We start from the raw sequence: 72089 nt of genomic DNA, 5'->3' as shown, positions 1-72089 counted from the left end.
CATCCCCGTACACGGAAATACAAATATGATGTGGGGCTATCTATCTAATCTATCTATCTATCTATCTATCTATCTATCTATCTATCTATCTATCTATCTATCTATCTATCTAATCTATCTATCTATCTATCTATCTATCTATCTATCTCCTATCTATTTAATCTATCTATCTATCTATCTATCTATTTATCTATCTATCTAATGTATCCATCTCCTATCTATCTATCTATCTATTTATCTATCTATCTCCTATCTATCTATCTATCTATCTATCTATCTATCTATCTATCTATCTATCTCCTACCTTCAGCTCCTGCACAGGCTGTGCAGTTCCTGTGCAGTCCTGCTAATCCAGCGTTGTCTTCTTCTATCTGTTAAGTGATACAAAATGGCTCAGGTTATGAGCTGTACACATTCTACACCCATTGTGACATCATGGAATGTTGGTGATGTCATGTGCCCTGTGATGTCATGTAGTGGCTACAATACAGCAGAGATCAGCACCATAAGCCATCATGTACATGATCACCATTACAGATTTATAACAGTGACTGCAGCTATGCATCCCCGTACACGGAAATATAAATATGATGTGGGGCTATCTATCTAATCTATCTATCTATCTATCTATCTATCTATCTATCTATCTATCTATCTACCTACCTATCTCCTATCTATCTAATCTATCTATCTAGCTAATTATCTAATCTATCTATCTCCTATCTATCTATCTATCTATCTATCTATCTATCTATCTATCTATCTATCTATCTATCTATCTATCTATCTATCTATTTCCTATCTAACTAATCTATCTATCTATCTAATTATCTAATCTATCTCCTATCTATCTATCTATTTCCTATCTATCTAATCTATCTCTTATCTATCTATCTATCTATCTATCTCTTATCTATCTATCTATCTATCTATCTATCTATCTATCTATCTATCTATCTTCTATCTATCTATTTATGTATCTATCTATCTCCTATCTATCTATCTCCTACCTTCAGCTCCTGCACAGGCTGTGCAGCTCCTGTGCAGTCCTGCTAATCCAGCGTTGTCTTCTTCTATCTGTTAAGTGATACAAAATGACTCAGGTTATGAGCTGTACACATTCTACACCCATTGTGACATCATGGAATGTTGGTGATGTCATGTGCCCTGTGATGTCATGTGGTGGCTACAATAAAGCAGAGATCAGCACCATAAGCCATCATGTACATGATCACCATTATAGATTTATAACAGTGACTGCACCTATGCATCCCCGTACACGGAAATATACACTCACCGGCCACTTTATTAGGTACACCATGCTAGTAACGGGTTGGACCCCCTTTTGCCTTCAGAACTGCCTCAATTCTTCGTGGCATAGATTCAACAAGGTGCTGGAAGCATTCCTCAGAGATTTTGGTCCATATTGACATGATGGCATCACACAGTTGCCGCAGATTTGTCGGCTGCACATCCATGATGCGAATCTCCCGTTCCACCACATCCCAAAGATGCTCTATTGGATTGAGATCTGCTGACTGTGGAGGCCATTGGAGTACAGTGAACTCATTGTCATGTTCAAGAAACCAGTCTGAGATGATTCCAGCTTTATGACATGGCGCATTATCCTGCTGAATTTAGCCATCAGATGTTGGGTACTTTGTGGTCATACAGGGATGGACATGGTCAGCAACAATACTCAGGTAGGCTTTGGCGTTGCAACGATGCTCAATTGGTACCAAGGGGCCCAAAGAGTGCCAAGAAAATATTCCCCACACCATGACACCACCACCACCAGCCTGAACTGTTGATACAAGGCAGGATGGATCCATGCTTTCATGTTGTTGACGCCAAATTCTAACCCTACCATCCGAATGTCGCAGCAGAAATCGAGACTCATCAGACCAGGCAACGTTTTTCCAATCTTCAATTGTCCAATTTCGATGAGCTTGTGCAAATTGTAGCCTCAGTTTCCTGTTCTTAGCTGAAAGGAGTGGCACCCGGTGTGGTCTTCTGCTGCTGTAGCCCATCTGCCTCAAAGTTCGACGTACTGTGCGTTCAGAGATGCTCTTCTGGCTACCTTGGTTGTAACGGGTGGCTATTTGAGTCACTGTTGCCTTTCTATCAGCTCGAACCATTCTGGCCATTCTCCTCTGACCTCTGGCATCAACAACGCATTTCCGCCCACAAAACTGCCGCTCACTGGATGTTTTTTCTTTTTCGGACCATTCTCTGAAAACCCTAGAGATGGTTGTGCGTGAAAATCCCAGTAGATCAGCAGTTTCTGAAATACTCAGACCAGCCCTTCTGGCACCAACAACCATGCCACGTTCAAAGGCACTCAAATCACCTTTCTTCCCCATACTGATGCTCAGTTTGAAATGCAGGAGATTGTCTTGACCATGTCTACATGCCTAAATGCACTGAGTTGCCGCCATGTGATTGGCTGATTAGAAATTAAGTGTTAACGAGCAGTTGGACATGTGTACCTAATAAAGTGGCCGGTGAGCGTAAATATGATGTGGGGCTATCTATCTATCTAATCTATCTATCTATCTCCTATCTATCTATCTATCTATCTATCTATCTATTGTAAGTACGGGCCAGCAGGTAACAAGGATCCGTGACTAGGAGACAGACGCACACTGGCAGGTATATAACACACTTTACTTATGGAAAATGGGAAGGAATCAACAAAAGAAACTAAGTTACATATAACAATATGAGGATAACGCACGCTATAAACTGGCCCTAGCTGTCCCTGAGATACTTGTACGGTACCGGGTTTTTACAGTCTCTCAGCTCTCTATGCTGCTCCCTCGATGCAGGCCTGTCCAGGAACTCAGCAGACTCTGTCTTGCTTCTGTCTTGGGTGAAGGTCTGAACCCAGTCCAAGGCACAGTCCGGCTTTAGTCTCCAGAACAATCTCTGCAACACTGCCGCTTTCTCCAGTCAGTCTCTGCAGTGTTTCAGGCCTTCTACTATGGCCTACAGCAGCAATGGCCTCTCACAGGTCCTCACAGCACACACTCTGGACCCACACCACGCTGCTCTGTGCTTCCTGCTCACGTCACTTCCTCCGGACCGCACCATTTACCAAACAGAATAGGGTGATTATTGTCTCTCACAGTAGTGCAGTCCCAGGCTATATTTCTCCACACCAGTAGATGGCAGCAAAACACCACTGTTAAGACAATAGGGGCTACTACTGACTGCTACACTATCTCCTATCTATCTATCTCCTACCCTCAGCTCCTGCGCAGGCTGTTATGTATCAGTCGCTGCAGCTATACACAGTATGCTTGTGACATATACTCTTCCTATATTAATAGGGAAAGTATTCCATTGCTGGGGGTCCCTGCAAGTGCCCAGTTTGCCCCTTCCCCCCACCCGTAACGACGCCGGCCCTGCATTCACCCGCCACAGACATGTGTTACTATTTACACAGGGAGAGGCTGCAGGGAATTTAGCCTTGCTCTTCTCTAGTAGAAGTAAACATCCAGCACGCATCTCCTTAGTTTGAATAAAACTTAGCTTTTATTTATCCATATTCAAAAATTGGAAAACATTCAATTTTAGATATAAAAAACGCTCAGTGTGGCCAGCATGGAGGGAAAGCGGGCAGCGTCCGGCTGACGCGTTTCGGAGCCTCTAGGTCAGCTCCTTACTCATAGCCTGACTCTGTGTGAATGAATGTCTCCATAAATAATGGAGACCTACACATGCACACCTGCGCTAATTAAAACACATACCTAACCGCTTGGAAAAAAGGAAGTAAATAGCATAAAAAATGCATGTACATATATAAAATTCTCAATTGTAAATACCTATTTACATGGCAGGATATTCTGCAAACACTGATAGATATAAATATAAATATAGACATATATATATAGTCCTGGTGAAACCTACAAAGTCTGGTCAAATACTGCCCTCAACAAAGATGGACAATATGGTTTCTAGATCCCTCCCGTATCACCTGACATAATGAACCTATCAGGTGCTTGATACAACTGTATGGGAAAAAGAACCAAAGGACAAAGGACACAAAAGAAGACACAAACAACCTATGTGACCGAACATAACTTGACAGAGGAGAAGCCGTACATAACAGTAACACACATACAATCCCACTGAGACATGTGTGAATACACACCAAAGAGACCGGATCCAACCACGTGACATTCTATCTTAAAGGTAAGTGACGTGTTGCTATCTATCTATCTCCTACCCTCAGCTCCTGCGCAGGCTGTTATGTATCAGTCGCTGCAGCTATACACAGTATGCTTGTGACATATACTCTTCCTATATTAATAGGGAAAGTATTCCATTGCTGGGGGTCCCTGCAAGTGCCCAGTTTGCCCCTTCCCCCCACCCGTAACGACGCCGGCCCTGCATTCACCCGCCACAGACATGTGTTACTATTTACACAGGGAGAGGCTGCAGGGAATTTAGCCTTGCTCTTCTCTACGCTGGACTGGATTGTAGAGGAGGAGGGGAGGGCTCATGTGTCACAAACTGACTCTTCTCTGCCGACTCAGCAAGGAGTGAGCAGTGGGGGGAGGGGACGCAGCAGAGAGCCGGGGGATCGGGGAAAAGTGAAAACACTCAGGGGCAGAGCGGGACAAGCTTTAAGCTGTCCGGGACGGCGGGACAGGACTACAAAAGCGTGACTGTCCTGCCAAAATCGGGACTGTTGGGAGGTATGTCTTTAAGGATACATCCACATGTAGCTGCAATGCTGCAGGTTTTCTGTCCAGATTAGTCTCAGAAAAGCCACATACACATAGCAATGCCAGTGACTAACACCAACTGAGTTACCCAGGAAGATCCTCCGGGCTAAAGACTTGGTATTCCTCGCAACCACTAAGCTCCCCCTAACTGCTAGGAACCCAGAGCGACCAAGACCTTGCATCTTATATATACCTAGTACAGGGGATAAGCAGGGACTGTGTGCACTGGCTCATAGCAGGAATACATGGGGGGATTCTCTGATGGTTTTAGATGCTTCACCTTTTGATACATTTGGAGCAAATCACTCCAACTCTCTCCTTTACATAGACTGACTTAGTATATAGCAGTTAGTCACTGTGGGCCACTGTCTGGTAAAGCAGGCTTTGCTTAGTGGCTGTTAAATATTATATTTTCAATATTCTCTAGCAGACATGGGGTTAACACTCTACTGACATCACATACTGCTATATTTTGGGAACATGGGTGCGGTTAGAGTACACCATAGTAGAAATCTCCTTACATAGCAGCAAGATGGAAGGTAACACCCCCTCTCATGAATATAAATTAGTGACAAATACACATGTCTAGGTCTGTCCTTGGAAAGAAGACCAGGGTGGGTGACCCTGGCAGGTGGTCGTCATCCATGACGGGGATCCATGGGGAATCTATGGCAGGTCTGTCTGCTATCCCTCTCTGTCATCCTGGACAAGATGTCATGAATATCCCAGATGACCAGACCAGATGATCAAGCGTGAACCAAGCTGTAACTACAAGATATCCAGAGGAAGAAACCCAACTTATCTGAAGACATAAGCTATTGACAATTGACTGATATGTGCTATTTGGACATTTTCCCTGTTCCTGTGTTTTCCTTCAAGATGTTAATAAACCCATACACTGATTTATAACAAGCTGACTCCTCCCATCGTGATAAGGCCTACAACACGTGTCACAAGTCTTCCCCCATTAATTCAAAGATATTTAACAGTGGCCCCTATCCAGGTTTTGTTATAGGGCCCGTAGTCTATTCCCTATTTTTATGTAAGACCCTCTGTCTCTCTTGTGTTCAGTTGCTCTTGCTAACTGAAGGATGCATGCACAGTGTTCTCCCCCATCAGGGGTACCAACCCCTATAACACTGAACCCCTTGGTTTTTGCAATGTAACCTACATGATATTGTAATATCCCAGTAAACCAGAGTGATGTAAAGCTACACTTTATTATAGGCAGTATCAGCAGCCACATCTACTGCTATTATGTAAGAAACAATCCGGAAAAAAAAGACAAACAGCACAACGTAGATTCTTTTTTCTTTTTTTTTCTTTTTTTTTTTATTGGCAACATTGTAATTAAATTATTACTGGCACTTAAAATTAAATAATGGTCACAGTGACTGAGAGGTCAGGAGGTCAGGCATGATGGATGGCAAAGAACTTTCTGTTCACTTTGACCAGTCCTACCCGTGTCCTGAGATGAAAGCCACTGGACCCGAAGATCCAGAGGAAGGCGAAACAAACCCCCCGGAGAGTTATACCTCAGGGGAGCCAAAAATTCCTTCCTGACCCCAGAAATGACGATCGGATATCTCCCTGGATCATATTTGGCCTGCTGCCTACTCCAGCGTCGTCCTGCGAATCCAGCGTCGTCCTGCGAATCCAGCGTTGTCTTCTTCTATCTGTTAAGTGATACAAGATGGCTCAGGTTATGAGCTGTACACATTCTACACCCATTGTGACATCATGGAATGTTGGTGATGTCATGTGACTTGTGATGTCATGTGGTGTCTACAATACAGCAGAGATCAGCACCATAAGCCATCATGTACATGATCACCATTACAGATTTATAACAGTGACTGCACCTTTGCATCCAGCGTTGTCCTGCAAATCCAATGTCGTCCTGCAAATCCAGCGTCGTCCTGCGAATCCAACGTCGTCCTGCGAATCCAGCGTTGTCTTCTTCTATCTGTTAAGTGGTACAAGATGGCTCAGGTTATAAGCGGTACACATTCTACAGCCATTGTGACATCATGGAATGTTGGTGATGTCATGTGCCCTGTGATGTCATGTGGTGTCTACAATACAGCAGAGATCAGCACCATAAGCCATCATGTACATGATCACCATTACAGATTTATAACAGTGACTGCACCTTTGCATCCCCGTACACGGAAATATAAATATGATGTGGGGCTATCTATCTAATCTAATCTATCTATCTATCTATCTATCTATCTATCTATCTATCTATCTAATCTATCTATCTATCTATCTAATCTATCTATCTATCTATCTATCTATCTATCTCTATCTATCTAATTATCTAATCTATCTATCTATCTATCTCCTATCTATTTAATCTATCTATCTATCTATCTATCTATCTATCTATCTATCTAATGTATCCATCTCCTATCTATCTATCTATCTATCTATCTATCTATCTATCTATCTATTTATCTATCTATCTCCTATCTATCTATCTATCTATCTATCTATCTATCTATCTATCTATCTATCTCCTACCTTCAGCTCCTGCACAGGCTGTGCAGTTCCTGTGCAGTCCTGCTAATCCAGCGTTGTCTTCTTCTATCTGTTAAGTGATACAAAATGGCTCAGGTTATGAGCTGTACACATTCTACACCCATTGTGACATCATGGAATGTTGGTGATGTCATGTGCCCTGTGATGTCATGTAGTGGCTACAATACAGCAGAGATCAGCACCATAAGCCATCATGTACATGATCACCATTACAGATTTATAACAGTGACTGCAGCTATGCATCCCCGTACACGGAAATATAAATATGATGTGGGGCTATCTATCTAATCTATCTATCTATCTACCTACCTACCTATCTCCTATCTATCTAATCTATCTATCTAGCTAATTATCTAATCTATCTATCTCCTATCTATCTATCTATCTATCTATCTATCTTATCTATCTATCTATCTATCTATTTCCTATCTATCTAATCTATCTATCTATCTAATTATCTAATCTATCTCCTATCTATCTATCTATTTCCTATCTATCTAATCTATCTCTTATCTATCTATCTCTTATCTATCTATCTATCTATCTATCTTCTATCTATCTATTTATGTATCTATCTATCTCCTATCTATCTATCTCCTACCTTCAGCTCCTGCACAGGCTGTGCAGCTCCTGCACAGGCTGTGCAGCTCCTGTGCAGTCCTGCTAATCCAGCGTTGTCTTCTTCTATCTGTTAAGTGGTACAAGATGGCTCAGGTTATAAGCGGTACACATTCTACAGCCATTGTGACATCATGGAATGTTGGTGATGTCATGTGCCCTGTGATGTCATGTGGTGTCTACAATACAGCAGAGATCAGCACCATAAGCCATCATGTACATGATCACCATTACAGATTTATAACAGTGACTGCACCTTTGCATCCCCGTACACGGAAATATAAATATGATGTGGGGCTATCTATCTAATCTATCTATCTATCTATCTATCTATCTATCTATCTATCTATCTATCTAATCTATCTAATCTATCTATCTAATTATCTAATCTATCTATCTCCTATCTATCTATCTATCTATCTCCTATCTATTTAATCAATCTATCTATCTATCTATCTATCTATCTATCTATCTATCTATCTATCTATCTATCTATTTATCTATCTATCTATCTATCTATCTATCTATCTATCTATCTATCTATCTATCTATCTATCTAATGTATCCATCTCCTATCTATCTATCTATCTATCTATCTATCTATCTATCTATCTATCTATCTCCTATCTATCTAATCTATCTATCTATCTATCTAATGTATCCATCTCCTATCTATCTATCTATCTATCTATCTATCTATCTATCTATCTATCTATCTCCTATCTATCTATCTATCTATCTATCTATCTATCTATCTATCTCCTACCTTCAGCTCCTGCACAGGCTGTGCAGTTCCTGTGCAGTCCTGCTAATCCAGCGTTGTCTTCTTCTATCTGTTAAGTGATACAAAATGGCTCAGGTTATGAGCTGTACACATTCTACACCCATTGTGACATCATGGAATGTTGGTGATGTCATGTGCCCTGTGATGTCATGTAGTGGCTACAATACAGCAGAGATCAGCACCATAAGCCATCATGTACATGATCACCATTACAGATTTATAACAGTGACTGCACCTTTGCATCCCCGTACACGGAAATATAAATATGATGTGGGGCTATCTATCTAATCTATCTATCTATCTATCTATCTATCTATCTATCTATCTATCTATCTATCTATCTATCTATCTACCTACCTATCTCCTATCTATCTAATCTATCTATCTAGCTAATTATCTAATCTATCTATCTCCTATCTATCTATCTATCTATCTATCTATCTATCTATCTATCTATTTCCTTTCTATCTAATCTATCTATCTATCTATCTATCTATCTATCTATCTATCTATCCATCTATTTAATTATCTAATCTATCTATCTCCTATTTATCTATCTATTTCCTATCTATCTAATCTATCTATCTATCTATCTATCTATCTATCTATCTATCTATCTATCTATCTTCTATCTATCTATTTATGTATCTATCTATCTCCTATCTATCTATCTCCTACCTTCAGCTCCTGCACAGGCTGTGCAGCTCCTGTGCAGTCCTGCTAATCCAGCGTTGTCTTCTTCTATCTGTTAAGTGATACAAAATGGCTCAGGTTATGAGCTGTACACATTCTACACCCATTGTGACATCATGGAATGTTGGTGATGTCATGTGCCCTGTGATGTCATGTAGTGGCTACAATAAAGCAGAGATCAGCACCATAAGCCATCATGTACATGATCACCATTATAGATTTATAACAGTGACTGCACCTATGCATCCCCGTACACGGAAATATACACTCACCGGCCACTTTATTAGGTACACCATGCTAGTAACGGGTTGGACCCCCTTTTGCCTTCAGAACTGCCTCAATTCTTCGTGGCATAGATTCAACAAGGTGCTGGAAGCATTCCTCAGAGATTTTGGTCCATATTGACATGATGGCATCACACAGTTGCCGCAGATTTGTCGGCTGCACATCCATGATGCGAATCTCCCGTTCCACCACATCCCAAAGATGCTCTATTGGATTGAGATCTGCTGACTGTGGAGGCCATTGGAGTACAGTGAACTCATTGTCATGTTCAAGAAACCAGTCTGAGATGATTCCAGCTTTATGATATGGCGCATTATCCTGCTGAATTTAGCCATCAGATGTTGGGTACATTGTGGTCATACAGGGATGGACATGGTCAGCAACAATACTCAGGTAGGCTTTGGCGTTGCAACGATGCTCAATTGGTACCAAGGGGCCCAAAGAGTGCCAAGAAAATATTCCCCACACCATGACACCACCACCACCAGCCTGAACCGTTGATACAAGGCAGGATGGATCCATGCTTTCATGTTGTTGACGCCAAATTCTAACCCTACCATCCGAATGTCGCAGCAGAAATCGAGACTCATCAGACCAGGCAACGTTTTTCCAATCTTCAATTGTCCAATTTCGATGAGCTTGTGCAAATTGTAGCCTCAGTTTCCTGTTCTTAGCTGAAAGGAGTGGCACCCGGTGTGGTCTTCTGCTGCTGTAGCCCATCTGCCTCAAAGTTCGACGTACTGTGCGTTCAGAGATGCTCTTCTGGCTACCTTGGTTGTAACGGGTGGCTATTTGAGTCACTGTTGCCTTTCTATCAGCTCGAACCAGTCTGGCCATTCTCCTCTGACCTCTGGCATCAACAACGCATTTCCGCCCACAGAACTGCCGCTCACTGGATGTTTTTTCTTTTTCGGACCATTCTCTGAAAACCCTAGAGATGGTTGTGCGTGAAAATCCCAGTAGATCAGCAGTTTCTGAAATACTCAGACCAGCCCTTCTGGCACCAACAACCATGCCACGTTCAAAGGCACTCAAATCACCTTTCTTCCCCATACTGATGCTCGGTTTGAACTGCAGGAGATTGTCTTGACCAGTGGCGTAACTAGGAATGGCGGGGCCCCGTGGCGAACTTTTGACATGGGGCCCCCCCGACACCGAAGATCTCGACCGAGTCCCTCCTACGCATTCCTGCGCGCTCTATTATGTTCCATAGTGGCCCCTGCACACAGTATTATACCCAATAGTGGCCCCTGCACACAGTATTATGTCCCATAGTGGCCCCTGCACACAGTATTATACCCAATAGTGGCCCCTGCACACAGTATTATACCCAATAGTGGCCCCTGCATACAGTATTATGTCCCATAGTGGCCCCTGCACACAGTATTATACCCAATAGTGGCCCCTGCACACAGTATTATACCCAATAGTGGCCCCTGCATACAGTATTATACCCAATAGTGGCCCCTGCACACAGTATTATACCCAATAGTGGCCACTACACACAGTATTATGTCCCTTAGTGGCCCCTACAGGACTAAATACTGTCACGTCACCTGCTGACCGCTATACCAGGACAAATTGTGGATAAAAAATCTGGCCCTGTGCATTACAATTTAGTAACTCCATGTGCCTCATATTAATAGCAGTTAACCCCATCATCTCCCTCACATTAACCCCTGTAAGCCTCACCATAAGAGTTACTGATATGTGAGAGACATGGAGGTAATAATAAAGTATCTTCATTATTATTAGCCCCATATGTCTCACATATCAGTAACTCTTATGGTGAGGCAAACAGGGGTTAATGTGAGGGAGATGATGGGGTTAACTGCTATTAATATGAGGCACATGGAGTTACTAAAACACAAGTAATCACCCCAAATGCCTGATATTAATAAGTAACCCCAGTACGTACCTGTGTAGCTTTAGTTTCACTTTCCTTCTTCCTTTCTTCCTCCAGTGCAGACGGCAGGAGCTCGTCAGGGATAAGCCCCGCCTCCTCCTCTCATTGGTGGGCAGAGGACAGCAGAGAAAGGGAGGGGGGAGAGAGGGGGAGCGTCCTGAAGCGCTGACAGGAGCCAGAGCTGCAGCTCCTGTGTCTCAGCCGTTGCTGCAGCTTCGGGGCCCCCTGTTGGTGGAAAGTATTCCACCAACAGGGGGCCCCGATCATTATACTCGGGGGTCCGAAAAGACCTCCGAGAATAATGATAGCAGCGGTAGCAGCTGTCACCGGGCCCCTAATGTCCCGGGCCCTGTGGCAGCTGCTACCGCTGCTATGGTGGTAGTTACGCCACTGGTCTTGACCATGTCTACATGCACTGAGTTGCCGCCATGTGATTGGCTGATTAGAAATTAAGTGTTAACGAGCAGTTGGACAGGTGTACCTAATAAAGTGGCCGGTGAGTGTAAATATGATGTGGGGCTATCTATCTATCTATCTATCTATCTATCTATCTATCTATCTATTGTAAGTACGGGCCAGCAGGTAACAAGGATCCGGATCCGCGACTAGGAGACAGACGCACACTGGCAGGTATATAACACACTTTACTTATGGAAAATGGGAAGGAATCAACAAAAGAAACTAAGTTACATATAACAATATGAGGATAACGCACGCTATAAACTGGCCCTAGCTGTCCCTGAGATACTTGTACGGTACCGGGTTTTTACAGTCTCTCAGCTCTCTATGCTGCTCCCTCGATGCAGGCCTGTCCAGGAACTCAGCAGACTCTCTCTTGCTTCTGTCTTGGGTGAAGGTCTGAACCCAGTCCAAGGCACAGTCCGGCTTTAGTCTCCAGAACAATCTCTGCAACACTGCCGCTTTCTCCAGTCAGTCTCTGCAGTGTTTCAGGCCTTCTACTATGGCCTACAGCAGCAATGGCCTCTCACAGGTCCTCACAGCACACACTCTGGACCCACACCACGCTGCTCTGTGCTTCCTGCTCACGTCACTTCCTCCGGACCGCACCATTTACCAAACAGAATAGGGTGATTATTGTCTCTCACAGTAGTGCAGTCCCAGGCTATATTTCTCCACACCAGTAGATGGCAGCAAAACACCACTGTTAAGACAATAGGGGCTACTACTGACTGCTACACTATGTCCTATCTATCTATCTCCTACCCTCAGCTCCTGCGCAGGCTGTTATGTATCAGTCGCTGCAGCTATACACAGTATGCTTGTGACATATACTCTCCCTATATTAATAGGGAAAGTATTCCATTGCTGGGGGTCCCTGCAAGTGCCCAGTTTGCCCCTTCCCCCCACCCGTAACGACGCCGGCCCTGCATTCACCCGCCACAGACGTGTTACTATTTACACAGGGAGAGGCTGCAGGGAATTTAGCCTTGCTCTTCTCTACGCTGGACTGGATTGTAGAGGAGGAGGGGAGGGCTCATAGGTCACAAACTGACTCTCCTCTGCCGACTCAGCAAGGAGTGAGCAGTGGGGGGAGGGGACGCAGCAGAGAGCCGGGGGATCGGGGAAAAGTGAAAACACTCAGGGGCAGAGCGGGACAAGCTTTAAGCTGTCCGGGACGGCGGGACAGGACTACAAAAGCGTGACTGTCCTGCCAAAATCGGGACTGTTGGGAGGTATGTCTTTAAGGATACATCCACATGTAGCTGCAATGCTGCAGGTTTTCTGTCCAGATTAGTCTCAGAAAAGCCACATACACATAGCAATGCCAGTGGCTAACACCAACTGAGTTACCCAGGAAGATCCTCCGGGCTAAAGACTTGGTATTCCTCGCAACCACTAAGCTCCCCCTAACTGCTAGGAACCCAGAGCGACCAAGACCTTGCATCTTATATATACCTAGTACAGGGGATAAGCAGGGACTGTGTGCACTGGCTCATAGCAGGAATACATGGGGGGATTCTCTGATGGTTTTAGATGCTTCACCTTTTGATACATTTGGAGCAAATCACTCCAACTCTCTCCTTTACATAGACTGACTTAGTATATAGCAGTTAGTCACTGTGGGCCACTGTCTGGTAAAGCAGGCTTTGCTTAGTGGCTGTTAAATATTATATTTTCAATATTCTCTAGCAGACATGGGGTTAACACTCTACTGACATCACATACTGCTATATTTTGGGAACATGGGTGCGGTTAGAGTACACCATAGTAGAAATCTCCTTACATAGCAGCAAGATGGAAGGTAACACCCCCTCTCATGAATATAAATTAGTGACAAATACACATGTCTAGGTCTGTCCTTGGAAAGAAGACCAGGGTGGGTGACCCTGGCAGGTGGTCGTCATCCATGACGGGGATCCATGGGGAATCTATGGCAGGTCTGTCTGCTATCCCTCTCTGTCATCCTGGACAAGATGTCATGAATATCCCAGATGACCAGACCAGATGATCAAGCGTGAACCAAGCTGTAACTACAAGATATCCAGAGGAAGAAACCCAACTTATCTGAAGACATAAGCTATTGACAATTGACTGATATGTGCTATTTGGACATTTTCCCTGTTCCTGTGTTTTCCTTCAAGATGTTAATAAACCCATACACTGATTTATAACAAGCTGACTCCTCCCATCGTGATAAGGCCTACAACACGTGTCACAAGTCTTCCCCCATTAATTCAAAGATATTTAACAGTGGCCCCTTTCCAGGTTTTGTTATAGGGCCCGTAGTCTATTCCCTATTTTTATGTAAGACCCTCTGTCTCTCTTGTGTTCAGTTGCTCTTGCTAACTGAAGGATGCATGCACAGTGTTCTCCCCCATCAGGGGTACCAACCCCTATAACACTGAACCCCTTGGTTTTTGCAATGTAACCTACATGATATTGTAATATCCCAGTAAACCAGAGTGATGTAAAGCTACACTTTATTATAGGCAGTATCAGCAGCCACATCTACTGCTATTATGTAAGGAACAATCCGGAAAAAAAAGACAAACAGCACAACGTAGATTCTTTTTTTTTTTTTTTCTTTTTTTTTTTTATTGGCAACATTGTAATTAAATTATTACTGGCACTTAAAATTAAATAATGGTCACAGTGACTGAGAGGTCAGGAGGTCAGGCATGATGGATGGCAAAGAACTTTCTGTTCACTTTGACCAGTCCTACCCGTGTCCTGAGATGAAAGCCACTGGACCCGAAGATCCAGAGGAAGGCGAAAGAGGAAGGTTATGAGTAGAGATGAGCGAACACTAAAATGTTCGAGGTTCGAAATTCGATTCGAACAGCCGCTCAATGTTCGTGTGTTCGAACGGGTTTCGAACCCCATTATAGTCTATGGGGAACAGATACTCGTTAAGGGGGAAACCCAAATCCGTGTCTGGAGGGTCACCAAGTCCACTATGACACCCCAGGAAATGATGCCAACACCTCTGGAATGACACTGGGACAGCAGGGGAAGCATGTCTGGGGGCATCTAACACACCAAAGACCCTCTATTACCCCAACATCACAGCCTAACAACTACACACTTTACACACTCAATACCACCTCTCTGACAGTAGGAAAACACCTTGAAACATGTGTATTTGGCACTTGCAGTGAGGAGAGCTTGTCACCAGCAGTGAATTTGGCCCTTGTAGTAAGTTGAGGTTGGCACCAACATTTGTTTTGAAAATCAGGGTGGATTGAGCCTCTAACCAGCAGAGTTTGGGCAAATTCATGGTGGAGGGAGCCTCTAAAAACCCCAGTTTGGACCAATTCATGGTGGAGGGAGACTCTAAAAACCCCAGTTTGGACCAATTCATGGTGGAGGGAGACTCTAAAAACCCCAGTTTGGACCAATTCATGGTGGAGGGAGCCTCTAAAAACCCCAGTTTGGACCAATTCATGGTGGAGGGAGCCTCTAACCAGCCCAGTTTGGACCAATTAATGGTGGAGGGAGCCTCTAAACAGCCAAGTTTTGGGAAATTCATGGTGGAGGGAGCCTCTAACCAGCCCAGTTTGGACCAATTCATGGTGGAGGGAGCCTCTAAACAGCCCAGTTTGGGCAAATTCATGGTGGAGGGAGCCTCTAACCAGCCCAGTTTGGACCAATTAATGGTGGAGGGAGCCTCTAAACAGCCCAGTTTGGACCAATTAATGGTGGAGGGAGCCTCTAACCAGCCCAGTTTGGACCAATTAATGGTGGAGGGAGCCTCTAACCAGCCCAGTTTGGACCAATTAATGGTGGAGGGAGCCTCTAACCAGCCCAGTTTGGACCAATTAATGGTGGAGGGAGCCTCTAAACAGCCAAGTTTTGGGAAATTCATGGTGGAGGGAGCCTCTAACCAGCCCAGTTTGGACCAATTCATGGTGGAGGGAGCCTCTAAACAGCCCAGTTTGGGCAAATTCATGGTGGAGGGAGCCTCTAAAAAACCCAGTTTGGACCAATTCATGGTGGAGGGAGCCTCTAATTAGCCCAGTTTGGACCAATTAATTGTGGAGGGAGCCTCTAACCAGCCCAGTTTGGACCAATTAATGGTGGAGGGAGCCTCTAACCACCCCAGTTTGGGCAAATTCATGGTGGAGGGAGCCTCTAACCAGCCCAGTTTGGACCAATTAATGGTGGAGGGAGCCTCTAACCAGCCCAGTTTGGACCAATTAATGGTGGAGGGAGCCTCTAACCACCCCAGTTTGGACCAATTCATGGTGGAGGAAGCCTCTAACCAGCCCAGTTTGGACCAATTCATGGTGGAGGGAGCCTCTAAACAGCCAAGTTTTGGGAAATTCATGGTGGAGGGAGCCTCTAACCAGCCCAGTTTGGACCAATTCATGGTGGAGGGAGCCTCTAAACAGCCCAGTTTGGGCAAATTCATGGTGGAGGGAGCCTCTAACCAGCCCAGTTTGGACCAATTAATGGTGGAGGGAGCCTCTAAACAGCCAAGTTTTGGGAAATTCATGGTGGAGGGAGCCTCTAACCAGCCCAGTTTGGACCAATTCATGGTGGAGGGAGCCTCTAAACAGCCAAGTTTTGGGAAATTCATGGTGGAGGGAGCCTCTAAAAAACCCAGTTTGGACCAATTCATGGTGGAGGGAGCCTCTAATTAGCCCAGTTTGGACCAATTAATTGTGGAGGGAGCCTCTAACCAGCCCAGTTTGGACCAATTAATGGTGGAGGGAGCCTCTAACCACCCCAGTTTGGGCAAATTCATGGTGGAGGGAGCCTCTAACCAGCCCAGTTTGGACCAATTAATGGTGGAGGGAGCCTCTAAACAGCCAAGTTTTGGGAAATTCATGGTGGAGGGAGCCTCTAACCAGCCCAGTTTGGACCAATTCATGGTGGAGGGAGCCTCTAAACAGCCCAGTTTGGGCAAATTCATGGTGGAGGGAGCCTCTAAACAGCCCAGTTTGGGCAAATTCATGGTGGAGGGAGCCTCTAACCAGCCCAGTTTGGACCAATTAATGGTGGAGGGAGCCTCTAAACAGCCAAGTTTTGGGAAATTCATGGTGGAGGGAGCCTCTAACCAGCCCAGTTTGGACCAATTAATGGTGGAGGGAGCCTCTAACCAGCCCAGTTTGGACCAATTAATGGTGGAGGGAGCCTCTAACCAGCCCAGTTTGGACCAATTAATGGTGGAGGGAGCCTCTAACCACCCCAGTTTGGACCAATTCATGGTGGAGGGAGCCTCTAACCAGCCCAGTTTGGACCAATTAATGGTGGAGGGAGCCTCTAAACAGCCAAGTTTTGGGAAATTCATGGTGGAGGGAGCCTCTAACCAGCCCAGTTTGGACCAATTCATGGTGGAGGGAGCCTCTAAACAGCCCAGTTTGGGCAAATTCATGGTAGAGGGAGCCTCTAACCAGCCCAGTTTGGACCAATTAATGGTGGAGGGAGCCTCTAAACAGCCAAGTTTTGGGAAATTCATGGTGGAGGGAGCCTCTAACCAGCCCAGTTTGGACCAATTCATGGTGGAGGGAGCCTCTAAACAGCCAAGTTTTGGGAAATTCATGGTGGAGGGAGCCTCTAAAAAACCCAGTTTGGACCAATTCATGGTGGAGGGAGCCTCTAATTAGCCCAGTTTGGACCAATTAATTGTGGAGGGAGCCTCTAACCAGCCCAGTTTGGACCAATTAATGGTGGAGGGAGCCTCTAACCACCCCAGTTTGGGCAAATTCATGGTGGAGGGAGCCTCTAACCAGCCCAGTTTGGACCAATTAATGGTGGAGGGAGCCTCTAAACAGCCAAGTTTTGGGAAATTCATGGTGGAGGGAGCCTCTAACCAGCCCAGTTTGGACCAATTCATGGTGGAGGGAGCCTCTAAACAGCCCAGTTTGGGCAAATTCATGGTGGAGGGAGCCTCTAAACAGCCCAGTTTGGGCAAATTCATGGTGGAGGGAGCCTCTAACCAGCCCAGTTTGGACCAATTAATGGTGGAGGGAGCCTCTAAACAGCCAAGTTTTGGGAAATTCATGGTGGAGGGAGCCTCTAACCAGCCCAGTTTGGACCAATTAATGGTGGAGGGAGCCTCTAACCAGCCCAGTTTGGACCAATTAATGGTGGAGGGAGCCTCTAACCAGCCCAGTTTGGACCAATTAATGGTGGAGGGAGCCTCTAAACAGCCAAGTTTTGGGAAATTCATGGTGGAGGGAGCCTCTAACCAGCCCAGTTTGGACCAATTCATGGTGGAGGGAGCCTCTAAACAGCCCAGTTTGGGCAAATTCATGGTGGAGGGAGCCTCTAAAAAACCCAGTTTGGACCAATTCATGGTGGAGGGAGCCTCTAATTAGCCCAGTTTGGACCAATTAATTGTGGAGGGAGCCTCTAACCAGCCCAGTTTGGACCAATTAATGGTGGAGGGAGCCTCTAAAAAACCCAGTTTGGACCAATTCATGGTGGAGGGAGCCTCTAATTAGCCCAGTTTGGACCAATTAATTGTGGAGGGAGCCTCTAACCAGCCCAGTTTGGACCAATTAATGGTGGAGGGAGCCTCTAACCACCCCAGTTTGGACCAATTCATGGTGGAGGGAGCCTCTAACCACCCCAGTTTGGACCAATTCATGGTGGAGGGAGCCTCTAAACAGCCCAGTTTGGGCAAATTCATGGTGGAGGGAGCCTCTAACCAGCAGAGTTGGGGGAAATCAGGGTGGAGGGAGCCTAGTATTAGCAGAATTGTGCAACGCTTATGGTGGATGAGTATGAGGATGCGGAGGAATTGGAGAGGTTGAGTACAGACATGGAGTTTCATGTTGGGGTGCTTTACACAGGTGGGCACAAAAATGACGGCTCTACCCAGTGGTGGTTCATTTTTATCAAAGTGAGCCGGTCGGCACTCTCAGCTGACAGACGGGTGCGCTTGTCAGTGATGATGCCACCGGCTGCACTGAACACCCTCTCAGATAGGACGCTGGCGGCAGGACAGGACAGCACCTCCAAGGCATATAGGGCAAGTTCAAGCCACAGGTCCAACTTCGACACCCAATACGTGTAGGGCGCAGAGGGGTCGGAGAGGACAGGGCTGTGGTCGGAAAGGTATTCCCGCAACATGCGCCTATACTTCTCACGCCTGGTGACACTAGGACCCTCCGTGGCGGCACTTTGGCGAGGGGGTGCCATCAAGGTGTCCCAGACCTTAGACAGTGTGCCCCTCGTTTGTGTGGACCGGTGAGAACTTGGTTGCCTACTGGAGGAACTGCCCTCCCTGCCGCCAACGTCACATGCTGGAAACATCTCCATCATATTCTGCACCAATTGCCTGTGGCAAGCATTGATGCGATTGGCCCTCCCCTCTACCGGAATAAAAGACGAGATGTTGTTTTTATACCGGGGGTCAAGGATAGCAAAGATCCAGTACTGGTTGTCCTCCATGATTTTGACAATACGCTTGTCGGTTGTAAAGCACCCCAACATGAACTCAGCCATGTCTGCCACAGTGTTAGTTGGCATGACTCCTCTGGCCCCACCGGAAAGTTCAATCTCCATTTCCTCCTCATCCTCCATGTCTACCCATCCGCGCTGCAACAATGGGACGATTCGAAGTTGCCCGGAAGCCTCCTGTATCACCATCACATCATCGGACAACTCTTCTTCCTCCTCCTCCTCCTCCTCCTCCTCCATTAAACGCAGTGAAGCGGACAGATGTGTGGACCTACTCTCCAGCTGTGACGGATCGGATGCTATCCCTAACTCCTCTGTGTGATCTGAGTTATCCCTGATGTCAATCAGGGATTCTCTCAGAACACACAAGAGCGGGATTGTAAGGCTCACCATCGCATCCTCAGAGCTCACCCTCCTTGTGGACTCCTCAAAGACCCGTAGGATGTCACAAAGGTCTCTCATCCATGGCCACTCATGGATGTGAAACTGAGGCAGCTGACTTTGTGGCACCCTAGGGTTTTGTAGCTGGTATTCCATCAAAGGTCTCTGCTGCTCAACCACTCTATTCAACATCTGAAACGTTGAGTTCCAGCGTGTGGGGACGTCGCACAAAAGCCGGTGTTGTGGCACATGCAGGCGTTGCTGGAGAGATTTTAAGCTAGCAGCGGCTACTGTCGACTTGCGAAAGTGGGCGCACATGCGCCGCACTTTCACCAGTAGCTCTGGAACATTGGGGTAGCTCTTTAGGAAACGTTGCACCACTAGGTTGAAGACGTGGGCCAGGCATGGAACATGTTGGAGTCCGGCAAGCTCCAGAGCTGCTACCAGGTTCCGGCCGTTATCACAAACGACCATGCCTGGGCCCAGGTGCAGCGGCTCAAACCATATTGCCGTCTCATCGAGGAGGGCATCCCTCACCTCGGAGGCAGTGTGCTGTCTGTCCCCCAAGCTGATCAGCTTCAGCACAGCCTGCTGACGTCTACCAACGCCAGTGCTGCAACGTTTCCAACTCGTAGCTGGGGTCAATCTAACAGCGGAGGAGGAGGCGGTGGCGGAGGAGGAGGCGGTGGCGGAGGAGGAGGCGGTAGAAGAGGAGGAGGAGGGGGGTGTTCTTCTCGTGTCCCTGCCAGGAATGTTAGGCGGGGAGACGAGGTACACCGGGCCAGTTTGGGAAGCAGTCCCAGCCTCAACTACATTCACCCAGTGTGCCGTCAGTGAAATGTAGCGTCCCTGTCCGCATGCACTTGTCCACGCGTCGGTGGTCAAGTGGACCTTTGTGCAAAGCGCGGAACTAAGGGCCCGCCTGATGTTGAGTGACACGTGCTGGTGCAAGGCGGGGACGGCACACCGGGAGAAGTAGTGACGGCTAGGGACGGCATAGCGAGGTGCCGCAGTTGCCATCAGGTCCAGGAAGGCGGGAGTTTCAACAAGCCGGAACGCCAACATCTCCTGGGCCAGCAGTTTAGCGATGTTGGCGTTCAAGGCTTGCGCGTGTGGGTGGTTAGCAGTGTATTTCTGCCGCCGCTCCAATGTCTGAGAGATGGTGGGTTGTTGTAAAGAAACGCCTGATGGTGCCTTTGATGGTGCAGGAGAAGGAGATAAGACAGGACCAGGGGAGGATGAGGTAGAAGTCAACAAAGTGGCGGAGGCAGATGAAGTGGTGTCCTGGCTCGTCCTCTGGAGTGCATCGCCAGCACAGTCAGCAGTGGCAGTGGCAGAGGCAGAGGCAGAGGCAGTGGCAGTGGCGTGAACGGCAGTCGGCCTTTGTCCTGCCGTTGCTGCCTGCCACTGATTCCAGTGCTTGGATTCCAAATGACGGCGCATTGAAGTGGTGGACAGGTTGCTCTTCTCAGAGCCCCTAATCAATTTCGAGAGGCAAATTGTGCAGACAACACTATATCTGTCCTCGGCGCATTCCTTGAAAAAACTCCACACCTTCGAGAAACGTGCCCTCGAGGTGGGAGTTTTTCGGGGCTGGGTACGAACTGGAACATCTTGGGAGATTCCGGGTGTGGCCTGGCTTCGCCTAAGCTGCTGACCTCTGCCTCTGCCTCTAGCTACCCTTTTTGGTGCTGCACCTGCCTCAACATCCACACTACTTTCCCCGCTTGACATCCCCCCTGTCCAGGTCGGGTCAGTGTCCTCATCATCCACCACTTCCTCTTCCAACTCCTGTCTCATCTCCTCCTCCCGCACAATGCGCCGGTCAACTGGATGCCCTGACGGCAACTGCGTCACATCATCGTCGATGAGGGTGGGTTGCTGGTCATCCACCACCAAATCGAACGGAGATGGAGGAGACTCTAGTGTTTGAGCATCTGGATACAGATGCTCCTCTGTTAGGTTCGTGGAATCGTGACGTGGAGAGGCAGGTTGAGGGACAATGAAAGGAGCGGAGAACAGCTCTGGGGAGCAGGGACAGTTTGGGTTATTGTTCTGTAAAGCTTCGGAATTTTGGGAGGAAGGAAGACAAGACTGTTGGGTAATAGGAGGAGAGGAGGCAGAGTCTGACTGGCTGCTGGACAATGTGCTGTAAGCGTTCTCTGACAGCCATTGCAAGACCTGTTCCTGGTTCTCGGGCCTACTAAGGTTTGTACCCTGCAGTTTAGTTAATGTGGCAAGCAACCCTGGCACTGTGGAGTGGCGCAATGCTTGCTGCCCCACAGGAGTAGGCACGGGACGCCCTGTGGCTTCACTGCTACCTTGCTCCCCAGAACCATTCCCCCGACCTCGCCCACGGCCTCGTCCACGTCCCTTTCCGGGAGCCTTGCGCATTTTGAATTCCTAGTTAGAAATTGGCACTGTATACCAGTAGTAAAAATTGTGGGTGCACGTAACCCCAATATATTCTTTGAATTCCCAGTCAGAAACTGGCACTATATGGCAGTAGCAAGAAATGAGGGTATTTGTATTCCCAATATACTCTTTGAATTCCCAGTCAGACAATGGCACTGTATACCAGTAGTAAAAATTGTGGGTGCACGTAACCCCAATATATTCTTTGAATTACCAGTCAGAAACTGGCACTATATGGCAGTAGCAAGAAATGAGGGTATTTATAACCCCAATATATTCTTTGAATTCCCAGTCAGACAATGGCACTGTATACCAGTAGTAAAAATTGTGGGTGCACGTAACCCCAATATATTCTTTGAATTCCCAGTCAGAAACTGGCACTATATGGCAGTAGCAAGAAATGAGGGTATTTGTATTCCCAATATACTCTTTGAATTCCCAGTCAGACAATGGCACTGTATACCAGTAGTAAAAATTGTGGGTGCACGTAACCCCAATATATTCTTTGAATTCCCAGTCAGACACTGGCACTATATGGCAGTAGCAAGAAATGAGGGTATTTGTATTCCCAATATATTCTTTGAATTCCCAGTCAGACAATGGCACTGTATACCAGTAGTAAAAATTGTGGGTGCACGTAACCCCAATATATTCTTTGAATTACCAGTCAGAAACTGGCACTATATGGCAGTAGCAAGAAATGAGGGTATTTATAACCCCAATATATTCTTTGAATTCCCAGTCAGACAATGGCACTGTATACCAGTAGTAAAAATTGTGGGTGCACGTAACCCCAATATATTCTTTGAATTCCCAGTCAGAAACTGGCACTATATGGCAGTAGCAAGAAATGAGGGTATTTATAACCCCAATATATTCTTTGAATTCCCAGTCAGACAATGGCACTGTATACCAGTAGTAAAAATTGTGGGTGCACGTAACCCCAATATATTCTTTGAATTCCCAGTCAGAAACTGGCACTATATGGCAGTAGCAAGAAATGAGGGTATTTGTATTCCCAATATACTCTTTGAATTCCCAGTCAGACAATGGCACTGTATACCAGTAGTAAAAATTGTGGGTGCACGTAACCCCAATATATTCTTTGAATTCCCAGTCAGAAACTGGCACTATATGGCAGTAGCAAGAAATGAGGGTATTTGTATTCCCAATATACTCTTTGAATTCCCAGTCAGACAATGGCACTGTATACCAGTAGTAAAAATTGTGGGTGCACGTAACCCCAATATATTCTTTGAATTCCCAGTCAGACACTGGCACTATATGGCAGTAGCAAGAAATGAGGGTATTTGTATTCCCAATATACTCTTTGAATTCCCAGTCAGACAATGGCACTGTATACCAGTAGTAAAAATTGTGGGTGCACGTAACCCCAATATATTCTTTGAATTACCAGTCAGAAACTGGCACTATATGGCAGTAGCAAGAAATGAGGGTATTTATAACCCCAATATATTCTTTGAATTCCCAGTCAGACAATGGCACTGTATACCAGTAGTAAAAATTGTGGGTGCACGTAACCCCAATATATTCTTTGAATTCCCAGTCAGAAACTGGCACTATATGGCAGTAGCAAGAAATGAGGGTATTTGTATTCCCAATATACTCTTTGAATTCCCAGTCAGACAATGGCACTGTATACCAGTAGTAAAAATTGTGGGTGCACGTAACCCCAATATATTCTTTGAATTCCCAGTCAGACACTGGCACTATATGGCAGTAGCAAGAAATGAGGGTATTTGTATTCCCAATATATTCTTTGAATTCCCAGTCAGACAATGGCACTGTATACCAGTAGTAAAAATTGTGGGTGCACGTAACCCCAATATATTCTTTGAATTACCAGTCAGAAACTGGCACTATATGGCAGTAGCAAGAAATGAGGGTATTTATAACCCCAATATATTCTTTGAATTCCCAGTCAGACAATGGCACTGTATACCAGTAGTAAAAATTGTGGGTGCACGTAACCCCAATATATTCTTTGAATTCCCAGTCAGAAACTGGCACTATATGGCAGTAGCAAGAAATGAGGGTATTTATAACCCCAATATATTCTTTGAATTCCCAGTCAGACAATGGCACTGTATACCAGTAGTAAAAATTGTGGGTGCACGTAACCCCAATATATTCTTTGAATTCCCAGTCAGAAACTGGCACTATATGGCAGTAGCAAGAAATGAGGGTATTTGTATTCCCAATATACTCTTTGAATTCCCAGTCAGACAATGGCACTGTATACCAGTAGTAAAAATTGTGGGTGCACGTAACCCCAATATATTCTTTGAATTCCCAGTCAGAAACTGGCACTATATGGCAGTAGCAAGAAATGAGGGTATTTGTATTCCCAATATACTCTTTGAATTCCCAGTCAGACAATGGCACTGTATACCAGTAGTAAAAATTGTGGGTGCACGTAACCCCAATATATTCTTTGAATTCCCAGTCAGACACTGGCACTATATGGCAGTAGCAAGAAATGAGGGTATTTGTATTCCCAATATACTCTTTGAATTCCCAGTCAGACAATGGCACTGTATACCAGTAGTAAAAATTGTGGGTGCACGTAACCCCAATATATTCTTTGAATTACCAGTCAGAAACTGGCACTATATGGCAGTAGCAAGAAATGAGGGTATTTATAACCCCAATATATTCTTTGAATTCCCAGTCAGACAATGGCACTGTATACCAGTAGTAAAAATTGTGGGTGCACGTAACCCCAATATATTCTTTGAATTCCCAGTCAGAAACTGGCACTATATGGCAGTAGCAAGAAATGAGGGTATTTGTATTCCCAATATACTCTTTGAATTCCCAGTCAGACAATGGCACTGTATACCAGTAGTAAAAATTGTGGGTGCACGTAACCCCAATATATTCTTTGAATTCCCAGTCAGACACTGGCACTATATGGCAGTAGCAAGAAATGAGGGTATTTGTATTCCCAATATATTCTTTGAATTCCCAGTCAGACAATGGCACTGTATACCAGTAGTAAAAATTGTGGGTGCACGTAACCCCAATATATTCTTTGAATTACCAGTCAGAAACTGGCACTATATGGCAGTAGCAAGAAATGAGGGTATTTATAACCCCAATATATTCTTTGAATTCCCAGTCAGACAATGGCACTGTATACCAGTAGTAAAAATTGTGGGTGCACGTAACCCCAATATATTCTTTGAATTCCCAGTCAGAAACTGGCACTATATGGCAGTAGCAAGAAATGAGGGTATTTATAACCCCAATATATTCTTTGAATTCCCAGTCAGACAATGGCACTGTATACCAGTAGTAAAAATTGTGGGTGCACGTAACCCCAATATATTCTTTGAATTCCCAGTCAGAAACTGGCACTATATGGCAGTAGCAAGAAATGAGGGTATTTGTATTCCCAATATACTCTTTGAATTCCCAGTCAGACAATGGCACTGTATACCAGTAGTAAAAATTGTGGGTGCACGTAACCCCAATATATTCTTTGAATTCCCAGTCAGAAACTGGCACTATATGGCAGTATCAAGAAATGAGGGTATTTGTATTCCCAATATACTCTTTGAATTCCCAGTCAGACAATGGCACTGTATACCAGTAGTAAAAATTGTGGGTGCACGTAACCCCAATATATTCTTTGAATTCCCAGTCAGACACTGGCACTATATGGCAGTAGCAAGAAATGAGGGTATTTGTATTCCCAATATACTCTTTGAATTCCCAGTCAGACAATGGCACTGTATACCAGTAGTAAAAATTGTGGGTGCACGTAACCCCAATATATTCTTTGAATTACCAGTCAGAAACTGGCACTATATGGCAGTAGCAAGAAATGAGGGTATTTATAACCCCAATATATTCTTTGAATTCCCAGTCAGACAATGGCACTGTATACCAGTAGTAAAAATTGTGGGTGCACGTAACCCCAATATATTCTTTGAATTCCCAGTCAGAAACTGGCACTATATGGCAGTAGCAAGAAATGAGGGTATTTGTATTCCCAATATACTCTTTGAATTCCCAGTCAGACAATGGCACTGTATACCAGTAGTAAAAATTGTGGGTGCACGTAACCCCAATATATTCTTTGAATTCCCAGTCAGACACTGGCACTATATGGCAGTAGCAAGAAATGAGGGTATTTGTATTCCCAATATATTCTTTGAATTCCCAGTCAGACAATGGCACTGTATACCAGTAGTAAAAATTGTGGGTGCACGTAACCCCAATATATTCTTTGAATTACCAGTCAGAAACTGGCACTATATGGCAGTAGCAAGAAATGAGGGTATTTGTATTCCCAATATATTCTTTGAATTCCCAGTCAGACAATGGCACTGTATACCAGTAGTAAAAATTGTGGGTGTATATAGCCCCAATTCTATTGCTAGGGGACTTGCAGGGTATTTCTGGGGTGAAGGTGGGGGGGCACACCGTTGGAACGGGTATCGGGGTATATATCGGGTATACGGGAATACACTGACAGTGTATTCCATTCAGGATCCTGGGAAAGCTGGGTTGCGGCGATTGAGCCCGTCAGTGCCACGTTACACTGACAAGCTTCTCCCTGGAATTTAGCTCTTACAAGAGCTGTTGGTTGTCTTCTCCTTCCTATCCTAGCCTGTCCCTGCCTACCCAGAATCTAAGCCCTAGCTAGCTGGACGGAAACCTCCGTCCTCGGTGAATTGCAAGCTCAGAATGACGCGAAGCTGGGCGTCGCTGTTCTTTTAAATTAGAGGTCACATGTTTTCGGCAGCCAATGGGTTTTGCCTACTTTTTTCAACGTCACCGGTGTCGTAGTTCCTGTCCCACCTACCCAGCGCTGTTATTGGAGCAAAAAAGGCGCCAGGGAAGGTGGGAGGGGAATCGAGTAATGGCGCACTTTACCACGCGGTGTTCGATTCGATTCGAACATGCCGAACAGCCTAATATCCGATCGAACATGAGTTCGATAGAACACTGTTCGCTCATCTCTAGTTATGAGCTGACCCCAGAAATGACGATCGGATATCTCCCTGGATCATATTTGGCCTGCTGCCTACTCCAGCGTCGTCCTGCGAATCCAGCGTCGTCCTGCGAATCCAGCGTTGTCTTCTTCTATCTGTTAAGTGATACAAGATGGCTCAGGTTATGAGCTGTACACATTCTACACCCATTGTGACATCATGGAATGTTGGTGATGTCATGTGACTTGTGATGTCATGTGGTGTCTACAATACAGCAGAGATCAGCACCATAAGCCATCATGTACATGATCACCATTACAGATTTATAACAGTGACTGCACCTTTGCATCCAGCGTTGTCCTGCAAATCCAATGTCGTCCTGCAAATCCAGCGTCGTCCTGCGAATCCAACGTCGTCCTGCGAATCCAGCGTTGTCTTCTTCTATCTGTTAAGTGGTACAAGATGGCTCAGGTTATAAGCGGTACACATTCTACAGCCATTGTGACATCATGGAATGTTGGTGATGTCATGTGCCCTGTGATGTCATGTGGTGTCTACAATACAGCAGAGATCAGCACCATAAGCCATCATGTACATGATCACCATTACAGATTTATAACAGTGACTGCACCTTTGCATCCCCGTACATGGAAATACAAATATGATGTGGGGCTATCTATCTAATCTATCTATCTATCTATCTATCTATCTATCTATCTATCTATCTATCTATCTAATCTATCTATCTATCTATCTATCTATCTATCTATCTAATCTATCTATCTATCTATCTATCTATCTATCTCTATCTATCTATCTAATTATCTAATCTATCTATCTATCTATCTCCTATCTATTTAATCTATCTATCTATCTATCTAATGTATCCATCTCCTATCTATCTATCTATCTATCTATCTATCTATCTATCTATCTATCTATCTATCTATCTATCTATCTATCTATCTATCTATCTATCTATCTCCTACCTTCAGCTCCTGCACAGGCTGTGCAGTTCCTGTGCAGTCCTGCTAATCCAGCGTTGTCTTCTTCTATCTGTTAAGTGATACAAAATGGCTCAGGTTATGAGCTGTACACATTCTACACCCATTGTGACATCATGGAATGTTGGTGATGTCATGTGCCCTGTGATGTCATGTAGTGGCTACAATACAGCAGAGATCAGCACCATAAGCCATCATGTACATGATCACCATTACAGATTTATAACAGTGACTGCAGCTATGCATCCCCGTACACGGAAATATAAATATGATGTGGGGCTATCTATCTAATCTATCTATCTATCTATCTATCTATCTATCTATCTATCTATCTATCTACCTACCTACCTATCTCCTATCTATCTAATCTATCTATCTAGCTAATTATCTAATCTATCTATCTCCTATCTATCTATCTATCTATCTATCTATCTATCTATCTATCTATCTATCTATCTATCTATCTATCTATCTATCTATCTATCTATCTATCTATCTATCTATCTATCTATCTATCTATCTATCTATCTATCTATCTATCTATCTATCTATCTATCTATTGCAGTGACCCAGAGCGGCCACTGATAGTGAGTTAGGGCCCTTGTGCGCCTGTGGCCAGTAGCTTACTCCTGGGCACTGCTCCCCAGCACCTCTGTGGCACCCCTGTCAGTATTTAGGCAGATGTATCTCTATTTTATATAGGTTCTGATGTACTCTGCATTATAAATGTATTGTTATGTACTGTCACTTTAAGTTTCCTGTGTCTGCTAAACATGTGAGTTGTGAGCACCAATCCCTATCCAGTCCTCTCCCTGGGAGGAGCTTCCTTCCTCTCAGGCCTGCAGTCTAGACCTAGAGTCTAGGTGAGGCAGACACCTGCCACCAGCTCTTAGCTCCTGTGTAGGCCTCAAGCCTGAGGTCTATACACACTTGTTTTCTCTGAAGTTGCAGTGAGACTGCAGGTCTCAGCCGAGACCCCTGACAAGCTGAAATCCGGGTCTGGAAGATATAGCCCGCCGGTACAGCTGGGCTGAAGTGCCTGCACCCCTGAAATCAACTCCTGCACCTTCTACCTCTCCGGACAGAGCCCCGCGAGCTGCGGAAACTCTTCAAGGTCTCCTACCTCCCTAAAGTATTGTGCATACTGTTTGCCAGGAGGGGCAACTACTTCAAGGACCCTCCTGCCTTGCTAGTGGCCTTTCATCGGTCCCCGAGCCACTGCACCCCGACATCACCAAACGTGAGTCTTTATCCGTAACGAGCCAAGTTACGAAGCCGCAGTTACCGTTGTCTCCCCCAAGGGCCGGCCTGTCCTATCATCTACTCTCCTACTGTATTTGTACACCTTCACATTGCTAATAGCAACCGTCCTCCCAACTACTGCTAAGGGACATAAGGATTGGTGATTGGTGCTTCACTTAACTCTTCAGTGCCTGTACTGGACTTTGTCACATTGCACTGTGAACCTGCTGCTGCAAAGCGCTGTAAGACTGTCGGTTTCTTCAGTAAAGTTAACCTGTTCACCCTAACCCTGTGTGGTTGACTGTTATCCTGCACATCGCACCTGGGTGAATGGAAGAGTGGAAAGGGTTGTGGATAATCAGGGATACACCGGGACCCCACTCTGCCCAAACGTGACAACACTACATTGCCCGTTGCCCCTGGTTACCACAAGACCCCTTTTTCTGGCGTCACGAACAGGATTTGAACTTTGTGAATATTGGGCCCCAATTTATTGCTGGACATTATACTCCATCATCGCTACCCCTCCTGTGGACTACCAGCCATCTCAGAGTGAGTAACGAACTGTTGTGTATAAAGGGGTACTGTGCTTTAAAACCGCCGCCATTGGTGTGTGGCCGGTGTGTCTGTGGACTGTATTGCCGCGGGCGCCAAAATCCTCAGGCTGCGCCAGAACCGCCCCCTGGATTGGCGCCAAAAGCCCCGGAGTGTCGCCGCCCCCTCCACAGACTGTGTACTTGCTTTCTGCTGACTCCTCCTCTTGTGGCCTCCGCTCCGGCCGCCCTTTTGCTGAAGCCCTGGGCTTCCCCTCTAGTGTTGGGAGGCGTGCCTCCATCTCAGCTCGCCATAGTGCACTCCTGGGAAAGGAGTAACGTCACGACCAGCCGCGCAGTGAGTAAGCCAACAGCGCTGGCGAGAGAGAGAAAGCGTGAATTGATTGACCACCCGGCGCAGTGCCGCAAGCACGAGAAAAATTTAAAGAGACAGTACCACATTATCCTACTATCATGTCTGACGCGGACAATGCTCAATTAAATGTTATTCCTGATGATGGACCAGCTGCTGCAGCTACCAGAGTGAACATTCTTCTGGGGGCTCCGCACCTACCCAGTTATCGGGGGGACCCCCACACTTTAACAGACTTTAAGGAACAAATACTCCAGGCTTTTCACTTGTTACCTTTATCCCCAGTGCAGCAGGTGAACGTACTGCTGGGCCAGCTGGAAGGAGTCGCCTTCCAAGAAGCTCGCTCCTGGCCCACAGCTGATAAAGACTCTGTTGAAAAGATCTTCACCCGGCTCAAGCGGGAATTTGAACCAAAATCTTCTACAGAGGTGAGACTGGGATTCTTCAATAGAAGACAACAACCAGGTGAGACATTGAGAGACTATGCCTTAGCCCTGCAAACTGCTTTCCGGGCTGTACAGCAAATTGATTCCATTAGTGCGGTTGAAGCTGATAAGATGCTCAAGGACAGATTTATTGAAGGCGTAGACTCCCGGCTAGTGCAAAGCCAACTCCGCATGCTAGCGGTGCAGAATCAGGACGTTTCATTTGCAGATTTCAAGTCGCTAGCCATCCAAGTCTTAGGGACCGAGTCACCTTACAGCCCCCTCCTGTACTCTCACCCTTCCAACTTAGAAAGTGGACCGGTTGTCGCACCTACACCTCTGTTACCTGCCGCTCCAGCTGTTCCTGCTGTTACTCAGGCTGCCCAAGTTTCTACACCTGATCTGGTGGCCTGTCTGAAAGACTGCATGGACAGAATAGTTGAAAGTGCTGTTAAAAAATTAGAGGGACTGACAGTGCAAGCCGTGCCTCCCTCTAGGGAGCCTTCCCTGTCCCGCTCTTCCTCACCTGAGCCACGACAGTACTATCCACGTCCCAGGCGTCCTCCACCTGACAGGCCACCACCTGCTAATAGAACTGTTTGCTCTTATTGTAAGAAATTTGGCCACCATCGCAACCAATGCTTTCAGTTAAACGGGATGCCCCCGAGGCAGAGGACCAACCCTCGGGAGGAATATACAGAGGTCCCTCCAAGGCGCCCAAATTCATTGCGCCCTGTCCGTACATCACTGTCCGAATCAATGGAGTCCCATTCGAGGCCCTTATAGACACTGGCTCTCAAGTCACTACCCTAAAGAAGTTTGCTTATGTTCAACACTGGGACCTCAGAGACCTATCCAAAGACATTGGCAGCCAAGGATTTGATCTCTTAGCAAGTAACGGTCAGCCTATTCCTCAAGTGGGTTATTGGGAACCCACCATCCAGATTGGCGACTGCCGTCTCCCTCAACAAGGTGTCATTGTCACAGGGGTAGAAGAAGAGGGCTCCGCTGCTTTAGTGCTAGGCATGAATGTCCTTAAGAACTGTTTTGATGAAATAATCAGTGCCTTGCACGTGTCTCTCTCCACTGCTTCTTCTTCCCACAGGAAAGCCATACAACACCATGTCAAGGTGCTGGTGGCACATCAACGGTTCGCTAACCGCAACGGAGAGATCTGCCGTGTCCGGATCCGGGACACTCACCCTGTGACTCTGTCTGCCAACTCTGAGACGATCGTCTGGTGCCACGCACGCCCTGGTGTAAAGAACGAAGATTATCAGGCTCTTCTGGAACCCATCCAGCTGGAGACTCAACCTCTGGTTAAAGCTGCACGCAGTCTTGTGACTGTCACCAACGGTAAGATTCCAGTACGCCTCATCAACATGAGTGACACACCTGTGAGCCTTTACAAATTCACACCGGTTGGCCAATTGCACCAGCTGTGCCCTGCAGATATCCTTGCTAACACAGCTACGGCAAAACAACGGGCTGCTACCACCACACCTTACACAGATAGGACCAGCCCTTCACCCTGGTGGATGGAGCTTAACGTGGGGGACGCTAACACACCTCCAGAATACATCAATGGTGTCATCAACCTGGCCAAACGTCATCACCACGCTTTCAGCAAACACCCCTCTGATTATGGAAAGACCTCCTTAATTCAGCATCGCATCATCACTGGCGATCATCCTCCCATCAAAGAGAGGCACCGGCCTGTTCCTCCTGCAATGTACCAACCTGTCAAGCAGCTGTTGCGGGAAATGAAAGAGGCCAATGTCATCCGAGAAAGTCAGAGCCCCTGGGCCGCTCCTCTTGTGCTAGTCAAAAAGAAGGATGGGACTATCCGATTTTGTGTGGACTATAGAAAATTGAATGCTGTGACCCACAAAGATGCGTACCCTCTGCCACGTATAGAGGAATCCTTGACTGCACTGGGCTCTGCTGCTTACTTTTCCACTCTGGACTTGACAAGTGGCTACTGGCAGGTCCCCATGGCTCCGGAGGACCGCGAAAAGACTGCCTTTACTACTCCCATGGGCCTGTATGAGTTTAATAGCATGCCATTCGGGCTTTGCAACGCACCAGCCACCTTCCAGAGACTGATGGAGAGATGCTTAGGGCATGTGAACTTCCAACATGTGTTGCTCTACTTGGATGACGTCATCATCTATTCCAAGTCTTACAAAGACCATCTACACCACCTTGCTGAAGTGTTCCACGTGCTCACAGAGCACGGTCTCAAGATCAAACCCTCCAAGTGTCACCTCCTGAAACCTCGTGTCAATTACCTAGGCCATATCGTCAGCGCAGAAGGCGTATCACCTGACCCGGACAAAGTCTCCGCTGTCACGGATTGGAAGACACCCTCTACTGTCAAAGAAGTCAGAAGTTTTCTGGGTTTCGCTGGCTATTATCGCCGCTTCATCCCCCACTTCGCACAGATTGCTGAGCCTCTGACAGAACTGCTTCGGGGGTGCCCAAAAGAAAGTTACAACAGAAAGCTGCCAGTAGAGTGGTCCCAGAGACAAGAAACCGCCTTCCAGGCGCTGAAGGCCTTGCTCACCCAGCCTCCTATCCTAGCTTACCCGGACTACAGTCAACCCTTCCGGCTGTATACTGATGCTAGTTTCCAAGGACTTGGTGCTGTGCTGTCTCAGGTGCAAGACAACCGTGAAAGGGTGATCGGCTATGCCAGTCGAAGTCTCCGAGGAGCTGAGAAAAACGATAACAATTATAGCTCCTTCAAGCTCGAACTCCTGGCTCTTGTGTGGGCTATCACTGAAAAATTCAAGGACTATCTTGCTGCATCGTCCTTCGTAGTCTACACTGACAACAATCCCCTGGCGCACCTGAACACCGCACGGCTGGGTGCACTTGAACAAAGATGGGCCTCTAGGCTGGCGAACTACTCCTTCACTATAAAATATAGAAGCGGAAAGACGAACACAAACGCAGATGCCCTGTCACGACTCCAAAATGGAGAAGAGTCTGCTGTCCCAGATGAATGGGAAGAAGTCGAGATGCCGCCTTTCTATAACAGATTTGCCCAGCAAAACGTCATTACCGCTGCTGTAGAAGCAGAAACGTCACCATCTAACTCAATTGATCCTCTACAGGAACCTTCCAAGTGGCTGCTGTTGCAGCAAGAGAGCCGCAGCCTAGGTGAGATACACGACTACCTACTCACCGGAAGAACTCCTGTCCGCCTACGTCAATCTTGTCCAGACCTCGAACTCCTTCGTTTGTGGCGGCAAAGAAAGCGTCTCTTCCTCCAAAAGGGGCTGATCCTCCGAAACACCCTAGATCCAGTATCCAACCAACGACTTCATCAAATTATTATCCCCAGGAGAGACGCCAACATGGTGCTGGATGCCTACCATGACCAGTCTGGTCACTTCGGGGTCTATAAGACCGAAGCTACAATCCGCTGCCGATTCTATTGGATTTGGATGAGATTCGACATCGAGAAGTGGTGCCAGGAGTGCACCGCCTGCAACTTGACCAAGGCAGGAAGAAGAGACCAGCGTGCACCACTTCACCCCATCCAGACTCAAAGGCCTAATGAACTTGTTGCCCTGGACCATGTAAAATTGGCCCCTACTAGGTCTGGCTACTCCTACGCTCTCACAATGGTAGACCACTTCTCCAAATGGACTGCAGTTGTCCCTGTCAAAGACCTTACCGCCCGCACAACAGCTGCTGTCTTCTACCATGAGTACGTGAAGCACTATGGCTGCCCGGAGAAAGTCCTGACAGATCGTGGTTCTGCCTTCGAATCCCAGCTGTTCCAGGAGTTATGCCAGTACCATGAGTGCAAGAAGTTGCGGACAACTGCCTACCATCCCCAATGGCAATGGGCTGTGCGAAAAGGTTAACCAGGTGTTCATCAACATGCTGCGCACTGCCTCAGTGGCGAAACAACAAGAGTGGCCTAATCTCCTTGCTGAGCTGGTGGAAATCTATAACAACACCATCCACTGTTCCACTGGCTTCACACCCTTCTACCTGATGTTCGGGCGACAAGGACAACTCCCAAAAGACCGAGCTCTTGGGATACAGATACCCGACTCTACAAATCCCCTGCCAAGGGATGACTGGGTTACGGAACATCAGAGGAGAATAACAGAGGCACAAGAAATTGTTAATCTCCGAATGGAAGAAGCTCGCCGACGTCAGGAGGAAGATTTCAACCAGCGAGCGTATGCTGTTCCCCTCCAGATTGGAGACAAGGTCTGGCTGAAGAAGGAGCACCGTAGCCACAAGCTAGAACCTCTGTGGGAACCAGAACCATATATCCTCACAGCTGTGCCTTACCCTGATGTATGTGAGATCTTTAAAGAAGGAAGAGCTCCCCAAGTCGTTCACCGAAACCGGCTAAAGCCCTGTCACAGGGAAGAACTGTACATTGCACCGGTGCTGCCACCGAGTGAAGCTCCTATCAGGTACCCTCTTCCTGCTCCAGAGGTACCTCCTCCTCATCCTCCTTCTACCGCCTTCAGAACTATCATTCCCATCAGTGAACTGTGTCAGGAAACCCCTTTTCTCCTGACAGGGTACTACCCATCTGCTCTACAGCCTGCAGCCATGCCTCCGGCTGCACCAACCTTGCCGGCTACACAGCCACTTCTGCCTGCTGCAGAACCTCACGGACTTCCCCCTGCTGCGGAGATTGCTCTCAGGAGGTCTGAGAGAAGCACAAGAGGTGTGCCTCCTGCCCGCTACAAGGATTAAATTCTTTATCTCCTGCATGGACTCTAATGCATCTGAGCCTGCAAAGACTTGCACTTGTTATGGACTGTTTCTTTGTTATGCAACGTTTAAGCTGTGTGCCTGGCTCTGCCATGAACGTTATAAATTTACTTACCTTGCCCCCTTTTACACGGGCTCTAAAGACTATGAGCCCCCTTGGATTAGCACTTTGATTTTTATGCTTTTATGTATTTTTCTACTGTTTACACATCTATGCCAATATGTATATTTTTGATATTTAAAGATGTATACCTTGTTTGCACTACAACTGTTTACATGTATTGGAGTGCCTAACTTCTTCCCTCCTCAGGTTCTCTTAGGCCTAGCCTGCAGGACCCCTAGGGGCCTGATGGTTGCAGTAAATCCTGAGCCGAGGTGACCCAGAACCCCTGCCTTCTAGTTTGGGGACTAGACTGTCCACCAGTCGCCCTCGAGCCCTGCGCCGAGGCCGGCTTTTGTCAAAGCCCGGGGGTGTGCAGTGACCCAGAGCGGCCACTGATAGTGAGTTAGGGCCCTTGTGCGCCTGTGGCCAGTAGCTTACTCCTGGGCACTGCTCCCCAGCACCTCTGTGGCACCCCTGTCAGTATTTAGGCAGATGTATCTCTCTTTTATATAGGTTCTGATGTACTCTGCATTATAAATGTATTGTTATGTACTGTCACTTTAAGTTTCCTGTGTCTGCTAAACATGTGAGTTGTGAGCACCAATCCCTATCCAGTCCTCTCCCTGGGAGGAGCTTCCTTCCTCTCAGGCCTGCAGTCTAGACCTAGAGTCTAGGGAAGGCAGACACCTGCCACCAGCTCTTAGCTCCTGTGTAGGCCTCAAGCCTGAAGTCTAGGCCTACTTGTTTTCTCTGAAGTTGCAGTGAGACTGCAGGTCTCAGCCGAGACCCCTGACAAGCTGAAATCCGGGTCTGGAAGATATAGCCCGCCGGTACAGCTGGGCTGAAGTGCCTGCACCCCTGAAATCAACTCCTGCACCTTCTACCTCTCCGGACAGAGCCCCGCGAGCTGCGGAAACTCTTCAAGGTCTCCTACCTCCCTAAAGTATTGTGCATACTGTTTGCCAGGAGGGGCAACTACTTCAAGGACCCTCCTGCCTTGCTAGTGGCCTTTCATCGGTCCCCGAGCCACTGCACCCCGACATCACCAAACGTGAGTCTTTATCCGTAACGAGCCAAGTTACGAAGCCGCAGTTACCGTTGTCTCCCCCAAGGGCCGGCCTGTCCTATCATCTACCTTCCTACTGTCTTGGAACACCTTCACATTGCTAATAGCAACCGTCCTCCCAACTACTGCTAAAGAACATAAGGATTGGTGATTGGTGCCTCACTTAACTCTTCAGTGCCTGTACTGGACTTTGTCACATTGCACTGTGAACCTGCTGCTGCAAAGCGCTGTAAGACTGTCGGTTTCTTCAGTAAAGTTAACCTGTTCATCCTAACCCTGTGTGGTCGACTGTTATCCTGCACATCGCACCTGGGTGAATGGAAGAGTGGAAAGGGTTGTGGATAATCAGGGATACACCGGGACCCCACTCTGCCCAAACGTGACAACACTACATTGCCCGTTGCCCCTGGTTACCACACTATCTACCTACCTACCTATCTCCTATCTATCTAATCTATCTATCTAGCTAATTATCTAATCTATCTATCTCCTATCTATCTATCTATTTCCTATCTATCTAATCTATCTATCTATCTAATTATCTAATCTATCTCCTATCTATCTATCTATTTCCTATCTATCTAATCTATCTCTTATCTATCTATCTATCTCTTATCTATCTATCTATCTATCTATCTTCTATCTATCTATTTATGTATCTATCTATCTCCTATCTATCTATCTCCTACCTTCAGCTCCTGCACAGGCTGTGCAGCTCCTGTGCAGTCCTGCTAATCCAGCGTTGTCTTCTTCTATCTGTTAAGTGATACAAAATGGCTCAGGTTATGAGCTGTACACATTCTACACCCATTGTGACATCATGGAATGTTGGTGATGTCATGTGCCCTGTGATGTCATGTGGTGGCTACAATAAAGCAGAGATCAGCACCATAAGCCATCATGTACATGATCACCATTATAGATTTATAACAGTGACTGCACCTATGCATCCCCGTACACGGAAATATACACTCACCGGCCACTTTATTAGGTACACCATGCTAGTAACGGGTTGGACCCCCTTTTGCCTTCAGAACTGCCTCAATTCTTCGTGGCATAGATTCAACAAGGTGCTGGAAGCATTCCTCAGAGATTTTGGTCCATATTGACATGATGGCATCACACAGTTGCCGCAGATTTGTCGGCTGCACATCCATGATGCGAATCTCCCGTTCCACCACATCCCAAAGATGCTCTATTGGATTGAGATCTGCTGACTGTGGAGGCCATTGGAGTACAGTGAACTCATTGTCATGTTCAAGAAACCAGTCTGAGATGATTCCAGCTTTATGACATGGCGCATTATCCTGCTGAATTTAGCCATCAGATGTTGGGTACATTGTGGTCATACAGGGATGGACATGGTCAGCAACAATACTCAGGTAGGCTTTGGCGTTGCAACGATGCTCAATTGGTACCAAGGGGCCCAAAGAGTGCCAAGAAAATATTCCCCACACCATGACACCACCACCACCAGCCTGAACTGTTGATACAAGGCAGGATGGATCCATGCTTTCATGTTGTTGACGCCAAATTCTAACCCTACCATCCGAATGTCGCAGCAGAAATCGAGACTCATCAAACCAGGCAACGTTTTTCCAATCTTCAATTGTCCAATTTCGATGAGCTTGTGCAAATTGTAGCCTCAGTTTCCTGTTCTTAGCTGAAAGGAGTGGCACCCGGTGTGGTCTTCTGCTGCTGTAGCCCATCTGCCTCAAAGTTCGACGTACTGTGCGTTCAGAGATGCTCTTCTGGCTACCTTGGTTGTAACGGGTGGCTATTTGAGTCACTGTTGCCTTTCTATCAGCTCGAACCAGTCTGGCCATTCTCCTCTGACCTCTGGCATCAACAACGCATTTCCGCCCACAGAACTGCCGCTCACTGGATGTTTTTTCTTTTTCGGACCATTCTCTGAAAACCCTAGAGATGGTTGTGCGTGAAAATCCCAGTAGATCAGCAGTTTCTGAAATACTCAGACCAGCCCTTCTGGCACCAACAACCATGCCACGTTCAAAGGCACTCAAATCACCTTTCTTCCCCATACTGATGCTCAGTTTGAAATGCAGGAGATTGTCTTGACCATGTCTACATGCCTAAATGCACTGAGTTGCCGCCATGTGATTGGCTGATTAGAAATTAAGTGTTAACGAGCAGTTGGACATGTGTACCTAATAAAGTGGCCGGTGAGCGTAAATATGATGTGGGGCTATCTATCTATCTAATCTATCTAATCTATCTATCTATCTCCTATCTATCTATCTATCTATCTATCTATCTATCTATCTATCTATCTATCTATTGTAAGTACGGGCCAGCAGGTAACAAGGATCCGTGACTAGGAGACAGACGCACACTGGCAGGTATATAACACACTTTACTTATGGAAAATGGGAAGGAATCAACAAAAGAAACTAAGTTACATATAACAATATGAGGATAACGCACGCTATAAACTGGCCCTAGCTGTCCCTGAGATACTTGTACGGTACCGGGTTTTTACAGTCTCTCAGCTCTCTATGCTGCTCCCTCGATGCAGGCCTGTCCAGGAACTCAGCAGACTCTGTCTTGCTTCTGTCTTGGGTGAAGGTCTGAACCCAGTTTAAGGCACAGTCCGGCTTTAGTCTCCAGAACAATCTCTGCAACACTGCCGCTTTCTCCAGTCAGTCTCTGCAGTGTTTCAGGCCTTCTACTATGGCCTACAGCAGCAATGGCCTCTCACAGGTCCTCACAGCACACACTCTGGACCCACACCACGCTGCTCTGTGCTTCCTGCTCACGTCACTTCCTCCGGACCGCACCATTTACCAAACAGAATAGGGTGATTATTGTCTCTCACAGTAGTGCAGTCCCAGGCTATATTTCTCCACACCAGTAGATGGCAGCAAAACACCACTGTTAAGACAATAGGGGCTACTACTGACTGCTACACTATCTCCTATCTATCTATCTCCTACCCTCAGCTCCTGCGCAGGCTGTTATGTATCAGTCGCTGCAGCTATACACAGTATGCTTGTGACATATACTCTCCCTATATTAATAGGGAAAGTATTCCATTGCTGGGGGTCCCTGCAAGTGCCCAGTTTGCCCCTTCCCCCCACCCGTAACGACGCCGGCCCTGCATTCACCCGCCACAGACATGTGTTACTATTTACACAGGGAGAGGCTGCAGGGAATTTAGCCTTGCTCTTCTCTACGCTGGACTGGATTGTAGAGGAGGAGGGGAGGGCTCATAGGTCACAAACTGACTCTCCTCTGCCGACTCAGCAAGGAGTGAGCAGTGGGGGGAGGGGACGCAGCAGAGAGCCGGGGGATCGGGGAAAAGTGAAAACACTCAGGGGCAGAGCGGGACAAGCTTTAAGCTGTCCGGGACGGCGGGACAGGACTACAAAAGCGTGACTGTCCTGCCAAAATCGGGACTGTTGGGAGGTATGTCTTTAAGGATACATCCACATGTAGCTGCAATGCTGCAGGTTTTCTGTCCAGATTAGTCTCAGAAAAGCCACATACACATAGCAATGCCAGTGGCTAACACCAACTGAGTTACCCAGGAAGATCCTCCGGGCTAAAGACTTGGTATTCCTCGCAACCACTAAGCTCCCCCTAACTGCTAGGAACCCAGAGCGACCAAGACCTTGCATCTTATATATACCTAGTACAGGGGATAAGCAGGGACTGTGTGCACTGGCTCATAGCAGGAATACATGGGGGGATTCTCTGATGGTTTTAGATGCTTCACCTTTTGATACATTTGGAGCAAATCACTCCAACTCTCTCCTTTACATAGACTGACTTAGTATATAGCAGTTAGTCACTGTGGGCCACTGTCTGGTAAAGCAGGCTTTGCTTAGTGGCTGTTAAATATTATATTTTCAATATTCTCTAGCAGACATGGGGTTAACACTCTACTGACATCACATACTGCTATATTTTGGGAACATGGGTGCGGTTAGAGTACACCATAGTAGAAATCTCCTTACATAGCAGCAAGATGGAAGGTAACACCCCCTCTCATGAATATAAATTAGTGACAAATACACATGTCTAGGTCTGTCCTTGGAAAGAAGACCAGGGTGGGTGACCCTGGCAGGTGGTCGTCATCCATGACGGGGATCCATGGGGAATCTATGGCAGGTCTGTCTGCTATCCCTCTCTGTCATCCTGGACAAGATGTCATGAATATCCCAGATGACCAGACCAGATGATCAAGCGTGAACCAAGCTGTAACTACAAGATATCCAGAGGAAGAAACCCAACTTATCTGAAGACATAAGCTATTGACAATTGACTGATATGTGCTATTTGGACATTTTCCCTGTTCCTGTGTTTTCCTTCAAGATGTTAATAAACCCATACACTGATTTATAACAAGCTGACTCCTCCCATCGTGATAAGGCCTACAACACGTGTCACAAGTCTTCCCCCATTAATTCAAAGATATTTAACAGTGGCCCCTTTCCAGGTTTTGTTATAGGGCCCGTAGTCTATTCCCTATTTTTATGTAAGACCCTCTGTCTCTCTTGTGTTCAGTTGCTCTTGCTAACTGAAGGATGCATGCACAGTGTTCTCCCCCATCAGGGGTACCAACCCCTATAACACTGAACCCCTTGGTTTTTGCAATGTAACCTACATGATATTGTAATATCCCAGTAAACCAGAGTGATGTAAAGCTACACTTTATTATAGGCAGTATCAGCAGCCACATCTACTGCTATTATGTAAGGAACAATCCGGAAAAAAAAGACAAACAGCACAACGTAGATTCTTTTTTTTTTTTTTCTTTTTTTTTTTATTGGCAACATTGTAATTAAATTATTACTGGCACTTAAAATTAAATAATGGTCACAGTGACTGAGAGGTCAGGAGGTCAGGCATGATGGATGGCAAAGAACTTTCTGTTCACTTTGACCAGTCCTACCCGTGTCCTGAGATGAAAGCCACTGGACCCGAAGATCCAGAGGAAGGCGAAACAAACCCCCCGGAGAGTTATACCTCAGGGGAGCCAAAAATTCCTTCCTGACCCCAGAAATGCCGATCGGATATCTCCCTGGATCATATTTGGCCTGCTGCCTACTCCAGCGTCGTCCTGCGAATCCAGCGTCGTCCTGCGAATCCAGCGTTGTCTTCTTCTATCTGTTAAGTGATACAAGATGGCTCAGGTTATGAGCTGTACACATTCTACACCCATTGTGACATCATGGAATGTTGGTGATGTCATGTGACTTGTGATGTCATGTGGTGTCTACAATACAGCAGAGATCAGCACCATAAGCCATCATGTACATGATCACCATTACAGATTTATAACAGTGACTGCACCTTTGCATCCAGCGTTGTCCTGCAAATCCAATGTCGTCCTGCAAATCCAGCGTCGTCCTGCGAATCCAACGTCGTCCTGCGAATCCAACGTCGTCCTGCGAATCCAACATCGTCCTGCGAATTCAGCGTTGTCTTCTTCTATCTGTTAAGTGATACAAGATGACTCAGGTTATAAGCGGTACACATTCTACAGCCATTGTGACATCATGGAATGTTGGTGATGTCATGTGCCCTGTGATGTCATGTAGTGGCTACAATACAGCAGAGATCAGCACCATAAGCCATCATGTACATGATCACCATTACAGATTTATAACAGTGACTGCATCTATGCATCCCTGTACACGGAAATATAACTATGATGTGGGGCTGCCTGTTAATCCTAATGGCCACTACCGAACCTACAGAGCAGAAGGTTCTCTATGGGACACTAAACAGCCCTGGCAATAGTCCATCAAGTTCAACCAGGAGATGGGAAAGGGCATGAATGAAGGAAATAAGTATTCTGTACATTTCCATAGGCATCAATGCTATTTTGCTCTAACTAGGCATCTAATCCTTTTTTTGTTTTCTAAGCTGTCAGCTGTGACCAGCTCCTGGGTAGGCTATTCCACAGATTCACAGTCCTTACAGTGCAGAAGCGCAGCGTTTTGGAGTAGGGGAGCCAATTTACCTTTCAGTAAATTTTTGGCATATGGGAGGAAACTGGCGTATCCAGAGTAATCCTATAGTATGTAGCCAGGTGGACTCGCTGTACTTCCTTACAGCCTATGTTGTGTGCATGGGTCCTCCTGATAACTAGCCAATATATTGCCATTTTAGATCTGGATCAGGCTATTATCCTATTCATGGCGGCAGCAGCTGTTCTGTTATGTAACAGTGACAATCCCTATTTCCATCAAATAATAATATGTTATGATACATCTGCCGGAGGTCAGGAATTTATTGGTGGAGCAGGATACTCTTTTAGGCAAAGTTTACCACGTTTTTTTCTGCATTCCTTATTACAACTGATCCAAACTAATGGAAAACCAATGCATGAAATCGGGCTGGGTTTCTACCTGTATGTTTCGCTGTAAGGCGTTTGTTAGCATGACCAATCTTTATTTCTATGGAACAGACATCAATTTTTATCAGTCATCAAAATTATATGGCCTTTAGCAATCTGCAAACTACATGTGCGCACGGTTGTGGCTGCTGCTATGTGCGGTCTTGGTCTACACTCACATCTACATTGGCGTCTCCACCGTACATTGGCAGATAAAAAAAAAGTCGGGTTCAGTTAAAAACGGCGGTAACCCGACGGACACCATTATAGTCTATGGCTAATCGCTGTTTTAGTGGATGGACTCTCAATCGTTTGTGTCCCCTGGTGGACCTGAACGACGGAGAACCCAGTACAAGTGTGAACCCAGCCTTAGGCCCCGTTCCCACGGAGTAACGTGCCACTCATTCTGACACGTAAACACATGTCAGAGTGAGCGCTGTAAAACAGAATCCTATTGACTTCAATGAGTGTCATCTTACGTGCACTACACATTGAAATCAATGGGTTAAAAAGCCTCCCATTGATTTCAATGATGGCACCCATTGAAGTCAATGGGATTCTGTTTTACAGCGCTCACTCGGTCACGTGTTTACGTGTCAAAATGAGCGGCACGTTACTCCGTGGGAACGGGGCCTTACACTTAGTATATTTATTCTTGGATATATATAAAACACCCAACCTAAAAATCAGGGTGTGTATGTTATAAATTGGATTCTGACTTAGGAGGTATTCTTTACAGGCTGTAAATTGTACACATACAAGTGTTGCACAGCAGATGCCTCTTTGGCACAATGCAAAAGTTTTAGGCAGGCGTGGGGGAAAAGAATGGAAAGTAAGGCTATATGCACACAGCATTGGGACAAAAGGGCATTAAAAAAAAATACAACTGTCAATTTTTAATGTCCGTTTTCCATCAGTGTGTCACAAATCTTTCATCAGTTTTCAGGCCATCTGTTCTTAAAGGGATTCTACCATTCACAAATCACATTTTTTTCCTTGGTAAGACGTAGGAATACCCTTAAGAAAGGTTATTCTTCTCCTACCTTTAGATGTCTTCTCCACGCTGCGGTTCAGTTAAAATCCCATTTTTCGCCGGTATGCAAATTAGTTCTCTTGCAGCAATGGGGCTGGGCCCCAGCGCTCAAACAGCACTGGGGGCGTCCCCAATGCTGCAAGAGAACTCTCCAGTACCGCCTCCATCTTCTTCAGGGACGGTCTCTCTGCGCGTCTTCTTCCGGGGGTTGGCTTCAAACTTCTAGGCCATTTTCTTGTGGCCAGCGGGCATCTGCAGTTGGCTTTGCCCTAGGCCCGACACCTAGAAGTTTGAAGCCACCGCAGGAAGAAGACGCGTGAAGACCCTGTTCCTGAAGATGGAGGCGCAACTGGAGAGTTCTTTCGCAGCATTGGGGACGACCCCAGTACTGCAAAAGAACTCATTTGCATACCGGCGAAATACGGGATTTTAACCAAACGGCGAGGCGTAGAAGACATCTAAAGGTAGGAGAAGAATAGCCTTTCTTAAAGGGGTATTCCCATCACGCTTGTTCACCAACCTGCAGGCTGTGTGCTCTCTTCACTTCCTGGTTTACTCAGCACATTGGTGGGCGGAGTTTCACTTGCTCTGCTATGTTTGCAGTCAGTAATGAGGGATTGGTTGTAAATGAATTACCACAGTATCAAGCTGATGTAGAGGCTGATGTAGCAGTGCTGTTTTTGAGTCAGTTTGTAATACATACAGAGGTACCGGACTCCTTATCTCAGAATAACACCGGGCTTCATGTTGCTTGCACTGCTGTGGGTAAATGTGCTACCATGGCCTGTGTCCTCTGCATGTTTGTCTCCCATTGAGCACTTCTAGGACGCCATTACTTTTCAATTGCAAAGGGTGCTAGCAACCAATGTTAGGCCTGGTTCACATATGCATTTGGGATTCTGTATGGGAACCCCCAATGGAATACCAAACGCACTGACAAGCTTTGAGCTTATGAAAGCACAGACCCCACTGGATAGCTCTTCGTTCTCCCTCACTCTTTTCTCACAGTGGAGAAAACTGGTGAACTTATTCTTGCCATATAACCAGCTGGTATATAAAGGTAGAGAATGTATTACTAAATTTGACAGGGTCTGGGGTCTTTGGTATAACTCATCCTTGACTTTATATACTGCCCCTTCCTTTTGTACAGCCGTTGATGCATTTACAATGTAATTTGGTGCTCGTTCCTACTTTACATCCCTCTGACCCCTGCTGTGCCCCTAGACTTATTTGGGCTGCATGGACCAGATTAAAGTATTCTTCTCTCTGATCGTCTCTTGTATTACTGTGCTCGGTAACACTTTGTCCTATACAGGTTGGTTCGTCAGCATCTTCTGCCTACCTCCTTCCTGATTTTGGAATTATTTAGGAACTATACATCATGGACTCTACAGCAACTGTTTTTGACTTTATTTTGCATTGCTTGTTTGACTTTGGCATCTCCTGTACAGCTTTTATTGGACAATGATTATCATGCTTTTTGTTTTATGCGTCTTGTACTGTATTTTTTCATGTACAAAAGTCTATAAAACATTTAGAAAAAAAAAAAGTGAACTTTGAGGTTGACATGTGGGTTAGAGGCTTAGCTGGGGTGCTATTGGGTTGTGTACTGTAGCCATGCTGCTGGGACCCATTACATAGCCTTCACAATGAAGGGGCTGGTGGGCTTGTACACCTTGGCCAAGATGTATCCCAAGTTCCATTTGAGTACAGGACAACACTACAAAATTATTTAGCTCACATCCAATCTATAGTGTTCCATGTCTAACATACAGGGCCAGAAGAAAGTTAAAATTTCTCCTTGTAGAATGCATCAGTTTTACACTATAATGGCAGCAGAACAAAAAGCAGGGCAATTTAGACTGGAGTTTCACATAAAGGCTCCAACAGGTTTGGGGCAGAGCAGTTTTAAGATGCTCCAGCCTCTTCATAAACACTACTCTATGTAGCCTGCAATAGAAATGCCGGATTTTTGCGATGCATGGTATTAGTGATCAGTCCCCTAGGCCCTAGTCATTAGCTGCTGTGTGCGGCCCTCGCAACAACCTCTTGTTACTCATGTGGCCCTCGGGGTACCCTGAGTTTGACATGCCTGCCATAAGTCTCCCCTGCCGAGTTTTCAGACAGTGTCCTCTGCTTTCTCCCTTGTCCAGGATCAGCTGTCCATAGGTAGTGTCTGGAATGGCGGCTCAACTTTATTGAAGTAAATTGAGCTAAGCTGCAATACCATCAATGCCTAATCTAGAAAAACTAGAAAACCTCATTAGACAGGCCAACATATGCCTGTTATTTTGCCTTGGTATTCAGCATTTTCCAGGTAGCAATGAGCAAATCCGGTCACTTTTGTGCCACTATGTGGATGTATGTAAACGCATAAAGAAAGAGAAAGTCACCTTGAATAGAGTTTATTACCTCTTCATAAAACTACATTCTCTTTACTCTGCACATGAACTGTTAGCTAGCCTCCCGATAGACTGCAACACAAGATGATAACATACGTACTACTAAACAGGATTGAAGTGATCAGGACCACGGCCACAATAGAAAAGACATGGACAACATGCAGGCACCGAGAGTGACAGACAAGGAATCATCTATAAGCAGCAAAGCTTCTGGGATTGGAAGGTCAGAAACTGCAGGATTGTGAGCAGGCTTTGTGATACCAGAGGGGCTTGTGGTGAGACAGGCCTCTATAGCAGTGACGTGTGTAAGCCAGCTCCTGCAGCCTCCTAGGTGTACAGTAACTACATAAAGATGGTTAAGTGCTTGTCTTATTCTCCTTAGTTGACGTTTGGGTTCCTGAAGTTCTTGCCTGCAAAGCGAGCCTTGGAGCCCAACTCTTCTTCAATTCTGCAAAGACAAGACATTGTTACTCTTAAAACCAGCACATCAACTATAAGACACATCAAGGGGATCCTATAACATATGTGGAGATTTGTGAACAGTCTACATAAATCTGTCCTAGTACCAAAAACTTTACATAATGTCATCTATGCCTGATCTTTATCTAGGCCATTAAGTGTATTAGTAGATAAACTTGTCATAAGCCCCTTTAGGCTGTGTTCACATGTTGCATTTAATTGGCCAGAATACTATTGCTTTTAAAACAGATAAAACCGTGTAAAGCACAAGACACATTGCAAATAAAAGCAAACTGAGGAATGCCTCTAAGACGCGCAATTTTGGATGCAAGGCAGAAACCTAGCCATGGGACAGGCGTTCTTCCATTAGATAGGGACACCTTTATATAACAAAAATGAATGGCTGACACCTGCCTGACAAGTATCCTTGGTATATGGATGAGATCCCTGTATTTCCATGCCACACAGTGGTATAGGAGGTACAGCTTCTCCTTCTGGAGGCTCCCAGTTGGCTTAGGGAGTCTTGTAGGACAGGAAAGGGTATGAAGATAAAGATCTATCTAGGAAGACCAAAGCTGGCTCACATACTACCTATTGGACAGCTGTGGAATGGTGAGGACAAGACCTACCAATTCCAGCTACTTCACGAGTGGTTGACAGACATGGTCAGAAGCAGTAGAGATCCTCTGCTCCACCATCCTGTCCAAGTCAGCATCAAACCCTTTAACAGAGCTAGTAGTGTATTTATTTTATATTACAGACTGATACTCCTTTTGGGGCCTGAAATCGTAATACCCTATTCAACTAACATTTTGGTACGCTAAAATTTTAAGCCTTCCAATTACATGTACAGTGTGTGATTTTGTCAAAGCATGAACGTTGTATGGTGCAAGGCTGCCACATCGGTCCTTACCATGTGTAATGTATAACACCCAATAAGATCATCAAGCTGTTCACCCAATTGCTATTTTTTGCAGTCAACTAGTTTAAAGACCAACACCCATTCTTAAAGGGACATCTTAGCACTTTGGGTAACAATTCAATGAAGTATTTCAGACTCACCTCAGAAGTTGGTTGTATTTTGCAAGTCTCTCAGATCTACATGGAGCTCCAGTTTTTATCTAAAGTGGGAAATATTACATTTTTAGTTAGCCTTGGAGAGAAGGGAAAAAAAAATAAAAAAATAAGCCAGAGTCAAAAAACAAGGCCATCACATACCTGTCCAGTGCAGAGGCCAACCACAAGGTCAGCAATGAAGGTGTCTTCAGTCTCTCCAGATCGATGGCTGACCATTACTCCCCAGCCATTGGACTGGGCCAGCTTGCATCTGAACATGGAAGAAAGAAAATTACCAGTGTGCAGTCTATGGAAGCCCTTCATCATCTCAGGTAAAGGAAAGCATCAGAGGCCATGTTGCAACTTTGGACAACCCACAAAGGAACAAACCACTATGCGCGAAGACAATGGTGAAGGTCTAGTCTAGAGCTAATCTAGCATTGTGGCGGTTTGGTTTGAGACCCAAGATACATTTATACAACACCTCAGGTTCAGCAAGATCCAAGCCTACAAGTCATTCTTAGATCAGAGCAAATTGTTAGTTTGCAATAAAGACCTTACTTACGCCTGCAGAGATTCTGTAACAGATCCGATCTGGTTGACCTTCAGAAGAAGACAGTTGCAGGCCTTTTCAGCAACAGCCTTCTCAATTCTCTTGGGGTTGGTCACAGTCAAGTCATCTCCAACTACTTGGATTGATGTATTGGCAGTGAACTTGGACCATGCAGACCAGTCATCCTGGTCAAAGGGATCTTCAATGGAAACAACTGAAGAAAAAAAGAAAGTGAGACAATGAGACAACTGAGGCAGGCAATTCATTTGCATTACAACTTTTTCTTCAGGTTAGAAGCCCTCTATAGTCACCTGGGTAGTTTTTCACAAAGCTATGGTACAGATCAGCAAGTTGGTCAGGGGTGATGTGCCTGCTTGGATCATCTGGGGATTTGAAGTCCAAGTCATACTTTCCATCACAATAGAACTCAGAAGCTGCCACGTCCATCCCAATCACAATCTTATCTGTGTATCCAGCCTTGGCAATAGCATTCTTCAGAAGTTCCAGAGCTGTAAGAGAAGGATCAGGTCAATGAAAGCAAAGACCATGTGGAATGAATGACAAGCCTATGGAACCAAGCACTAATCCCGTCACTACTATACAGACATTTGTGTTAATGACTTTTCACAGGAGAGTAGTCAGAACACAACGACACAATGTAGTCCCCAGGGCAGCGTTCTGGAGGGAAGCATGGACATACCACTGATCCGATCCAACATTGCAGCAGGGGAGCTGCTCATACACTTAACATTCCATGACCTCCGCTGGCCCAGAGCAGAGCAACCCTCTATATTTAGATTCTCAATCTTCCCACAGTGTCTGCATACTGTATACAGTTACAGTAATGGCTGCATATCTATTTACCAGGGAATTCTAGTTAATCTTACAAATGTGTTAAATCCAGAAGGAATAAGCTTCAGGTGGACTAAAAACCCATCAGTATGAAGAAATTGTAGACATTCAGATGGCAAAACTTTATAGGATGCCAAGAGTCTTTATTCTTCCCTCTTTTCATATTGATGACCTAGTTACAAGAGCAGCAACGCTGTGATTCAGTGTACAGGGCAATTACACTGCTCTTGAACAGGAGTGGTGCTGAACTTGCTCCCAAACATCTGATCTGTGTGGGGTCTGGGGTCTCATCTCCAGAGATCACATACTCCGGACGGTCTACAGGATGGGTCATCAGCATGAAGTCAGTTTGGGACAGACATCCCCTCAAGTCACTTCAAGACATGATACACTTAAGTCTCCATTCATAGTATCCTTGCATATCATGAAGATTTAGACATGTATAGTAGTACTGTACAGCAAAGGGGTTTTTTCTTTTACTCTTTGTAAAGGATGGACTCACAGAAGTGTAGAAAACCACTCTAGGTCGAACCAAAGCTTGGAATGTATTAGGCCAGGGATGCCACAATTTGACCGTGGCGGGAACTGCGTGGGAAAAATCGTGGCGTTTTACAGTATCTGCAGAGTGGATGGGATTTATGTGAATTTCATGCCCACTTTGCGTTTCAAACCAGTGCAGACATGCTGCGATTTCCAAAACCGGAAATTGCAGCATGTCAATTATATCTATGGAAATGCTGACGGCTTTCCTGTAGATATAATTGTAACAAAGTCCGCAGCGGAAAACTCTGAACTTTCCGTTCAAAGCGCTGTGGGAAGAATTGCAAAGCGTTCCCGCCGTGGTTTTTCCCCCCCCCAGCGCTTTAGCCCCGTGTAGCCTTAGAAAGGAATGGCAAGTAAGCTTTTTTCCTTACTGAATTTGCAGGTTTTACACCACTTGCTTCATTTTCCAGAGGCAAGTGGGAGAAGTGGTTGTGGTAAGACTGTAGAGTTGCAAAACTTGTCACCCCAGTTACTGTAGTAACTTTGACAAGACGTTGCAGGATACAATATTCAAGGTGTATCCATCCTCTGTAAGTAATTTATTGTTGCTACAATTTGCTTGCCTACAGGGGAACATAAGTGTTGCTTAGGGTAATACGCAAGAGTCCAACATCATGTATTGTTTTTATGTTAGGCCTAGAAACCAGTGAACACTTGCCTTCCTTATTCTCAAGGATGTTGGGAGCAAAGCCACCCTCATCTCCAACATTGGTGGCATCCTTTCCATATTTCTCCTTGATCACATTCTTTAGATTATGGTAAACCTCTGCACCAATTTGCATGGCTTCCTTGAAGCTGCTGGCACCAACAGGCAAGATCATGAACTCTTGCATAGCCAGCTTGTTGCCAGCATGAGAGCCACCATTGATCACATTGAATGCCTAAAAAGAAAATAAAAGATTGTGCTTCATTCTCTTGGTCTTGCATAACAATGAGAATTTTGCTTTTTCACCATTAACCATTTATACTTGCAAAAGAGAAAAAATATAAATGCAACTTACAGGGACTGGCAGAATGACTTCTTTGTTCCCAGCCAGATCAGCAATGTGACGGTACAGGGGCACTCCTTTCTCAGCAGCACCAGCCTTGCACACTGCCAGAGAGACTCCCAGGATGGCATTGGCACCAAACTTGGCTATAAAGAAATAAGAGTTGAGATACTGAAGGTCAATTCAAGACTGAACAAGTGATATGGTTCCCCCTCCCCAAAGTCTAAGTAACTAGGCAGGAGAACCTAGATTGGTGGAGTCTCTTTTTTTGGATGGTATAGTAGGGCAGCTATGCAGACTACTGCTGCATTTACTCTTATGGAACGGGTGAACATTGCCGATTGCAGTAGACCCCTTTGAAGGGAACCATCCATAGTTCTTTCAGGACCAGAGGTTCAGTATCCCATATGGATCTGTAGTAAAGCTGTCCAAGCCCAAGTTGAAAAACCTTCATACTTGAGGTGCATTGAACTCCCCGCTGCCTGGGAAGGTCAGTGACGTTGATAAAGTACACCTTGGATTCATTGCACTACTCGAAGACTATAGTCTAGGTGTAGTGTACTGGTGCCAGGGGTACAGAGGCGGGCCAGTATAAACAAACAGGGTGGACTGCTTTGTAACCAGGCCATTTCAGCAATCTGATCCTTGGTCGATAAGGCCCTGTGGGCAGTTTAGCATCAGAAATCGACCCGACGTGATCCGTTGAATGCTTCTGTGGCCTTTTGTTGACTTTAACAGGATGCTAAACATTTGCTCTCCATTCAGATAGCTTTACAGTTGCTAGTGACATGCTACAGATACAGCAATACTCAGTAAATATTTTATGAATGGAGTCAGTATACACTGCCTACATATACAGGAGATACTTACACTTGTTCTCAGTGCCATCCATATCAAGCATTAGTTTGTCAATCTTTTCCTGTTCCGTAACCTCTACATTCTGTAAGGAAACAGACACGTTTAGATTTTCCTATAAGTGACTTCTCTGACTTAAGAGTTCAGGTCTGACGGTACACGCCATGTTATATTCCACAGCAATCCAATAGTGTCATTAGGTTTGCACCCAAAAAACATGCCATTACTACTAGAGAAGACCCTCAAGTCTCGCAGAACCTACGCAGTTCCATACAAACTCCCTATTAGGGTGCATGAGCTCTTGTACACAAGAAGCTAGACTGACATCATCTGCAAGACAAGCATCTGCTCTCACACTAAATAAGCCTTGAGATCATGTAACAAGTGTCTCCACCAACACCTGTTGCTGCAAGTTACGGTTTATGCCTGCTCCGACATTACCTACAGCAGCAAGGAATTGGAGTATAGACACTGTTCAGTTTACGGCAGGCACTGACAAGAGTCACCAGTGTATCATTACACATTAAGGTGGTCATACAGGGGTGTAACTTGGAGGGGTGCACTCACACCCAGGCACAGACGCGGTAGAGGGCCATAAAGCACCTTTCCATTATGGGTGGACACCTTATGGCATATATGATCATACAGGAACCAAAAACCCCTAATGTTTCAGGACAAGATGACGGATCGTGTTAGTGACCTGTTTTGCCAAAGGTTATGTGCATTGGAGTATGACAAATTATGTCCATAGTAGTCACTTAACATCTGCTTAGCCAATGGCTAGAACTATGCTATAGTGCATGAAGAGGTTCTTTGGGAAATCATGCAGAAGAAGTGCTGAATGGGTCAATTCTTGGTAAATATTCTCTTTATGGTAGTCTGGATACCATAATACAAGTCTACAAGTCTATTCCAAGCACTTCCCCATGACAGCATGCTGCTCGGCCCAGCAGGACGGCTTTCATCCATATGAAGGTGGAGAGCAATGACCCTTTTTGCTGGCAATAGGAAGCTGGATCTAAACCACATGAAGTGGACGGGAGAATCTTGGAGGGATAATCCATTATACAGAATTCAGGATCCATAAACATCAAATTTATCCAGTGAATACATAAAGAGAGGGAAGAATTTAAAAGGGGCTTCTGGGACTTCTAGTGATGACCTAGCCTTTGGTTAAGTCATGTGACTGTCAGGGATCCTACACCTGGGACCTAAACAGATCAGCTGGTTACATGAGGACTGTGGCCTTTTCAAAGAGCACAGTGCTAGAGAATGGAGTTCAGACTCAATTAAATGGGACTGAGCTATTGCTGCACGCAACACCATTGGCACAAGCAAGATTGTTCTTCAAAGCTGATCGGTGAAGGTCCCTCATCACAGATCCCCACTGAGAATGTTGATGTCCTGGTCCTAGGCCATCAATATGCAAGTCCTAGAAAACCCCCTTTAAGAGCACAAGGATTTAGCAGCCAGTTAGTTATAAGAAGAACCCATACCTTTCCAACCAGTGCTGGTGCAATGGTATTATTGATGTGCTCAACGGCTTTAGTGACACCTGGAAGGGACAAGCACATTCAATCACTGCACTGACCACACGGGCATGCACCAGAGACATTTCTAGACCGACATCTCCAGCCAAGCTCAGTGTTTCATTACATGCACTTGTTGTAAAGCAACAAGCAGGAGATGTTGGCCAACTAGGAATGCCATCACAGAAGTTAGTCAAACCCCATGCATTGGGAGAAGTGCCAGGCACAGGCTCCCATTACCTGGGTGCATAAAGCAGGTCCGAGAAACTCGTTTACATATTTCACAGCTCTGCCCACACCTGGGAGCAAGGGACAAAGACAGGTGAGGAAGGGTACAGCCAGAGACATCACATCCAATTATAGTGGACGGATCTAGCCACAGACTTGGGCCACGGTCACATCTGCTTCAGTAGCTCTAGTAGGCCATCAATTCAGTGAGGTGCGAGGCCCAGATCCAACACGGCCTTATTGGCCTTCTGCCCCATGACAGAACACTGGAAATAGAGAAGTGAACACAGACTACACGCACACAACCATGTGCTTGGTCAAAGGCACGTTCCATCTGTGCGTTAATTCTCCTCTATGGCCCCATACACATGGCAATGCATTACGGTCTGTTCAGCATGTAGTCATACCTTAAAGGGGTATGCCAGTTCATTCTTCGTGATGACCTGTCCTCAGGAACAATCAATAAGGGTCCAATCTCTGCTGACTGCTGTTTGAAGGGGCTGTGGTGCTTATGTGAGGGCCATGACCCCCTTCATTCTTTCCATCACATGCTGTGCCCCCTTCAAGCCGCTGTACAGCAGAGGTCCTGGCGAGACTCCCAGTGATTATCTTGAGCACCCATCCTGAGGAGCGAACTGGAACACCCCTTTAACATTCTGTAGTCATTCTTCACAAGGGCTACCGTTATGGATCTTACTCCTTTTAGAAGTGTTGCATAATGGAAAGTGTAATGTGTACACCGCTTTATGCTACACTAGGGTGCATTCACACGATGTAACGCGGCGTTGATTCTGACACCATAACTTGTGTCAGAATCAGCGCTGAAAGACAGAAAACCATTGACTTCAATGGGTTCTGTCTTACGTGCACTACACATTGGGTTAAAAAGCTTCCCATTGAGTAATGTGTAGCGTGCGCAAGACGGAACCCATTGAAGTCAATGGGTTACTGGGTTTTTTTTTGGTTTTTTTTACAGCGCTGATACTTCACATGAGTTTTGTAGCAAAAACGGCGCCAAAAAAATCTGTGTGAATGCACCCCTACATGTACTGCTCATCAGAACAGGGTAGAATATGAACTCTACTTGTGTCACCCCAGTTATTCCTCCTGGACATTTATTAAAGGGATGCTACCATTAAAACTTTTTTTTGTGGATAAGACGTTGGAATAGCCTTTAGAAAGGCTATTCGTCTCTTACCTTTAGACGTGGTCTCCGCCGCGCCGTTCCTCAGAAATACTGGTATGCAAATGAGTTCTCTCGCAGCAATGGGGGTGGGCCCCAGCACTAAAACAGCGATGAGGGCATCCCCACTGCTGCCAGAGAAGTGTCTCCAAGCACCGCCTCCTTTGTCCGCCGTGTCATGTTCAATTTCTTCCGGCACAGGCTCGTAACCTAGCAGAGCAGACTGTGCAGGCGCACAGGCCACAGGAAAATGGCCACCAACAATACTGTGCAAGTGGCCATTTTCCCATGACCTGGGCGCCTGCGCAGTCTGCTCTGCTAGAAGTTACGTGCCTGCGCCAGAAGACACTGAAGATGACGCGGCAGATGAAGAAGGAGGTGGCGCTTGGAGACACTTCTCTGGCAGCGGTGAGGACACCCTCATCGCCGTTTGAGCACTGGGGCCCGCCCCCATCACTGCAGGAGAACTCATTTGCATACTGGTAAAAACCGGTATTTCTAAGGAATGGTGCAGCGGAAACCACGTCTAAAGGTAAGAGACGAATAGCCTAAAGGCTATTCCAACGTCTTATCCACACAAAAAAAAGTTTTAATGGTAGAATCCCTTTAAAGATAGATGTTCTAATCCCCCCCCCCCCCCTTGTAACATTTGCTTCCTACACCAACTGGATATTGTCAAAAACTATAGCTAACTAGGTGTTGCTAGTCTCCTTGTCAGTTTATTAAGATATTTCCAGGAGGAATAACAAATGGCACAGTGCAGATATCCAAGAAACGCATCCTAGCATTATTCAATGGCTAACAAGACAGGTAGGTACGTTTTATATAACCATTTATACTAGGAATATCAGCCTAGAAGGAAGGAGGGGGTGAGCTTACCCTTTCCCAAGAAACGGGTCTTATCATTGTCACGGAGCTCAAGAGCTTCATAGATACCGGTGGAGGCCCCGCTGGGAACCGCAGCACGGAAGAGACCTGCGAGGCAGAAGGTTTGTGGCAAAGATTAGGTTTTGGCCAAAAGTTTACCAGTCATCAAGCAGTTAATAGACACCATTTACAGTCGGGATTTGTCTTGATAATTGGTTACGACTGCTGTAGATGAACCCATTGCATTAGTGTGACTCTACTATGTACTATAGCATTCATGGCGGTTTTATATTCTGATCACAATGACATCAAGATAAAACCAGATTTCAGCTTGACATCAGGTGAAGAGTTATATTTACTACGACACGTGTCACGCACTTTGAAGGAACGTTTGGGTTGCTTTGTCACGCTACGTCCAGCTGTCCTGGCAGAAATACAGAGCTGCCATTCCAGGCAACATATGACGCGTTCTTCAATCAAATGGATTCAGCGACAGGAAGAACTCATCGCCTCTCCCAATGGTGCAGAGTGAACCATTTAATACCGTAGTAAGTCACAGCTGGGATGCCATGAGCAGGCTGCTGTGAATTTTACAATGGCTGCCTTTATTCTCATCACCATCATCTCATCTGCCTTCATGGTTCATCGATTCTTTTCAGTGACAACTTTAGGTTAGTTCACACGAGCAAGCTGGCAGCGGATTTTGACGTGGAATCCACCTCAAATTCACTGCTCCCACTGACTTCAATAGGAGCCGCTCGCTTCTTTTGTCCTTTAGCTAGTAGTGGAAAAAGGAAGTGAGTTGCCCCATGTTGCCGCAGATTCCGCCGTGTCGTTCACAGCACGAGGCTCCTGCCCATTCATTTGGGCCTAATCCATCTTGGAATGCGTACACGCAGAGCCCTTAAGTTTCTGGGCCCAAATGCCAGAAACGTAACAAGGCCCCTTTTTACTATATGCCATGCTAGAATACTGATGTCTTAAGTTGTAGAGAGGCTCCTCTGTCGCGCACCATAATGTACAGGCCCACTTCGGACCTCTGCCAAATATATCACTGCTAGTTAGATTGACAGCCGACTTTAGAAATTAGGCAACGTTCCATTTTTGGGAAGTGCCAGTAACCCACCTTTGTGTGTATGCAGGTCAACCTCCACAGTGGGGTTTCCACGGGAGTCAAAGATCTGTCTTGCCTTGATTTTGAGGATGGACATGGTGCTGCTAGTTAGAGGAAAAAAAAAAAAAAAAAAAAGGGGAAGAAATGAGAATAGATTATATGGAATGGTGTACAGTCAGAAGAAATTACTGTAGGTTTCGATGTGCGACATGTGGTAACCTGTGCGACATGACGGCACGCTCTGGAGTCAGCTTGATACTCTACAAATGGCCTCACAGGGTGCGATTTGGTGCAATGACTGCATGACTAGATGAAGCTGATCCCTGCCCCCTTGACTAATTAAGATAAATTTGCATGTTAATCCAAGGTCTTAAGAGGTTATAGTTTGATATTCTGCCAGCAGAAATCTTAGTGAGGGCACCATAGGGGAAAGTCATTACTTGTTACACCTACTAGACGCTCAGAGTGTGGTACTATAGCCAGGCCTCCTTCATGTCACTAAAGCTGCAAGTGAGACGACCTGTGACAATATTAAAAAAAAAAATAAATAAATAAAAATTCTCTTTTGAAGCCAATTTCACATTCTGAACCACCCGTTAGTTTCAGGCTCCCTAACCAGAGGCAGCATCTTACAATGACAAGGTCCCCTTATGAAGAGCTGTGTGTAACCCCAAGACCCTGACATCCTTGACTGTCTGGTTTTGGGGTGCATAAACTATGCAAGCTTGTGCAGGTTCTCGTCATAAGTCCTGTCTAGTCTGATGCGCAGGTTAATAGTTGAAAGGGCTGGATCAGAGGACGGGATGTTTTCCCAAGGTCATGAACAAGCAATAACCTTCCGCTTTAAGTGTGTGCAACCCTATTGTCTGACCAGGGAGCCATAACTGCTGAGCCATCATCATCCTCCCCTAGCTGTATTAACCTAATGAAGCCATGCTCATCCTATAGCCCCTATACATACACAGCTACGTCCTTGCTAAGCCTTCCTGGTCTCTGGGCTCCTCCTCCGGAAGCGTCAGAAATGCTGCAATTCAGGTTAACCCTTTAGCTACAAGCTGACAAGTGTTTATATCTTTACAAAGGAGATTCTATAATACAAGGTGCTTTTTAGAGGAGGATTGAGGTTTGGCATCTTGATGATCATTGCTGCAGAGTGTGAACAGTGCAGCATCAGGCGACCGAACACAGAAGCCTCCTCCATTCATTACCACACTACTCATCACGTAGCATCCTCCGAGCATCAGGGCATGCTCAGTAACCTGCTCAGGTCACACTGCTTTTTTCAAGGGCATTCTCCATCCTATAGTTAGAGGTCATTATCATGTAATCAAATCCTTATTTGTTAACAAATGTCAGCAATGCAGCGCGATGGCTCATAAGAAAGGCTACCAAGTATCCTTTTACAGCACATTTAGCCATTTGGGGGAGGGAAGAGTCTGTTTACTGCAAAGGCCATTTTTTTTTTTATGATGGCTGACTGCCACTTATGTTCAAACCTGTTAAAAACGTGCAAGGATTGTAGTCACAAACAGGTGGGTACTGTGCATTATATTTATGTGGAATATATTGGTAGTGTATGCAGGACTAATACCAGCCTTACTATGGCGCTGTTCACATCTGCAAGAAGAGGGCCAGATCCATCAGAGAGACATACCCCAATAACCCTTTACTGCACCAGGCGCAGCATGCTGCACCATTTTGTACGGCATTTGCAATGAATACGCAAGCAGAACCTATAGCTATACTGAACATACTAGCTGACCCTAGAATGCAACATTAATAAACGAGCTTGTGGACGGGAACTAGAACGTAGGTGGCTTATAGCAAGGTGCATGCTGCAGTAAGGAATATGTTGGCGCTATAAGAAGAAGAACAAGGCACCCACGTTTAGAGCTAAGCAATTCTGGGAAGTCAGTTTCTTAAGTTTGCACTCGGGGCTGTTTTGCTCACTGCAGACACTTGTACACTGTCACAAACTGTTTTTCTCAGACAGTACAAAGGTTCAAGGTAGAAGGGCAGAGCGTGAGCAAAACAACATTCACTTCTCTGCAGTCAGATCACCAATGACCCACTTCTAAAGAAGCAGGACTCCATTGGCCATCCAGCGCCTGCAGCCACAGCCATACTAATCCAGGAAGGGGCTAGCCGGTTTGCATTTAACCCCATCATAACTGTAGCAGTCAGAGATGCCTATAGGACTAATACATAGGAGTGCTGATGCAAGGATGAAGAAACGCTCGTGTCCTCATTTCCGTAGAGGTGGGCTGGATTATTACTCATAAATACACTTCCTTGCTCGCAGGGGCAGGCCCTGGCATCTGAGCTGTGGAAAGGCAGAGTGATTCAATGAGCAGTAACGCTCATTTAGAGAAAATGGCTTCTTTGTAGACGTGCGGTTACTCACGAGCAGAGCACGGCTAGGCCTGGCTGTCAGTCATAGGGACTAGCCCACCACTGGGGATACTGTACAGCGTCACATCAAGGGGCAAGTCAATGGAGAGAGCACTAAGGTTATAGAAATGCTATATAGGGAGACAGCTGTATATCATACGGTTACAGTCCATTGCATATAAAACGTATCCTATAAGATCAAGCATCTCCAACATACTGATTGTAGTAAGGTCTATTAAATGACACCTAGGTCAAGATCTTAACTAACGCCCTTCTATACCGTACTATAGGGCACCATCACTTGATGCATTTTGCATAGGGTCTGTTCACTGCAACAAGTTATGACTCAGATTAACGTGCAATGAAATATATGTCGCCATATCAAACCAGCCAGCGTACCACACCCACACCACCAAATCCAAGCAACAAATCTCATTAAGAGTAAAGATCAGATTGATCTGCCTCTGTTAACCCCTTCACTGCTGACAACACTTGCTAATTATCATCCCTTAGGGTGCAAACAACAAGGGAGAAAACGGCGCAGGGAGACGCCATTCATCTTTAGGGGATGACTCAGTGCCTTTACCAAGTCTGAGGACATTCGCCACCTTTGCAGGGGAGTAAAAGAAATTATGAGCGTCTTGGACAAATCCTGCCTTTGCTATGGGGTTGGGCAATACCAGACGGTCACAGTCAACCAATTTAATTGTGCAACAGGCCTGTACTTTGCAAACGAAATGCACAATGAATGAGTTGGCGTAACAAGGGTTAAGTGTCAATTCTAAGCAGCCGGGCTCCCACCCTATGCATGCAGGTTTCTATTTCTAGCAAGTAGCAGCTGAGAGTCGCATCTGTCATGGGGTTACTGTACAGGATCCACAAGTGTCAGATTCCTACATATACTGTAGTGACCCCCAGGCCCGGGGTATATAGGAGGACACATGTATACCACCAAGGGGAAGCCATTGGGGATGGAGCCACTTGCATAAACCAGTATGGCTGCACAGGGTAGTTGCCATGGGTGCAGATGCAGCATTACCATTACATTGCAAATATGGCAACACACACAACGTCATTGCCCACAGGCTGGCACTCAGCTTACAGTGACATGGCTACAGGCTATGGCTGGCATCAAATAGCAAGAACAAGAGGCCATCCCTGTGCATAGATACCATGTAAACCGCACAATGTGAACAAGGCAAAGGTCAGGTGCCATGGTCAGCAGCCATGTTATTCCATTGGAGCAGATTGTATTATACAGGACTACCCCACAGCGGGTCTATGAGGAGGGGCCCCGCACACCTGCACTCACCTCGGCTGCTCGGACTCGGCTTTCCGGATAAGAGAAAGGAGAAGAAACTCCGGCAGGGCTGAGCTTATATATGGCAGAGGCCCCGCCCCCTGTGCGGCCGTCACTGCCCCCCCTGGGGTTCCCCCGCCCAACGTGATTGGCTAGGCGGCGCTCGTGCGACCTTGCCGAGACAGCCAGGAAGTGGATGGAGCTGTCAGGCTGTACGTGCGGGGCGACACAGGCGGCGGCGGGGGGCTAGTGACGTACGGCCATGGGGGTGACTGATGTGTGACTGGACGAGGGTGTCACAGACAGTGGAAAGAATTACACACACATATATATATATATATATATATATATATATATATATATATATATACATATACATACACACACACACACACACTCATACACACACATATTACACTGTGTATACCTCAATTCATCCTTTTTATCCCATACAGTATTATGCCTCCTTGTGGCCCCACATAATATAATGTCCACCTTCTAGTCCCCACAATATAATGCTCCCTCCTTGTGACCCCTACACTATAACCCCCCCTTATTTTGTCCCCCATACAGTATAATGCTCCCACATTCTGTCCCCTACACACTATAATACCCCCATCCTAGCCCCCACAATATAATGCTCCCTCCTTGTGACCCCTACACTATAACCCCCCCTTATTTTGTCCCCCATACAGTATAATGCTCCCACATTCTGTCCACTACACACTATAATACCCCCATCCTAGCCCCCATAATATAATGCTCCCTCCTTGTGGTCCCCACTCTATAAGCCCCCCTTCTTGTTGCTCCCACTCTGTAATATCCCTATAATTGTGGCACCCATACTATAATACCTTTTTGTGGTCCCCATATTAAAGTGCCCCATTAGGATTCTCTGCTTCAGCATTGTACTCAACTCAGATGACCTGAAGCTGGGATATACAGTATGTCCCACTGCTTGGGATAGCAGGGCACCACCCGAAATCTGGGACTGTCCCTCTGAAGGCATAAAAAGTGGAGACGCAGTAGAAAGCATTACATACCTGTTTTATGAGTATACCTGCACATACATATGTGGGTATCAATTTTTTTTTATCTATACCAGGAGCCAGGGAACCCCATATCAGCTATAGACCCCATTTAATTCAAGCCGCCAACTGTATGGATTAGGGGAAGAGATTGCAATATACTATAGAAAAGCCAAGAGGATGATATTTGTCACTGTATCCCTATATAGGAATACATCACAAAGTTCTGAATCCTCACATACACCTCTAATGCCACGGTCTGATGTGAACAAGGCTTAAGCCAGCGATGCAGAACAGCATAAAAGAAACAGAAGTGAACAATCCCTATCAATTAACTAATAAAGGGCAATGAAGAGGTTAATGCCAATATCTGGTGTTATGTGGCACTGAAGGAGTTAATTGTGAGTATCCCTGGTGTTCTAGGGTAGGAAAAGGGTTAACAACAGACGGACTCTGCACTGCAAGGACTCCATCAGATGTGAATATAGCCTAAGTCTTAACATGCCGGTGTATATGAGGCCTTACTCTTTGCCAATGTAAGGGATGCATATAACTCATCTGCCCTACCACCCCTAGGCAGATCAGATCACAACCTGGTACATCTGCGACCCACATACATTCCACTGGTGCGCAGAGAACCGGCGGTTACCCGTACCGTGAAGATTTGGTCAGAGGGAAGTGTCGAGTCTCTAAGGGACTGCTTTCATATAACTTTATGGGAAGTGTTTCAAGACTCATTTCCAGAGGACATTGAGGGACTCACACATTGCATAACGGACTACATTAATTTCTGTGTGGACAGCACGGTACCAACTAGGAAGGTGAGGTGTTTCTCCAATAACAAACCATGGATTAACTCTGAGATTAAAACTCTCCTCAAGCAAAAAAAGAGAATTTTTAGGTCTGGGGACAAAGATGGCCTGGGGGCGGTTCAGAAACAGCTGAGACAATTGATCAGGGAAGGGAAAGCCAACTACAGACGGAAGATGGAGCTACAGATGGGGGAGGGTAGAATCTCTGAGGTGTGGGACAGCCTTAAGGCAATTTCAGGACACAAGGAAAAGACAAGGCACCGAACAGTAGGGGACAGGAAGTGGCTTAACGAGCTTAATCTATTCTTCAATAGATTCGACTCCAAGCAAATGCTCCCTCCACCAGCATGTCAGCTAACCGCCCTCCCCTCACACACCAAGACCCAACCCCCACCGACCTGCGGTCAACTGCAATCTGACTATCTGATCCTGCAGGAGTCTCAGGTGTGTAAGGAAATGAAGAATATTAGAGCGAACAAAGCGGGGGGACCTGATGGTATAAGCGCAAGAGTTCTTAAAATGTGCAGTGACCAGCTGTGTGGTATTATAACGCACATGTACAATATGAGCCTGAAGCTAGGGGTGGTACCTCAACTGTGGAAAACATCTTGCGTGGTACCAGTCCCAAAGAAACCCAACCCGATGGGCTACAATGACTACCGACCTGTAGCACTGACATCACACCTAATGAAGGTCCTAGAGAGACTGGTCCTGACACACCTACGCCCCCTAGTGAGCTCCGCTCTGGACCCCCTCCAGTTTGCCTACCGGCCAGGCATTGGGGTAGATGACGCCATCATCCACCTTCTTCACAGAGCTCTCTCTCACCTGGAGAAACCCGGGAACACTGTGAGAATAATGTTCTTTGATTTCTCCAGTGCGTTCAACACCATTCAGCCAGGGCTACTGAGGGAGAAGCTGAACCTTGGTGGTGTGGACCATCACCTGTCCAACTGGATCCTAGACTACCTGACAAACCGCCCTCAGTATGTGAGAGCCCAGGACTGTGTGTCTGACACTGTGATCTGTAGTACGGGGGCACCTCAAGGTACAGTTCTTGCCCCATTCCTCTTCACACTGTACACTGCTGACTTCAGGCACAACTCATCCAGCTGTTACTTACAGAAGTACTCCGATGACTCTGCTATAGTCGGCCTTATCACTGATGGCGATGATAGGGAATACAGAGACTTAAACCGGGATTTTGTTGAATGGTGCCAGCAGAACCAGCTCAGGATTAATGCTGGGAAGACCAAGGAGATGGTGGTGGACTTTAGTAAACGGAGAGGTGCTCCGACCCCGGTGGAGATCCAAGGAACATGTATTGAGATAGTCAGGACCTATAAGTACCTGGGCGTGCTCCTCAATAATAAACTAGACTGGGCTGATCACCTGGAGGCGCTGCACAGAAAGGGCCACAGCAGACTCTACCTGCTCAGGAGGCTGAGGGCCTTCGGAGTCCAGGGGACACTTCTTAGGGCCTTCTTCAACTCTGTGGTTGCCTCAGCCATCTTTTTCGGTGTGGCCTGCTGGGGGAGCAGTATATCAACCAGGGACAGAAATAGACTTGACAGGCTGATCAGGAGGGCCAGCTCTGTCCTGGGGAGCCCCTTGGACCCAGTACAGGTGGTGGGTGACAGAAGGATACTGTCTGTGGTGACCTCCATGCGGGGGAACAAATCCCACCCCATGTATGGGACCCTGATGGGACTTGGCAGCACTGTAAGCGACCGTCTGCTTCACCCCAAGTGTGAGAAGGAGCGCTATCGCAGGTCCTTCCTTCCAACCGCGACCAGGCTGTATAATCTACATCAGACCAAACGAAGAGCTCTCCGCACAGAGAACTAATGATTATGAGGATGACCATGAGGTCTTCCTCTTTCTCTTCTGTTTTTCCTTAGCTGCCATGGACTCCTAGTATATCTTCTCTTCTCAGCTTATCTGTGTCTACGTCTGTAACATATTACTCTGTATTATCCTGTATCTGTATTACTATGCTGCTGTAACACGCTGAAATTTCCCCAAGGTGGGACTATTAAAGGATTATCTTATCTTATCTTATGCAGTTTCTTTAACTGATTTCTATAGGCTGAACTGAAGGAAAACTAAAGGTGCTCATGCACTTTCAATAGCGGTCAGGAGATAGATAAGAGTGCAGGACAATGCCAGACCTCATGTGGCTGGAGTGTGTCAGCAGTTCCTGCAAGATGAAGGCATTGAAGCTATGGACTGGCCCACCTGATTGAGCACATCTGGGACATCATGTCTCGCTCCATCCACCAATATCATGTTGCACCACAGACTGTCCAGGAGTTAGCAGATGCTTTAGTCCAGGTCTGGGAGGAGAACCCTCAGGAGACCATCCGCAACCTCATCAGGAGCATGCCCAGGCATTGTAGGGAGGTCATACAGCCATGTGAAGGCCACACACACTACTGAGCCTCATTTTAACATGTTTTAAGGACATTACATCAAAGTTGGATCAGCCTATAGTGTAGTTTTTCCACTTTGGGTGTGACTCCAAATCCAGGCCTCCATTGGCCTACATTTGATTTCCATTGATGATTTTTGTGTGATTTTGTTGTCATCAAATTCAACTTTGTACAGACCAAAGTATTCAATGAAAATATTTCATTCATTCAGATCTAGGAGGTGTTATTTGAGTGTTCCCTTTATTTTTTTGAGCAGTATAGTTGGCTGGTCGTACTAAAATGATCAGGTTTCCCAACCAGTCAGAGACAGGGACACAAAAACTGCAGCAAACAGGTTTATTTATAAAAAAAAAAAAAAAAAACACAGCAAAATAAATAAACCTTGCCATAGGGCACAAAATCAACATGAAACAAAACCCTGCTCGTCTGAACGCTAACTAAACAATAAGTACTAACTGTACAATGGGATTACTACCAGCCACACAAATCAAGAAAAATAATAGCACAATACCATCTCCGCAGACTCACAGTGTCAGGATGGCTAGACCCCAGGAACTTCCTCTCACTCCCAGGATTTGCTCTGAAGTGCAGCCTTTTATGGCCAAGTAACTAGCCTAGGGGGTAACTCACCTGGGGCTGAGGCCTATTCAAGACCTGCTCTGGACCACACATAAATCAGAAATCTGGGGGAGATATATCGGGACTCCTGCACTCTGCCTGTCACCTTCACCAGACACAGTGTATACTGCATTAACCTGGGTCTTATATCGGCCAGAAACAGTGTATACTGCATTAACCTGGGTCTTATTTCGACCAGACACACAGTGTATACTTCATTAACCTGGGTCTTATTTAGGCCAGACACAGTGTATGCTGCATTAACCTGGGTCTTATTTCGACCAGACACACAGTGTATACTGCATTAACCTGGGTCTTATTTCGACCAGACACACAGTGTATACTGCATTAACCTGGGTCTTATTTAGGTCTGACACACAGTGTATACTGCATTAACCTGGCTCTTATTTAGGCCAGACACAGTGTATGCTGCATTAACCTGGGTTTTATATAGGCCAGACACACAGTGTATACTGCATTAACCTGGGATTTATTTTGCCCAGGTACACAGTGTATGCTGCATTAATCTGAGTTTTATATTGCCCAGGTACACACAGTACCTTTCAGCATGGAGACAAACAGCGCTTACATAACTCCAAACACCGGCCAAAGAATGTAATAGACAAAGCCAAATTGTTCCTGCATAGCTAACAGTGCTATACTAACACGTGCAACCAACGTGCACTCATAGTGCTCCATATAATACTGTGCTGTGTCCACATAGAGCAAACCACTTCTATCCGCCATACTGTGCTGACATAGCCATACAGTTTCCACCATGTTCACACATATATCCTCAGGGTGACAAACATTGCCCAGATAAGTAATGCATACAATGATAATTTAGTCTGTGTAGTTCACTACAGTCTCCAGTGTCTCTATAGCAAATATTTCGGTCTTCCCCGTTCCCAAGCTGCTTTCTATTACATTGGTGTAGGTAGCAGGTCATACTGCCCTCTGCTTGCAGTGTCCGGTAAAGCTAGTACTATCCCATTGACATTACTAGTTTTACTATACAGAAGGGTACTGTATCCCAGAAGCTGTCCTGGCTTTCAGGACTTTTAAGACTGTGGCCTCCTTACACCAACTTGTGTCCAGGTATGAAGGGACCCATAAACATTAAAGGCCCAAATACACATTAGATGGTCAGCCAACCCCGCAGACATAAATGGGTCTGTCGGCTATATGAGGAACTGGCTGACCATCTAATGATGGGGGTCAGCAACCTTCGGCACGCCAGCTGCTGTGAAACTACGACTCCCATCATGCTCCATTCACTTCCATAGGAGTTCCAAGAACAGCAGAGCAAGTATGCATGCTGGGAGTTGTAGTTTTACAACAGCCGGCGGGCCGAGGGTTGCCTACCCCTGATCTAATGTGTTTGGGGGTCTGTAATGTGAATGCCTGAAGACAAGCTGGTGTAAGGAGGGGAGGTGCAGGCGCAGGACAAGGTCATTTCACTTTAAAAATTTGTTTTTAAAGATTGCTAAATTTAGAAAATTGAAGACAACTTGAAAAAGCCAAAGGCAAGTCAAAAGTAACAAAGGAATGCGTCACAAACGGGTTTTCATGCAACTAACCGTGAAACCTCTAGGTACATAAAGACAGTAGTTTATTTCAGAAAAAATCAGATTCATGGGGCTATCTTAATGAGAGAATGTCGAATGACATAAATGTGGGTGGAGATGACGAATTTCAGCACAATCTACTGACAATATATGTGTATGGGGATGGTTTAGCTATTGGTGACAGTCACCAAGCTGAGACCCATAACTATTTAATATTTCACCTACAGCCATGTGGCTACCTGACCCGTCTGGTGATTAGAAACTACCTAGAGATGACTCAGCTAATACTGAATATAACCCATGGATCCTATGGTCCTAAATTTATCATTAATTTCCCAATCATTTAGCTGTTATAGATTGATTTATTGGTCATGCATAATAATATATACAGGGGCGCAGCTGTAGGGGTTGCAGAGGTGTCAATCGCCGCTGGGCCCTGGAGACTGAGACTCCAGTATTATATATGTTAATCGGGGGCCTTGTTGCAGATTTTATATAAGGGCTCAGGGGCTTCTAGTTACACCCCTCTTACTGTATATCATACACTCACCAGCCACTTTATTAGGTACACCTGTCCAACTGCTCGTTAACACTTAATTTCTAATCAGCCAATCACATGGCGGCAACTCAGTGCATTTAGGCATGTAGACATGGTCAAGACAATCTCCTGCAGTTCAAACCGAGCATCAGTATGGGGAAGAAAGGTGATTTGAGTGCCTTTGAACGTGGCATGGTTGTTGGTGCCAGAAGGGCTGGTCTGAGTATTTCAGAAACTGCTGATCTACTGGGATTTTCACGCACAACCATCTCTAGGGTTTACAGAGAATGGTCCGAAAAAGAAAAAACATCCAGTGAGCGGCAGTTCTGTGGGCGGAAATGCGTTGTTGATGCCAGAGGTCAGAGGAGAATGGCCAGACTGGTTCGAGCTGATAGAAAGGCAACAGTGACTCAAATAGCCACCCGTCACAACCAAGGTAGCCAGAAGAGCATCTCTGAACGCACAGTACGTCGAACTTTGAGGCAGATGGGCTACAGCAGCAGAAGACCACACCGGGTGCCACTCCTTTCAGCTAAGAACAGGAAACTGAGGCTACAATTTGCACAAGCTCATCGAAATTGGACAATTGAAGATTGGAAAAACGTTGCCTGGTCTGATGAGTCTCGATTTCTGCTGCGACATTCGGATGGTAGGGTCAGAATTTGGCGTCAACAACATGAAAGCATGGATCCATCCTGCCTTGTATCAACGGTTCAGGCTGGTGGTGATGGTGTCATGGTGTGGGGAATATTTTCTTGGCACTCTTTGGGCCCCTTGGTACCAATTGAGCATCGTTGCAACGCCAAAGCCTACCTGAGTATTGTTGCTGACCATGTCCATCCCTTTATGACCACAATGTACCCAACATCTGATGGCTACTTTCAGCAGGATAATGCGCCATGTCATAAAGCTGGAATCATCTCAGACTGGTTTCTTGAACATGACAATGAGTTCACTGTACTCCAATGGCCTCCACAGTCACCAGATCTCAATCCAATAGAGCATCTTTGGGATGTGGTGGAACGGGAGATTCGCATCATGGATGTGCAGCCGACAAATCTGCGGCAACTGTGTGATGCCATCATGTCAATATGGACCAAAATCTCTGAGGAATGCTTCCAGCACCTTGTTGAATCTATGCCACGAAGAATTGAGGCAGTTCTGAAGGCAAAAGGGGGTCCAACCCGTTACTAGCATGGTGTACCTAATAAAGTGGCCGGTGAGTGTATATCCCACAGTCACCAGCATTGTATATTTCTGGATGTTATTAAACTAACAAGCTGTATCCTCTCCATCATGCCAAGGGTATGGATACATATGGTCTGCAAAGTTTTTAGAGCCATTGTCAATGGTTGCCCAATTTGGCTGGTAAACAAGGATACTACAATGATATTAATATGTGTCCCTGCCCTAACTAAAAGGTTTGATTAATTCAATGAAATATGGGTCAAACAGTAATAATCCTATAGGTTAACCATTGTACCTAAATCCAAGCTCTTACATACCATATGGGGGCTACTAAGGGATGAGTCTCCAGAAAATGATCTACTTCTTTATGGTAAACCTATTTAGGATCAGTTTTTTTTTTTGTTTTCCATGTAATTATCTATACTGCTACGTAATTCCAATAATCCTGAAATTCTGACCCTGGCCACAAAGCCAAATAATATGCTGAAAAGTTCCTGTCTTCTGTGGAAGGTTTCTTTGCAGCATCGACCTCACTAATTAGCACACTGATGATCACTGCTATCATGCACATGTAGACACGATACAGAATCCACCAGTCACAATAGATGATGGTCACAGCTTATCTAGCCCCCTCCCTGCACAATGACACAGAGGTCATGCCTGGAAATCTCTCCTATAGAAGTCAATAGAGTCTGCTCAAGAAGACCATTGTGTCTATGGCCCATCTCTAGCAAATAGGAAGTGACAGACTAGTTTAGGCTTGGTGGCATGGATCTTTAGGATTTTTTGTTATATAGATAATAACATGGAAAAAAACAGCATCAACAAAAAAAAAAAATCTTAAAAAAATACTGTTAACATCAAGACAACACATTCCCAAGAAATTGGACATTACTGGACAACCATCTAATATTTCAGCTAGCCTAGAGTTTTATATTTGTCACCTATGTCAGTGTTCTCCATGTTCCTAATCTTAATACCCCAAGGTTATGTTCCTGCACTGTCCTGCCACAGCGTGACCACAGTGCAAATATCCCCTGCAGAACAAGTAACAGAGGGTGAGAATTTAGAAGCTACGAAATCCAACAGAGCTGTCCCCCAATAAAATGAGGAATGAAAGGGGTTGGTAATATTCTTCTCTCTCCTTGGAACTCATGGTTATGTAGCAGCGCTAGGTAAGGGGCCCCATCTTAATTTACTCTATGGGGCCCCCTAGTGTTTAATCACTTGGAAAAACTACAATCATCCTCCACAACTTTGTATGTTTCTGCTTCTAGGTAGTATACTATGTAAAATACTATAAGTTACTGTATTCAATGTAGTACAATATGTAAGACAACTGAGGTTGATGTTTTTAACCAGAGTTACTATGTTCGGTTTTCTGGCACTTAACATGATGCTCTAAATTTTCTTGCTATCCTACAAATAGGCTCAGTCTGGCCCACAGGGGAGCAGGAGAATTTCCCGGTGGGCCCCTGAGACAGGTGGGCCCCCTGTTCATCCTAGTATGGCACACGCTCCATTCAGATCCTCATACACATCTCACTTAGACTATACATCTGTATAATATACTTGGTAGGTTATTTAAGAAATTTCCCAGTGTATTTCTATATACTGTAGACACACTGGGCGGCTGAGATGACTTCTAGGTCAGGCCAGAAACAGTATCCAGTCCTTCATGGGCCCCAATCATGTTGCTGTAGCTTTTGGCCGGCTGCTGTGTGGGCTCTTATCCCCAGTTCACATTGCTAAGAGGGCCCTAGTCCAAGACAATCCAAGACAAGACCCAGGCAGCAGATTATTAACAAGACCCCAGTACAGAACCAGTCTGAGGCAAGTGACAGACAGTAAGTTACTCAAATTTTAATAGAAAATAAATTTATGTTGGTGACTTTAGGAATTTGCAACTGAGTGTTTGATAACATTTGTAACTGTATAGTTGGTCCCTAGAATAAATTTTACTGGTGGGCCCAAGTACCCCAGTCCGACGCTGCCTACAAATCTGGGATTTCATTATTTAATTTGCAAAATTCACTGTATAAAATTTTAGGTTGTAACCCTCCAAAAATATTAAGTCAGGAAAAAATCCACCAGACCTTGGGTGTGTGCATTACCTTTATACAGAATGGATGGATGAAAGTTGCTGAAGCAGCGATTTACCATGGAATTGCTGTATAAATGGTGAGTCCCACTGACAACACTTTGAAACTGATGTGAAGAGACACTGGTTGCAAATTACAGACAGTTGGCCGACATGCACATCCTCACTAAAATACACTCCTATTTAGGGCACATTCCTCATGTGTTGAACTCTCTTTCTTTGCAGCCATAGCTGACAGGTTGTGTAAAGATCAAAGAAATGAACCATATTGGAAACAGAATGACGGAGGATGTTTATAATATTTCACTGAATGCAATTTTTAATTGCTGATTTTTTTTTAGTGCAATTAGAAAAATAAAAAGCAAATTTAGGCAAAAACATCAAAGTTTCCAAAATTGTATCCAAAAATACGAAGGTTCGGTAATGAGTTCATCGAGAGTGTCTGCTTGTTACGGAGGTACACATACTTATTTGTGTGTATTATATCATGATAGAATATAATACTATAACATAATATAATCTACATATTCTGGCGCTACAGTATATCATTAGGAACATGTGGGAGGAAATCAAGGCAACCAGAATAAATTCATGCAAGCTGAAACAGAAACCATTCGGACTCTTCTAATGGAGAATATCTCAGTAATGTATGATCCGGTGCAGCAAGGCTTATGATAACAGAGGTTTAGTGGATCCACTGGATTGCTAAGGGTTTGGTGGTAAAATAAACCAGAGGAGTAAAGTCTAACAGATTGTAAGAGAACCCCCACATAGAGGTATAGACTTCCCCTCAAGGCCATTACCCCTGTACTAGCTTCTTTAAGAAGCAGCTGACATCTCGATGGACTGGAAACATTGGTTTGTGGCTGAGGTCAGGGCTGGTGGAGTACAGTCATAAACAATAAACATGCAGAGGTCAGGGCAGTTTCACAATAATATTCAGGTACAAGGTAAGGGTATTTGGCAGCGAATACAATTTTAGGAATGAAGGATCAATATCAGGATATTGAGAATAGTAACGCATCTTAGATCTTTAAAGAAACAGAAACAACCTTATTGAGCATGCACTGAGGAGGGGAAGGTCCCTTAAGAACATTATGGTGATAGAGCATTGACTATAGAGGACAGACCATGGCCCATGCTGGCAGTTTAACAAACCGGGAGTCAACATGGCTGCATATGTTTAGTACCAGCAGAGGAGCCAATGGGTAGTCATGTCCAGAGTCCCTGAACTGGAGAATGGTGGCAAGCTGGGTGTTGGGCTCTAAGGTGAACAAGTAGGGCGATGGATGGGGTGGGTGAGTGTGGCACGGAGCAGAGATAGTTTTATAAAATTGGAGCCCTGGGTGAAAAGCAAAATATTCCACCCTGGTATTTTTAGACAAAATTTTCA

At 45.7% G+C, this 72089-nt stretch overlaps 1 protein-coding gene across 3 annotated transcripts; it reads right to left on the bottom strand.

Annotated features, from left to right (window-relative positions):
* Nucleotides 1-46479: 46479 nt before the first annotated feature.
* On the bottom strand, nt 46480-60523 carry ENO1 (enolase 1). Of its 3 annotated transcripts, none has more exons than XM_075279612.1 (12): nt 60424-60523; nt 56733-56824; nt 55619-55714; nt 53569-53627; nt 51815-51884; nt 50957-51090; nt 50614-50836; nt 48872-49069; nt 48573-48774; nt 48170-48278; nt 48014-48072; nt 46480-46940 (listed from the first exon to the last, which is right to left on the bottom strand). In XM_075279612.1, the coding sequence occupies exons 2-12, from the start codon at nt 56815-56817 to the stop codon at nt 46871-46873; spliced, it is 1305 nt and encodes a 434-aa protein (XP_075135713.1). In that variant the 5' UTR covers nt 56818-56824; nt 60424-60523; the 3' UTR covers nt 46480-46870. The 3 variants fall into 3 exon arrangements, with proteins under 3 accessions (XP_075135713.1, XP_075135712.1, XP_075135714.1); XM_075279611.1 differs by lacking the exon at nt 53569-53627 and adding an exon at nt 53296-53354 and having other exon boundaries at nt 56733-56821; nt 60424-60464; XM_075279613.1 differs by lacking the exon at nt 53569-53627 and adding an exon at nt 53296-53354 and having other exon boundaries at nt 60424-60445.
* Nucleotides 60524-72089: the final 11566 nt, after the last annotated feature.

This window comes from Leptodactylus fuscus, chromosome 6, assembly GCF_031893055.1.
Source record: "Leptodactylus fuscus isolate aLepFus1 chromosome 6, aLepFus1.hap2, whole genome shotgun sequence".
NCBI classification, from domain to species: Eukaryota; Metazoa; Chordata; class Amphibia; order Anura; family Leptodactylidae; genus Leptodactylus; species Leptodactylus fuscus.
This window is presented reverse-complemented; position numbering and strand designations above follow the sequence as displayed.

Excerpts from the sequence above, each read along its gene's own strand:
- ENO1 (XM_075279612.1), bottom strand. The coding sequence starts at position 56,817 with ATGTCCATCCTCAAAATCAAGGCAAGACAGATCTTTGACTCCCGTGGA. Across the intron at positions 53,628-55,618 it reads GACCCGTTTCTTGGGAAAGG|GTGTGGGCAGAGCTGTGAAA; the intron begins GTAAGCTCACCC and ends CCTTGCTCCCAG. Across the intron at positions 50,837-50,956 it reads AAGTCATTCTGCCAGTCCCT|GCATTCAATGTGATCAATGG; the intron begins GTAAGTTGCATT and ends TTTTCTTTTTAG.